At 39.0% G+C, this 72,089-nt stretch overlaps 1 protein-coding gene across 1 annotated transcript; it reads left to right on the top strand.

Annotated features, from left to right (window-relative positions):
• Positions 1–22,546: 22,546 nt before the first annotated feature.
• DHX15 (DEAH-box helicase 15) lies at positions 22,547–70,231 on the top strand. The gene is made up of 14 exons (XM_065837501.2): positions 22,547–22,786; positions 29,506–29,854; positions 34,752–34,945; positions 36,022–36,181; positions 36,578–36,796; positions 48,778–48,945; positions 52,873–52,959; positions 54,512–54,661; positions 54,824–54,932; positions 56,105–56,296; positions 59,260–59,382; positions 61,690–61,880; positions 68,346–68,515; positions 69,667–70,231. Exons 1-14 carry the CDS (start codon positions 22,719–22,721, stop codon positions 69,782–69,784), a joined length of 2,298 nt encoding a protein of 765 aa, XP_065693573.1. The 5' UTR covers positions 22,547–22,718; the 3' UTR covers positions 69,785–70,231.
• Positions 70,232–72,089: the final 1,858 nt, after the last annotated feature.

Genomic DNA, 72,089 nt, shown 5'->3' with positions numbered 1-72,089 from the left:
GTGAGGAGGCTGGGGGTGCACAAGGAGCTGGGAGGGAACACAGCTGGGACAGCTGACCCCAAATGACTAAAGGGGTATCCCATAGCATATGACATCATGCTCAGCAATAAAACTGGGAGGGGGTTGGCTGAGCATTGGTTGGTTGGTGGTGAGCATTTTTTCTCATTTGCATCATTTGTCTTTCTTGGGTTTTATTTTCCTTTTTTTTTTCTTTTCCTCCCATGCTTTACTTTTTAAAATTATTATTATTATAATATATTTTTAATTATTGAACAGTTTTTATTTCAACATGTGAGTTTCTCCCTCACTTTTACCCCTTTTGATTCTCCCTCCATCCCACTAGTGGGGGAGCAAGTGAGCAGCTGTGTGGTTCTTAGTTGCTGGCCAAGGTTAAACCGTGACACAGGGACAATGGTTTCCATTATCATTTAATTTGTCATAAACAAAAGATATTTGTTTATATTCAAGGATCTGGATGGCCTAGATCCTACACACTGAATTAATTGCTTAAGTGTGTGGAAACCATGAGTATGTAAAAGTTGTTGATTTCCAGTGTAAAACTGGCATCAGCAAGCAAGGGGAGGCTAAGAAAGAAACAGCCCTCACACCATGTTCTCACCTAAATCTCTAACTGGTTTCTTCAGTCGTGCTGTCTGGCTTAGCAAGAATCATCACATTGGCCAAACTAAGAAAGAATCAGGTGTGAAATGTCTCTGTCTAGAGAACAAGGGTGGCACAGAGGCAACAGCCACTCAGTTCGTGGTTGCTCTGAGCCAGTAGAGGAGACTATTGCCATTCTAGCAAGAATACATTAGAGTTGTTGGCTTGCTAGGTGATACAGTGTTATCTGTTTACTTATCTACCATCAAGCTGGGAATGATATAGGAATTATAACAGGAATTTTCATGCATGCATTTTTTTCCTTCTTTGTTCCCTACTATACTTCATATAGCATCAACACCATGTTAACAAGAATAAGATTGGGGTTTTTCTAGATTGCTCACTCAGGACCAGTATTCTTAATGCCTTGAAGATTGGCCAGAATAATAACCTGCAACCTTAGAAAGTAAACCCAAACTCTTGGAATCTGAATGTATTCATTAGTATGTTCTCTTGTGCTAATGGTAACAGGTGAGTTATATACCTATGTATATAGAGCTCAATTTGAGACCTGTCTTGGGACAAGTTAAGTTCACATCAGCTACTGCTTAAAGTAAAAGTGGCCAATATATTATCAAGACATAACAAAGATAGCACTGAATGTGATGTATGCGTACATCTTTAAAGCATCCTTGCTGTAGATGCTTCTCTCTTCTAGGCATTTGACCTCCAGGGTGAAAACAATCCACAGCATCTGAAATCTCACTTAGATTTTCTCAGTGCAGGCAGCAGTTCAAAACTCCATGGAGACTGCTTAGATGAAGATGGAGTATTGAATATTATGGCCAGTGGGCTCCACAGGCAGTTTCTACACAGAGAAGGAGGTGAAGTGTAATCTTTTCTCCCTTCAAAGCAAAGTAGGTTTGTCTCTGAGGCTTCCAGCCTCAATGGCTATCACCCTAAAATTGAGAGCATTTTACCCATGCCTGTGTATAGTGTGAAATCTTGTAGGTCTCAGCTAAGTCACTTCCTGACTGGAAGCTACACAAAGATGTGCAAGGAAACAGCACAAAATTCAAAGGTGACCTGACCAAAGAGAAAATCACTCATTCCTTCTTATATTCAAGGGTTCTGATGCTCCAGTCCTGCTCAGTTTTTCTGTGGTAACTAAAAGATTATCACCCCACTGTCTGCAATACCTAAAGCAGTAGCTTATGGACTGATCTATTTATTTCAGCCACCACTGCACGCATTTAAGGGATGAAAGAGTTGTACCAGATATTTTCCACAGCTCACAAAGTGCTGTTCATACTCATTCACTTCCTTTGGTTCACTGACACCTTGATAGAAGCACAATCGCCATGAGTCACTTGAAGAAGACAGCAGGGTAGTCCCTCCAGAACGTCCTCTAGAGTGACACCTTTTTTGGGTGCTGGTGTCCTTCTTGGTTTTTCAGGGTTCCAGAAACTTGCCTCTGTGCCTCCCTTTTCCTTCTGCAGGATGCCCACCCACAGGACAGCCTGGATTGTGCAGCCGAAGGGTGACCTGCACCTTGCGGCAAAACTAGCCATGTCAGCAGGCAGGTCCTTCCTGTGGCTGAGGGATCTGGGGCTGTTTAGTCTGGAGAAAAGGGGCTGAGGGGAGACCTTATTGCTGTGTACAACTGCCTTAAAGGAGCTTGTAGTGAGGTGAGTGTCCATCTTTTCTCCCAGGTAACAAGTGATAGGACAAGAGGAAATCACCTCACGTTGCACCAGGGGAGGTTTAGATTGGATATTAGGAAAAACTTCACGGAAAGGGTTGTCAGGCGTTGGCACAGGCTGCCCAGGGAAGTGGCGGAGTCGCCATTCCTGGGGGTGTTTAAAAGTCCTGTAGATGAAGTCCTTATGGGCGTAGTTTAGGGGTGGACTTGGCAGCGCTAGGTTAACAGTTGGACTCAATGATCTTAAAGGTCTTTTCCAACCAAAATGATTCTATGGTTTCCAGCAGAAGGCAGAGAGAACTCTGCCTTTACTTTGGCAAGGTCCCTCAAAGTCAGAGACAGCTGATGAGAGGGCCCATATCTGAGACACAGACCTTTCAGCATATGAGAGAGGTGCAGCTACTGGCTCTGTATTCCACACATTGGGATTCATCTCTCCATAGGCACAACATGAAGTACTCATGGTTATTTTAGCCAGGTGGGTTTCAGAAGACAGCCAAAAGCTCACCATTTGCAGATGTGAAAATAGTTTCTATAACTGTGCTTTGACCGTTTCTTATTATCTATTGATAATCTCCTTCAGACATCAAATTAACTGGAGGTAGACAGAGACTCTGTAGACAAAGAGCATCATTTGCAGTAACAGAGAGGCTTAACCATTAATTTGAACAGGGTAGGAGAGACTCTCTTTGCTGACCTGCACCATAGAAAATAAAATTAGTTGCTAAAGCGGGATGGCTCACTTTCCTATAAAGGTCCGAATTTTTCTTCTCCCTTGTTTGATAAATGAGTGTCATCAGAATTATGTGCTCTCCTAAAGCAATTAGTCATTATTGGATGATCAAAAGTATTCATCAAAGCTTCAGGTGCAGTGCGATTGATCTTCATTTGGGTTGGAAGTGTTTCCTTGCTAGATTATGGAGAAGGAATACATCAGTGGCACAGCCATCACACAGAAAGCAGCAGGTATATCCTTGTCAGAGAGATATATGACTACCAGAAATTCAAAAAGGAGCCAAAAAATGCAGCTCAGCAGCAGAGGTGGCTACTGTCACCTGGCAAAGCTGTTGGGGTTTTGAGCAGGAGATGGAAAGAACAGTTAACCAACCCACCTACATCAAGAACACCATAACCTACCTTAAAATGTGCACAGAGGAATTTTCATTAAAGGATTTAAACAGCTGTGCAATCCTGAAATCCTAAGTAATGTGCAATGGACTGAGACCTTCCTGGGAATGGCTCTTTGGTATTTGCAACTTTAAAAACCTACAAAGGAGCTATTCTAACATGATGTGCTTGATCCACCTTAATCAGAAATCCTAGTTTCAAGATACACAGTCTGGGTCAAAGTACTCTGAAATGCCATTATAGCTGTTACAGCATTGTGTTCTTGAGCAATAGATGTGTTTGAGAAGACATCTCAATGGCAGGTCTTGATCTCGTAAAATGCTTTTAGTGCTAGTGAAAGGTTATCAGCTTTCTGAACACTTATCTTCAAGGTTTTCTGGTGATCCAAATAGTTTGTGACTAGACATAGTACAGAAACTCTCTTTGTGTGTTAATCACCGTTTCCATATGCGAAAGAGGTTAATGTTTACTCAGGAAAGGCAGCCTTGCTCCTTGACACACCAGCTTCCTCTTGCTATTCAATAATTCAAACACAATTAAATCCCCAGCTGAACTGGAAATATAGAACTATCAGTGGGAATTGCATTTGAGATTGTCTTCCATGCTGGGTTGAGTGTTGCAGCAACAAAGCATCATATAACAACTCATTTTGACCATTCAAGAAGCAGGCAAATTTTTTTTCTAATCAGTCTGTTTTTTTTCCTTTTTTTTTTTTTTTTCATTTAAGCTGAAAGGGAACAATTTTTGACTGTTTTTATGAAAACAGGTATAAATTCAGACTAACCTACTGAATACAGTTGGGTTACTCTGGATTAACAGTGGTATAAATAACAGTAGAACTTGGCACTGTGTTTCCAAATTAATAAGCCTAAATGTTTTTCAACTAATGAAATGGCTTGAATATGATCAAACAGATTTTGCTTTTAATCTGTGAAAGAAAAATGTATTTGCTTGACCTGTAAAGCAAGTTATGCCAAATTTGATCATGAAACAGTATTTATGACTAATTTTTAATGCGCTGAAAACAACTGAAGTGGGAAATGCTGATACACTAGTGTAACTATGATTGTGGAAATGGAACTAATGTAATAACTAAAATGAATGGGTGTAATGAAAGAATGAACCCACAGGGGTTGGTAATGCCTTAAAGTGGTGTGATTTTTTAACCTAATGTATAGAGGGGGATGAAACAAAAAGAAGTCAGCAGCCACAGCATGTGGCAGGAGTCTGCTGACATTTGCAGAGCTTTGTGTTGTGCCAGCACTGTTGTAAGAAATGCCTGAGAGCAAGAACATTGCAAAGTAATGAACTCTGGAGCACACGGAAAAAGAATTACATGTATGTGGACATAAATGTGGTCAAGTCCAGCATATTTCTATTGAAATTGGCATAACAGATGATTTAAAAAATAGGGTCAGAACGTTTTCTCGGTGACACACTATCCCTTCCCATTCAGTGTACTTGAAAAAGAAAAAAATTCAGTTAAGGACATTCATTTTTGACAGACAGCACATGTGATGGAGTGCTGACTTTGCGTATATCTGAAAATAGAAGTAATTGTACCGCAAAGTAAAACTTGATAAATGGAGAGAGAATTTGCTTCCACTGAGAGTGGTGCTTTGTTGTTTTTGAAGTATCATTTTAATGTTGTTAATAGATCTTCTTAAAAATAAATTATTTAAGGAGGCTTATCTTTAAAATACTATTAGAATTATGACTAGAAAATATATGAATCGTTGTTCTGTAGCACAATTAATTTTCATTGCTGTGTTTGTGACCTACTTATACAGACTGCAAACGCTAATCTCACTGGATAATTAAAAGAGTGTAAATATCATTTGTCCAGTCCCGAATGACTTGTCTTAGAAATCCAATGAGCTCTCTACATTAACTTAACTTGCAGATAAGAAATCCTTAGTTACATATAGACTTTAATTATAATGTACCACTAATGATTCTTCATACTTGGTCTCATATTTTACACTTAGAATAATACAAACTGTATTTAACATGCAATTAAATATTTTCACTCGTAAATTCATTTCTCTAACTGTTACCGTTCTGATGCCACAGGATGTGGATACACTGTACAAAAAAGGCAAATATATTTGTCTTATATTTAGTCTTGGATAAAATATTTATAATATTTCTGCTGATGTAAAAGAGGTTTTCTTTAAAATTTACTACTGGCCTTCTAAATACAGGTGTATATTTCAGGATTCCACCAAAGTAATCAGTTTCACAATAAAGGAAATATTTGGCTAAAAGCCATCCTGATTCAATGATAAAATACATTTAGCAATTAGAGATCATACATATTAGTTGCATGTATAATAAACTACATTGGGAGTCATAACAAATGGGAAGTGGTAATATAAATAGAATGAATGTCACAAGCACAGCAAATTGATAAGAGACACAAAAGACAAGGAAAAAATCCATGACAGTGAATGATAACTTTATAAGGTATAGTAAGAAATCCCAACAATGCAATAAAATTGTACCTAGCTGAAGACAGCAAACTTGTTAATAATGATGAGGAAGGAGAAAGCATTTAATTTTGGGGGACTTCTGTTGGAAAGAAACTAGATGACATACTCGTGTAGCATGAAATGCTTTCACATAGTAAGCTGTGAGTAGTGTAACCATACTTACTTGGTAGGTCTGTGCTAAATGGATAAATACATTTCCTGTCCTTAAAAATACATTTTAGAAGTACTCCAAAGAAAGACCTTGAGTCCTGATGTGTGTTGATTATTAAATAATTTAAATACAAAATAATTCAATCTTTGTTAAATATTTTATAAATAGTTCCAAAGATCAAAGCTCTGTGCTAGTAGTGTTAACATTGTGGGGAAAAACAGCAAATACCAGAAACCATTAATAACAATTGCAGATCAAAATATAGTAAGTGACCAGGTTTCATCCTGTCTCCACAGGGCACCCTCAGGGTTTCTCATCTCCACGACATCTTGTTCCCAGCCACTCTACTCCCTGTCATCCTTGGCTTTCTGTCCATCACTAGAGGTGATGTTTAGGCTCATTTGCACAGCCCTGTCATGTTCAGACTGCCAGGAGCTACTGCTCCATGTCCTCCATCTGCCTCATGGTCCTTCACCCCAAGCGCCAAGCTGACCTTGTCACTCCTTGTGACACTACAGGACTCAGTCTCTTCCCAGTTTCATTTTTCCTCCTCCTTTCCCTTCTTTGAGGGCAACAGTGCTCCTACTGGCCAATGCACAAGACCATATCAGTACAGTGTTGATACAAGCCAGTAAAATATTATTAGAAATCACGAACGCTTTATTTTACTTGTTGGTGCTGACAGTCACCGCTTAGTTACGTGCATTACTACTGTGTTGTATGACTGTCTTGATCTAACTTTTACAGAGGGGTTTGCTGAGAACAGGAATTTCATCTCTCTCTACAGGAAAAACTTATGCTGGCTTTCTAATAAGAACAAACAGGCAGACCCTGCAAAGATATTGACATTCTTCCACACCCTACGCTGAAGTGAATGCTATTCACTGTAAGAACACTATTTGGTCACCACTTGCTGTTGTCATAGCTCTAGCAAGAGAAAAGATGCAAACACTGAGCTGAGATAGTAACAGCCACCATGTGGAAATTACCATCAGAGACTGTTCTGTGAGAGAAGACGGCAAGTGACACAGAGAAACCTGGAAATGGGTTGGATGCAATGAGGTTATTCTTCAGCTGTGACATGTAGCCTACCTAAAGTGGAAAAAAAAAAGATTCCTATTTTTGTACAATTTTCTCCTGCATTCGAAGAATTATTTTAGCAATTGAAAAAGACTTATTTACCACTTAGATGACTCAAAACTTGGTAAACAGGCTTTCTTTGAACTTTCTAATTAAATTAGTTTTGGATAGAACGCAAGCACAATAAATTCCAGCTCTAAAGGTCATATTTGAGAAACGTTATAAGCCACTTAACAACAGAAGCTTAGAAGGAGAATGCTTTCTCAGCCTTTATGACTGCCTTGCAATGCTGTAATAGCACTGGGACAGCAGTATTACTGTAATTAAATATCCTTTGCAATAGCCTGGGGAAGCGGAAACACTCTGGTCATCTAAGATGTGTAGCTGAGCAACAACCTTGGGACTGAGATGTGCATAGGGGTTAACTCTTTCCCAGGCACTGTAATGTGGCAGCATCTACTCCCACACATACAGCTCAGCCAATAAACTTGAATTGATATAATGATTGAATTTATACATTTTATTGGTCAAAACATTTGTATTTATGGAAGGTGGAATTCTTAAAGCTGTCTGTTATGGGATCCAGTAGATTTAGCTTCAGCCATTTGAGACTGCTCCCCTCCTCACCTTTCTGTGGTTACACTTTGAAGGGCAGAGAGGGTAGGATGGGACATGTGTCTGGGCCATAGTAAAAACAGCAGATACCTTTCCAGTTGCAGCTCCCGTGGGGTGGAGGGGTGGCAGAGGCACACGGGGGCCTCCCGCTGGACACAAGTAGCTTCCTAGAAAGAACAGAGAAGTTGGCAGTGCAGGAACATCCAAAACTGTCTCAGCTGAATCCTCCAGAACCTGTCTGTCAGGGTCTCACCACCACAGCTATTTCACGTTAGAGAAAACAGCTACTCAGCTACTCAGCTACTCTTATGAGCTACGGGTTCTTAAGCATGAGTCTGAGAGCAATAGGTATGTATTCATATTCAATGGGAGCTTCTGTGCTCTCCAAGAATTCTTCAGTGACTAACGGTAAGGACAAACTTTGGGAACTGCTCATTCCAGTAAGTTAAACTTTATTCTACGGGAATACACTTGGATAGTGTCACACAATCATTATAATTATAAACATAGAAATAGCATGGTTTTGGCTGATAGGAAGTTTGGTTCTTAACCAAAACTGGAAGAAACTGCATAGCTTGCACACCAAATGATGGAAGTAAAAGGTATGAGAATGCTATGCTCTCTGTAGAGAGAACACAGAAACACATTTAGAAAAGAGGTTTTCATATTCCCTTGAGATATGCAAGTTCATTCTATATATATCTATGCCATAGCAGCTTGAATCTTCTAGGAATATTTGTTTCTGTGGTATTTCCCTTTTTGACCAACACTGGAGGTTTTCACTGTTGCAAGTAGAAGTTTTTAAAACCTGAGCTTGCCAGTGAGGCTAAGAGGTTTAGCTGAGAGCTGCAACTGTCATCCTCTCTGGTGTGGGCATGGATAATATTACACAATTCATACCGTCCAGAAGTAATATTTGTACTGACCTGCTGCATTGCATTTCATGGCTTGTATTACATTCTGATTCCAAATATAAAGCACAAAGAATGGGATTATACTAATGTAGTAAGTTTGTTTCTACATGTTTTGAAAACTAGCATTTGTGGGATTGCTTACGGCTTACTTGTGCATTTAATGAATTGAACAGTCATATATGATTTAAGTTGCAAATCCCAATACAGTATTTCTACATGCTATAGAAGTGCAGATAATTTCTTTGTGCCCTCCCCCCACTGCATATTCGTACTTCTTATGTCTGCCAGATGGTGTGAAGCAAATTATTCTAGCACTCAGACCATGTGAATTTTAAGCAGATGAATATAACAGTTTGCGCAGCATTTTGCCTTCTTTTATCATTGACTGTGGTGCTGGCCTGTTTGATCACACCCCAGAACAAACCAACCTCATTAGTCAGTGTTTTCCTTTTTTTCCCGTTGGTTGCTTTTTCCTTTCCATTCACTTTTGGATAATTTCTTTGGGAAGTCTTGTTTTCAGAGGGACATAGATATTTCAGTCTGTTTGGTGTTTTTATTTAAAAGTGAATTTGGCTTTAAGAAAAAGTGTCAGCTTGATAAAACTGAGAAATAGCACAGTTCACTTATAAATACAACTTGGCCTGGATATCTGTGAAGTTATCCACTAGTAATCCACAGCAATTTACGTCTCTATAGTTGAAAGGGTAATGTGATTTAAAATCCATGTACCTTACATTATTAGGACTCTTACTGAAACTGTCATTGAAGATTCTGAATTATGCAATTTTAATATAGCTACTTCACCTCAAATGTCAGCGACATCAGCCAAGCAATAATTTGATGTTGCTTAATTCACTCTGCCATGACTGAACTGGTCTTGAAGCACTCCTGACTTGTTTTACTTTCAGTTCACAGAGTCATAAAAAAATTGGTCAAAAGGGACCTTTGGAGATCATCTGGCCTAACCTCCTGTGTCATTTGGGACTAAATCAGGTGACTAGTGCTAGATCAGGTCAGCCATGGCTTTATCTGTGTGAGCCTTGAAAGCCCCACTGATGGAGGTTTCACTGTCTCCCTGGGGAAACAACAGTATGAACCTCCTCCAGTGCTGCGCTGTCCTCCTAATGAGTCCAAACCTCCCTAACTGAAATTTGTGCCTATTGCCCCTTGTCACATTATCTCTTTCTGTGGAGAAGAGCTTTGACCTGTCACCTTTGTGACACCCCTTCATGCACTGTAGCTGCTAACAGATTGCTGCTTATCTCTTTGTCAGACTACCCAGCTTCCTCATTGCTCACTGATGGCCAATGACCAACCACTCCTGCTTGATGCCTCAACTGTCTTGTTGGCCCTCAGATGGACCCTCTCCAGTTTCTCCACATCCCCTCCAAAATAGGACACAGACTCCAGACATGTGCTGGCCAGTGCACCTCACCGACAGACCCTCTGCACAGGCTGGCTTAAGAAAACAGATGCTTTTTAAACACTGTTGGCTGCTGAGTTCTTGGAGTAGTTTTCCTGTATTAGGACTTGGAACTCTAATGACCTATGGTTCTTAGAGAACTATTTTGGAATCCACAACTTTTGGCACAGTCTTGGCTTTCCTTCTTGGCTGTACTGGGGCTGCTTACAGATTTCAGGACAATCATTCCTGTAGGAAGTTTATCTGGTATCATGATGGCATTGTCTCTACTCCTCCAGACTACAGAGAGAAGGTAACAAAGTCAATTTGCAGGTCAAGGCGCCATCACTTGAGCACATTTCAAATAAATATTGAGCAAAAATATAGTATTTTGCAAAGACTATAGTTTTGCTCTGTTGTTTTTGCTAATAAGCTCTTTCATGGAATCACAGAATGTCCTGAGTTGGAAGGGACCTACAAAGATCAAGTCCAACTCCTGTCCCTGTGTATGACAACCCCAAAATTCACACTATGAATGTCCCTTTGATGGGAACAGGAAAGAGCTGGAGGTCTGAGGAATTTGGGGGGGAAGGGTGGGTTGTAAGGCTAGTTCCAAGAGCTAAATTGAATCATGTGGCAATTTTTTGCCACATTATAATACGTACATATTTCTATCAGTGAAGAACTATTCAGAAATATAGGTTCCACACTGAGAGGGAGTCTTAATGTTGAAGGTACAAGAACACTGTAATAAGTGATAAAGAAACCCTTACTTATCCCCTCTTCGAAATCAGAAGCCATTGTTAATATTCCAGCACAGACCTGGTTTATGGAGCTGCTGGCAACAGCAGCAGATCTATTTGAATCAAAACGAAAGCTGATGGAAGAAATAAAGAGTACAGTGAAGCAGCCCTGTGCTGATGACCATGTATGGTACACATCACATCGAGAGGCGGGCAGGAAGGAAGAGGCACTGAGACAAGTACCAGTGCAGACTGGGATGTATTGCATCACAAGTGTCTTGAAAGAAAAAAAAAATGAAACTCAGAAAGCTGCATTCACTGAACAACAGCAAAGTCAGAATTAGGCTAATGCTTAGCACTGATCTTGACTCAGTGTAGGCTAATTAGATTTATGTGCTATTTATCATTAGGAATTTTTCCCTTCCCTTCCCTTCCCTTCCCTTCCCTTCCCTTCCCTTCCCTTCCCTTCCCTTCCCTTCCCTTCCCTTCCCTTCCCTTCCCTTCCCTTCCCTTCCCTTCCCTTCCCTTCCCTTCCCTTCCCTTCCCTTCCCTTCCCTTCCCTTCCCTTCCCTCCCCCTTTTCTTTTTTTTCTTTTTTCCTTTTTCTTTTTCTTTTCCTTTTTTCTTTTTTGTTTTCTCTTTCTTTTTATTTTTACTTTTTTCTTTTTTCTCCTTCTCTTTCTCTTTTTCTTTTATTTTCTCTATCTTTTTCTTTTTTTTTTTTTTCCTATTTTTGCCCGCCTCAGTGACAAAGTCACAGTTGCATTTTACATAGCATCTGGGCTCATCTCCTGGGAGATCTGTGACATTGCACCTAGAACATATGGCCACTTAGCACTTTCCCTGACTAAAGTTTCACCTGCAGCTTGCTTTCTTAATATGTTCTGTATTCTTCTTTTTCCTCCAATGAAATATTAGCTCTGCTTCTCTCTCCTTTGTGGTTTAGAGTTGATTTCTCAACATTGGTAATTTGAAGATTATTTTTAATTGAAAGTAAATGTTGGTGTGTGGGAGTACGTACCCAGCCTATGCAAGCCTGTGCCTGCGTGCAGCACAGAGAAAGAAAGCTGAAGATGGGCAGGGCTGCATAGCCACAGGCTGTATGTATTTTAGAACATTAGGATAAAGGGGGAACAATGGGTAAGAAATATGTCTGAGGTTTGCAATTTCATACCAATGTGCTGATGAGGACACACAAGCTTACACACTAAATGTCTGATGGGGGCTTTAAGCCAAAAGATGGTGATGCTGTTCCTTAAGAGATTTGTCTTTCACTCTTAATTTCTGGGACTCTTCATCCTCACTTTAAAATTTTATTCCTTTAGAAAGTCTGAGAAGAGGCTCTCTCAGGAAGGCTGAGTTTTTCTTAATCTTTCTTCTGTTTCTCTTTCTTTTGTAACTGTCAGCTCTTATGTGCTTCTATCCATTTAATGCTACCTTTTTTTCCCTTGGCATTCTCATCTTTTATAGCCCCTGCTCTTTTTCTCCAGGGGAACACAATGTTGGAACAGAGATAAACCTAGAGAAGTAGTATTCCTCCAGGGACGATCCAAATGATAGGCATGGGCAAAACTGGGTGATTTTGTGACTGCAAGAGTGCATAGGACAATCTGTATCTCAAAAACTTAATGCTGAAATAAATTAGCATTTTCATAGTAACTCTATGAAGCAGTACAATTTTCAGGTCAAGTCAGCAGATGTTTTTTGAAAGCACTGACACCAATCTCAATCTTAGCTGTTGTGGAGTTAGTATAGAAAAGTGGCTTGTTGTTAAGATATGACAAAGCAGATTATGAACATGTCTCCTAGCTATTTCTTAGTATTAACTACTGAGAACATTTTAATTCAGTAGTATTAATCACCATGGCATTAGCCAGGGGTGGTATTTACTCTCAATCAGAATAGAGATGGAAGATGCTGTGGTTACAAATAAAGCTACCATAGATCACCTGCAGAATCTGTACTGGTTATTGTTCTGTGGTATTCTTAAAGCATAAAGCTGTAGAACTTCCCCTAGATTCATCCTGGGGATTACAAGAGATTATTACCCTCAGCTTCCTAGCAATGTCCCTCCTCTGGACTGTTAATAATTTCCTGCTACCCTAATCTTCCAAGAAAGTAATTTCTGTAAGTGCTCCCTAACTCATTTCTGTCCAGATGAGAAAGGTTAACTTAAAACAGTCCAAAAATTGGTTCTTTGTTAATACAACTTATCTGACAAAAGTAGATCAGAAAGCTTATAAAAACTACACCTATGGGAGAATGTGAAAGGATGTGTAGGAGGGATATTAGAGCTTTCTGTTATATGAATGTCTACCAACAGGCAACAGAGCTGTTCAAGTCTTGTTCCAGTTATTTTAGATTCATTTTAAAGTGTCCAAATAGATACACTGTTAAAAAGATGAGCATGTAAGAGTCTCATTTGATTTAACATCCTCTACAAGGTCCACAGTGTTTCAGCTATGTCCTGGAGGACTTGAAATGTTTTTTCCTACTTAATCGTTCTCGCAGACCAACATGCTTCAGTGCAGGATACTGCATGTGTTTCATACAATATGAACGCTTTTCAGAGAATATTTGTGCTAAAGATTCAGTTCTTACCCCATCACGCTCCCACACAAGGTGCTAAGCAGCATTTCCTTCTTTGAAGGAAAAGAAATTATTTAGGATTCTCCACTATAAATTTGGTCCAAGGTATTAATTAATTCCCACTGGAATCTGTGGAAAAATAAAGCTGATCTCAAATATCTGAATATTTCTGCAAAAAAATGCTGAATAAGTGTTTTGCTAAGAACAGCTAATATTATTCATGTAAATGTATCCAAATCAACCAGGATATCACTTTAATGTAGGATTAGTCACCTGGTATGGAAAAATGTTTGTTAAAAAATGGCTTTTACAAGAAAATACACAATTATTTGGTCCTGATCCTCATTCAAGTATTGAATTTTGTTCACTGTGAGCAGTGTCAGGCTGCCATGGATTTTCGCAGGCAATATGGCAGCTGACACAGTGTCCTGTCTCCTGTTGCTTGTCTGTGTCCCCATGCTACTTGGTCTGTTGTCCTTGACGGGAAACCAAACAGGCTAAGAAACTGCTTTATGTTGTTGTTGCTAGGCTACTTTTTTAGCCGTATCAGTTTCACAGCCTGATGCAGTGCATGACTACCCAATAAACCATGCCATAAACAAACCATGCCATAGCGAGGGAGAGGTACTGCAGAGATGGGACTGACCAGGACTGGGAGGGTCAGGGACTGCTTAGGTAGTGCTGCAGCACAATCTGGAGAAACTTCATCTAATTCCGTGGAACTACGTGCTGCATGTTAAATATAACATAAGACTGGGCTGTGTGTTATGTATTTCATGTGTCATTGCATAGACAGAAGGTACTTCAAATAAAAGTTAAAACTGCGGAAGAAAGCACTTCTTTACCTGTGATAACCTTAACTCTGCCTCCTTTATTATTGCAGTACTACTATGGTAATAGTACAATAGCACTATAATAGCTGTATTACACATTCACATAGTACATGAAAATATTATACACAATGCTATACAGCACTATACACAATATAGTGGTATTACACATCCATAGAAGACAAAAAGAAGTCTGAACCAGCATTGCTTTACTTGAGCCATGCAGGCTGCGTAACAGCCAACAAGCACAGATGAGTCCCAGCCATTCTCTTTTCTGGAGGCACCTCCCACAACAAGATGTTCACTGACATGATGCAAGATGGGGCCCAAGCGAATGAAACCTGAAAACAAGCTGCTGCCTTCAGAACAAGTTATCTGCTTTACAGTCCAGGTCCAAAGAGTCTGAGCAAGACTACGGCAATAGCATGCTCCTCACCATCCTCTTTCCCAGCAGCATTTACACAATAAATCCAGCCTGTGCATGTATAGCTCAACTGTCCTGTGTGCCCAGGGCGGGTACACTTACAAGACAAGAAAAAGGCCACGCACATGGCTCACCTTTGCAAAGGCAGAACTGTGTAGAAGACAACGTCACCGCTACTCTAAATACAAAAATGAGTCTAAGGGCACATGAGACAGTTCTTCACATTAACCTAGATACGGCTATTATAATTTTAAAAAATGCTGTAACTGTAGTGTTCTCCTTTTTATCAGCTGAGAGACAAGTTGCTCTATCTCTAAAAGAAGGTCACTTACCAGCATATTGTATCAGTTCTTTTGTTTTTACAAGAAGGAGCAGCTTTAGCAGCACCCTCTCTTTTCCCTTTGGGAACAGTCTTGCTCATTAGAGAGAAGGATATCATTACAGGGTATGCAATGTAATACAACAGTGAATTAATCCCCACTCCCCACAAAAAAAACACTAACAAAATCCTTTAGGAGTCTCATATTGTTTGTCAGATTGCATTAAGGTTGTTACTCCCAGCTGTGAGCTGGGATGAGAGGGAGACACACTGAAAAATAACCTCTCTTCTACAAGGCTGGTAAAAACTTGTCAGGAGGCAGGTGCAGAAGTTTAAATCCACTTTCAGTGTTTTCATTGGTTGCTGAAGATTTTTCTGCAAGTGGTCTGTTAACACAGTTGGGAGAAAAAAGTTTTGATCATCTGGAGAAAGAATAATGAAGACCATTTGTCAAAAAATTGGGCCCAGATGGGCAGGGTACGAATGTTAATGTTTATGGTTTTTTACAAACTATTTCTAGGATATGATGGATTTTTGGTCAGTATAATTTTCTACTGTTATTATTTTGTTAAGTAGTCTGGAACATATTATGAAGATAAGGATTAGTATTTGCCACTTCAGATGTTAGTAGCCCGTGATGCAGAGGTTATTAGATCACCTATTCACTGCTCGCTAGTTTTTTTGTAATCTTAGCTTGTGGAAACTGTGCATGCTCTATATAGACAGCACAAACTAAGCAAATAAATTTCCTAATACTTAAGCAGATACTCGAGTAAAGATGTACCACTGGCAGATCCAGCACACCTAATCTTAGGTATGGTTTACAGACTCTCTTAAAGAGAGGACTAAAAAAAATCTCAAGGAGTTAATGCAATAGTGAATAAGAGGTGACTGTACAAAAGGAATGAAAAATATATAACATTGCAGTACATTTTTCCTCCTGCTCATGTGAAAAATTTGCAAAGAAAATGCAGGAAAGAATCAGACCTTTGCAAAAGAATTGCCAACTAAGAAACTTGTATTTCCTCCGATATTCTAGCACAAGATCAAACAATTAGCTTGAAATTGTGTTTTTCTCTGACTTCAAACAGTTGCCCGTGAAATAGTTACTGTTCCCTAAAACCACATTATATCTAGGGAGCTTCTCCCAAGATTTCAGACTTGGTCTAGAAAGCAGTCAGATTGTAAGGAGCTTAAAAGATAAACTGCCTTCACATACAACATGTTAGCTTGTAGTTTCAGATGTTTCCAAACATGGAAGCTACTAAAACAATGTCACTTTAACCACAAAGACACAGAAGTTACCAGAACAGTTTGTAAATTCAGTATATAATAACTGTAAATTAGATGTATAACCTAAATTACTCAGCGGTGACATTTTGTATTTATGCTGCCTCTTCAACTTCTGTTCAAAGTACATAATGAATACTGGGTCTTGCAAGGTTTCTCAGGGTACTACAGGTGACCATAGGCCTCAGCAGGTGCCCAAGGGCCTTAGAACAGTAGCTGGGTCTCTACAACAATGTATTTCCTTCTAGACCATGGAGTTTGGTTCAAAAAGCGATTTGTCACTCTGGTTAATGTTCTAGTAGATACAACTGCAATCACTCTCTTCTTCTCTTTTTCTTGCTCTCTCTTTTTTTTCTTTTTCTTCTTTCTGAAACTTTACCAAAACTATTCAGATCTTTCTGACTGGCAAACTCAGTTCTGATGGTGCATTCTCTATGTGATAACATTTAGTAACCATTCACAAAATTCCGTGTCTGTACGGCTGATCATACTTGCTGTCATGGCAAAAGCACTGTTGCCATGCTGGCTTCCTACAGCACACTTCCCAGAGCAATTCTAAGCGTTGACTTATATATATTTGAATTGTTGCAAAGTTTAGTGTCTGTAATTACAGAGAAGCTGCTTCTTTTCTTCCCTGCAGAAACTGAGATCAGCTCATGTGTTCATCTTCATATCTTTAAATTTGAAAATGTAGAAGTCTGATATTTTTAAACACACTCTGATTGCGGGTTCTTGTCTCAAGTATTCTTTCCCTGATGATGTGACAGAACATGAGGATAGGATCCACTTATTTATATGGACTTGGTGGGGGAGGACAGAATGACAGCTTCTCTATGATGAGTATTTGTATTTAAGGCTCCTGCCTTCAATACCCTTTGAAGGGTATTGCCCATTGTGGCAGGAGCACTCACCCCAATAAAGACCAGGGCTTTCAACATGGCAGCCACTGGCTCTTTCGCGCCTTTCATCTTCTACCATGGCTATCATCACAGACAAACTTCGTACCCACTTGTACCCACTGGGGTGCAGAGACCCTGGTCACACACACCCCTCAGATGGTGGCTCAGGAGAGGCGAGACCCCAGGCAACAGACAGGGTCCTCAGCCAACAAGGCACCTCAGCCCAGTCAACCATCCCCTTGGGGTGGGATGTTCCTAAGGGACCTAAGGATGTTCCCAGGACTGAGAGCCCCACCTTCCTCTTGGTGAGCGACAGTTTCTCCTGGATACATCCCTGAGAGAGCCCTTGTGCTGTGGGTGAGCAACCATGTCCTCTGGGTGCCCTGGAGAGAGTTTTCCCTTTTTGTGTGTGTGCTTTGGATCATCATCCTGCTGTGTTAACGTGCAGCAGTAATACACCAACTGGTACACTGAACCTGTAGTGTTAGGTGTTATCGAACTGCTGATTGTTTCGGATTACCCGTTTACTTATCAGTTTCTGTCACTTAGTTTTGGCTTCATCAGGAAATCAACTTTGTTTAAGCTTATCACTCATTTGGGTTAATTTTGGTGCACCTCTATTGACACTCATTTAGATATATTATTTTAAAATAGTGATGCAATGTAATTATCAGAAATACCTCCAGTGTTGGTATTTTTTAAATTAGTTTGCACAAAAATGTTTAACATCATGTTTTATAGATTTATAAAAAATAGGGGCTGGACTTGTTTTTAAAAAGCAAACTGTTGAAAAGATATATCTTTGCAGCGTAAGTATGGCCATAGCCTTGGGAGCATATAGACTGTAGCTTCAGGTCTACTACAAGCCAGCCAGACATAAAAGAAGTACATACTACAGAGGTTTCAGGGCTCTAACACACAAGCCTTTAGCAGATTTAACCTCGCCTACCTGTCTGTCTTACAGCTCTGCTCATTATTATGGCTTCCATTGCAGCAGTGGTTTGTGGTTGCACTTCACCATCCCCTGTTTTAGCTTAAGCAGGTGAAGGTGTGTTTCGACTAAGAAGTTAGACTGGATAGATCTCATTTTTCTGCCCCTTACAGACTGGGTAATCTCTAGCAAAAGGGTGAAGCAATTAGCTACAGGCAGTAACATCCTAAACTGTGACACTAGACTTCTCTGTCAGAAACCTCACTTGAGCGAGGGTAAGTCTTTGAATTATGGCTTGTCTGAGACCCATATTTATTCTTTTGGAAAGAAGGCCCTACACAATTAAAAAAAAATAATTAAAAAATTGAGATGTTATTCCCCTAAGCCATTGTTTCAGTTCTAAAAGTTAATGCTCCTTTCAACCTGAATGGCACAGTATTATTCCCATGCCAACGGCAAAGAAATATTCACTGGAAATTGTCTAAGAGGACTTTGATACTAGTGAGTATATTTTTTAAAATGAGGGTAAGAAATTGAGAGTAGAAGAGTAGATAGTCAAATGGAAACTCATATAAGCGTCTCCTGTTTCAGTAATCTAGATTTTCAGTTTTATAGATGGATATAGAAGACTTCGGGGAGGCAGCATACAAAAATCTCTTATTTAAAATGCCTTTAAAAAGGCAGAAAATATGCTTAAATATGCCCTATTTTACACATTCCTTTCATCCTTTAGGCTTTTGACGCAATGCTTATCAGTTTGTCATTATGTCAATTTGTGCTTACCAATCTTTTTTTCTCTTGTCTCATGTTATATTTAGGCTGTGATCCTGTGAACACTTACCTACATGCTTAGTTTTGCTACTCTTAGTAATCCCTTTGAAGTTAAAAGGATTATTTGCATTAGCAAAATAAGGCATGTGTATGCTTGCAGAATGAAGGCCTTACGTTGTAAACTCCTTGAGATGGGACCAGATGGTTTATTATGCAGTTGTATGGTTCAAAGCACGGTGGGGTGGAGGATGAGTTCAGGAGTCTGCAAAGTGTTGTTACCAGAGTGAACTAGTATATGGGACATCAGTCTGGGGCACAGCACTCAAGTAGCTGCTCACTTGAATTGACACACAATCTTCTTCCCTTCTTTCTTGCATTTGCTGCAGAGGTATAGCCTAAGATCTCAGACCTGCTGAGACACCTGCTACTTTTTTCTTACTTCCTAAAGCGGAAACTTCCCTGGTGTTGGCCATGTGGTAACCTGGAGCAAATCCATAAATAGCTTTATGCTGCTGTGTGCAGGGAGAAGCAACCAAGAACTGGAATGAGTAGCTGCAGAGCTCTCCTGGCTCCCATTGTTGGACAGTTGCTGCCTTCTGAGAACTGCACAGCAGCAGTACTACTGCGTGTAATGCTTTTGTTTTCTTATCCTGTTTTCCCACTTTCCAGGGAGACCTGGCCACTATGATTTTTCCTCCCCTCTCTGAGAAACTAAATGTGTGCTATTCAGTCTGTTTCAATGATCATTTACTTTTGTTTGACGGCCATAATTCATAATCCACTTGTGGAGATGTGTAGAAAGTCTTCCCTTAGCCATGTTCTGAGAAAGCAGCTCTGTGTATACTATTACAGCATCAGAAAAAATTAACTTGGTATTTGAGACAGAGAGACACCCTGTAACACTTTTACTCTGGTAACTTCTGCCATAGATATTTGAGTGTTTTTTTGTAATATAACTTGAAAAATTACTTCCAGTTTCACATGGACAGCTCGAAATCCAGTTTTCCAGAAATATTTATTTCAATTGATTATTCTAAGCAGACAAATGTTATTTTCATTACACTAGTGTTTAGAACTCCACAGCAGAGCAATGGGTACCATTTTGTTATCTAAAATTAGAGACAGGAATGCTCTTCTACTAATGAACATACTCTAAGGACTTGTCTATATTAAATATTTTAGTAGTTATACCGATGCAATCCCAGAAAATCTTTGAAACGTGAAGCTGTGGACAAACACCCACTTGCTGAGCTGGCTGTACTTGTGGAATGGGTCACTAGATGATCTTTCCTGACCACTTTTGTGTTTGTTAGCTGAGCCATTTACATGAATGTTCCCTTGCTGTCACAGTCAGATGGAGTTAACAGAAATTTATTATTTAGAACATCTGATCTAAACCAGTTCCTTTGACCAAAATGCTTAGGCAGTGAGTGCTCATGCAAGTAGCTGAGCAGGGTTGTGGTAATCTCTGGCAGAAGGGCTGTGAAGAGTGATGGGGAGCAAGCCTTGCAAACTGCATGTTTTGCAGCAAATGTATCTTGATGAAGAGAAATACTGATACGATGGTGGTTCTTTTAATTTCTGTCTTAAAACTACCTGTCTATAGTATGAATTTAAATCACTACCGTGGTGCTGAATGAGCATGAAATAGACTGGGAACAAAGAGGGGAGGAATAGCAAACTGAATCTCCAACGGTCGATGTTCTCCAAACAGCTGTCGGAAGTACCAAGAACAGTGTCTCTTGACTTCCCAGAAGCTTTTGGAGACCGGTTGTTATGAGCTGTGCCGAATCATCAAGTCACAGCGCTGGGAGGTGAGGCTGCTGCTGTGAGTTAGCGCTGGAAGGGAGCAGGAAAGGCTGAAAGAAGTTGTGTGAGAGCAGAGGCTGGTCAGTCCAGCGCTAAGTGTATTTCTGACCTGAAGACATGGTCATTAGAGGCATCTCAATGCCCGACTTCATCTTCTCCTGCCCAAACTCATTGGTGCCTTCTATTAGAGGACACGTTCTGTTTGTGTTGACAGTTAGCCCAGTTCTTATAAGCTGCTGGGGGAGGTGGGAGATGGGGAACACAGCTCAGGGACAAAAGAAACAGCTCCAAGGACCAGCTCTCCTGGACCAGACTCAAGCCTGCAGACTTCTGCTGGTAGTTTCACTGGTTGGAAGTGCGAAAAGCAATCACAGCTGTAACTGCCCAAGCAAAACCCAATTGTAGTGAGGAAAAAGGGCTTGACTGCATCTGGAATATTGTGTCCAGTTCTGGGTCCCTCAGTTCAAGAAGGACAGGGAACTGCTGGAGAGGGTCCAGCGCAGGGCAACAAAGATGATGGAGTGAAACGTCTCCCTTATGATATGAGGAAAGGCTGAGGGAGCAGGGTGTCTTTAGCTTGGAGGAGACTGAGGGGCAAGCTTATTAATGTTTACAAATATATAAAGGGTGAGTGTCATGAGGATGGAGCCAGGCTCTTCGTGGTGACAGCCAATGAAAAGACAAGGGGTAATGGGCTCAAACTGAAACACAGGAGGTTCCACTTAAATATGAGAAGAAACTTCTTCTCAGTGAGGGTGACAGAGCACTGGAACAGGCTGCCCAAGAGGATTGTGGAGTCTCCTTCTCTGGAAACATTCAAAACCCACCTGAACACATTCCTGTGTAGCCTCATCTAGGTGTTCCGGCAGGAGGATTGGACTGGATGATCTTTTGAGGTCCCTTCCAATCTCTGACATTCTGTGATTCTGTGAATTTACGTGTTTTGTTTCACTTAGGGAATTGTGTTACTAAATGACATTGTAGCTGTGCCCACACTTGGAAGACTTTGAAGTAGTAGAACTAAACAGGCCTAGTGCAGTTTGTGTTACGAACATGGGCTTCCTGTGAACCGGTGATTTTGGACTAGATGATCTTTCAAGGTACCTTCCAATCCCTAACATTCTGTGATTCTGTGAGACAAACTACAAGTGGGAAAAACTGGTGTGTTTCTGGGTCTTTGAAAGACAGTTAATTTTTTTCTATGTGAAATATGCTGCCATGAATGCTCACTGTTGACATCTGAGTAGTTGGAGCCTGTACGTGCTTTTACAGCACACAGCTTTGATGTCCGTGGTTTTCTAGTATTTCTGCTGCTACAGATGACCTGTGAGACTGCCCTTCCCGGCACGCAAGGCGAACGTGCCCAAGCAGGTCTGTGCCGGCCCAAACCAGGGGTCTGCCAAGACAGTTATCCCGGTTCAAACTCCCCCGTGTAGCCTCCTGTTCCAGCGCACGCGTGCCCGGGTGAACAGGAAGGGCAGCAGGAAGGTGCTTTTGGTGTCGGGCACCACCGTTAGCGGCCAGGCCCGGTCAGGGCAGGTCCCAGCTCAGCTCAGCTCAGCTCAGCTCAGCTCAGCTCAGCTCAGCTCAGCTCAGCTCAGCTCAGCTCTCAGGTCCCAGCCCAGCCCAGCTCAGCTCAGCTCAGCTCAGCTCGTCCCCGCCCCCACCACAGCGGAGGCGCCGCTGCCGTTGGAGCGCGCGGGGCTGTGCCGGCCGTTGGGCGCGCGCCGGTAGAGGCCTTTCCCAGGCGGGCCCGCCCGGCCGCCCGCGCGCGCGAGCACACTCCGCCCTCTTTCTCCACTCCACCTCCCCCCGCAACCTCGCCTCGCGCGCGCCAGCGTCTCGCGCAGCCCCGGCGCTTCCTTCCGGCCGCCATTTTAGTGTGTGTGCCTGGCCTCGCGGCGCCGCTGCCGCAGCTCGAGGAGCGCAGCGCGCGCCCCGCCGCACCCAGGCCCGGCCCGCAGACAGACACACAGACCGACCGACCGACCGACCGCATCGAGCGGCTGCTCGCCCCTCCGGCTGCCGCCATGTCCAAGCGCCACCGTCTAGACCTGGGGGACGATTACAGCTCCAGCAAGAAACGCAGCACCGACGGGTAAGGGGCGGCGCGGCCCAGCCTGGCCCGGTCCGGCAGCGCTGCCTGCGGCGGGTGGGGGATCGCGGCGGCCCCCGCGCAATCCGCGCCCCATCCCGGCTCTGGCCGCCCCGCGAGTGGCTGAAGCCCCGCGGGGTGGCCGCCGTGCGGGGAAAAGGAGAGGGTTGCAGCGGCGGGAGCCGCGCGGTTAAGCCCCAGCGGCGCCTTGGCGGCTGGGCAGGCCCGGCAGCCCCGCGGCTCCTGCAGCGCTAGGCCTGGGCCTAGGACCGGCCCTGGGCGGGGGCCCGGGCCCGTCGATGGGGACGGAGGCGGCGGATGGTGGGGAAAGCGGGAGGGGGGAGGGAGCCGCCGGCCTCGCCGCTTGGGCGGACTGGGCTGGGCTCCCGGCGCGGCGGAGCCGGGGGCGGCGCACTGCTCGGCCCACTCCCCCCACCCCGCTTTGTCTGCCATGCTTTTCGTTCTTTATCTCTCTCTTTTTCTCCTTCCTTCCCCCCCACCTCCTTTTCTTTCTTCTTCCCCTCTCTGACTTGAGAGGTTTGGCAGTGTGATCCTAGAGGTCAGCATGGGGTTCGTTCCGCCTGTATAATTAGTGGCTAGCCTGATAGAAACGCTATTTCTCTGTTAATATCTTTCGTAGCATGTAGAAGCATATGCCTGACTTTAAGAATCGATGGTGGGGTGGGTTTTGGGGTAGGGGCCAGGGGCGGGATGATATTTGTTCGTAGTCTTGCAAAGGTTAAAGTTTTGGGACTGTACTGCACAAGCTTTAGCAGATTGTTATCAAGGTTAATGAAATTGCAGGAGTATAGGCGATACAATGGTGCTGTCCTTTTATATACAGCTGTTTTGGAGCCTTCTCTGCATAATCTCTTTACCTGCTAATTGGGGAGGGGGGGCTCTTTCAAGGAAATTTCTGAAGTCTAAAGAGAACACAAATACCGTGTTTATCTTAGTCTGTCCTTCTTGATGCAACATGAAAGACTTCCGTGTATTAATCAATATTTAAAGTCCAACAGCATTGTTTTAGTCTAGAGTGTTTATCGAAGAAAAAATGTTTAATCTTGGTCTGGAAGCTTGCAGTGACTGAGTTTGCTGTAACAGTGTTGACTGATAAACAGTCTTTGCAAAATGTGTCTTTTTTTTTTTTTTTTCTTAAAAGGTGGGCTTATATAGTTCAGGTTTTAGCCCCTAGAGTTTGATGCATTTTTCTCTGCTAAAAACAAAAGATTATTATTATTATTGAACAGTTGTTTCCTGTATGTAGCATCACCATAATGTTATTTTTTTAGATCAATGTATTGAACTTTTTATCTCCTTTAAGATGTTTTAGCGTGGTTTGCTGGAAGTTAAAATAGCTCTTCTCTGTGTACGGAAAAGTTGTATATATGCAGCTTTTTTGTATGTAGGTGTTTCTGTAAAGTTTTCAAATGGTTATGCCAAAACTGGGCATTATTTAAATGTGGTATGACCATTATGGTTGGTTGCAAAGATAATTACAGGTCAGTATTTCCTTGTTTGTATGTTGGTGCGTTTTGTAGTTTTGGTATGGTTTTATTATTTGGCGTTGTTTTTACTGATAACCTACTGTCATCTTGAGCTCTTAACCTTACCACTTGGTATATACTGTTGTAAGTTCTCAGGTAAAACTTTTTTAACCAGAAGCCTTTGACCTTTATGGCGCACAAGAACTATACAAGTGCTGGTCTTGTGCCCCTTTGTCTTGTCCTCTGCCAATAAAACCATTGAAAGGTATAGGCTGGAGAACAAGTCAATCACAGTCAATGATTATGCTTATAGTATCTCTACCGTTACTTGAAATCTTAATTCATGTAGCACAAGCTGTGCTAATGTTACATTGTCTTGATTTATTTAGTTCGGTTTTACAGTTTATGGAAGGCTGTAAGGAAGATGCACAGAGAGATTCTTGTTAATTGCATGTGTGTACATGTCTCCCCTGTACCAAGAGTGGCTTTATGCAATTTAGTTGCTTTGGGAGCTGGATTAAGCTGAATTAGCTCCATGAATGGTTACTACTTTGCATGCAGACTAGTAGTTTATCTTGCATTCAGGTGGAACCACCTGATTAAGTATGGAAGTCTTATCAGGTTACCCTGTATTTTTTTTAGTTCCTTTTGAATTGAGGCCTGTAGTGGTTTGTGTTGCTCTACATGGCAATGATGCCAGACCAACAGGCTTATAATTGTTGGTTTGACCTTACGCACTGGCAAGGCATCTGTTTTCTTCCAGTCTTGAAGTATCATCTATGAAGTAAAAAAACTTTTTTTAAAAAAACGGGAATTCTGTGGAAGGTTTTTGGTTGCAGTGTTTGTGTGAATTGCATACACACTATTTAAATTTTTTTCCAAGCATACTTAACTTCAGTTGTTGCTGTCTAACATCACAGTTAGTAGGATGTATCACTCAGACTAATTGTGCTTTGGTTTTTTTTATGTATAGAACAGAAATACTCCATTAGCAGCAATGGCTTTTTTGCATCAACTCTTGCCATGTCTAGTAATAAGAGAAAACACTGATGTTCTGTTAGATGTACTTAGACTTTCACTGCCATGATCAGTGGTTTTACCTTGTGCCCTTTGTCTCTATTTTCAGAGGATGAAAAGCATATAGAAATGATTTAATGACTGCTACAGCATTTCTTTTGTATCCATGTCTGTATGTGTTATATATGTGTGGACACAGGGAAATGAAGGCAGATAGCAGACCAGACTACTTCACTTGAAAAACAAAGCTAAAAAACCCAACCCCCTCTGATTATGGAGGCTGCAATGGAATTCAGATGTGATTAAATTAAAATTCTTTTGTTGTTTATTTCTGGGTTTGAGATCGATCTCTGCAATAATGAAAAGTAACTTAAATGTGACAGTTCATAAATGAAGAACTGCCAAGTTGCATTTTTAGAAAGTTTAGTAAATTTATATGGCAGCATAATTGTTACTCCTCTTTTCTCTTGTTGACCAAAGGAGTTTTGATGTGTCTGCTAATGTTGAGTTATAATGGGAGACTGGGGAACGTTTTGGGGGGGAAGGTGCTTCTATAAAATGGTAAGTATTAAAGAGTGTGTTTGAGGGCATATGTTGGTTTTTTTTGATGCTGAGATCTGGTTGCCCCACACTTCTTTCTTTTTTTTTTTTTTTAAACAAGAGACATAACTCTGTTGATTAACCTGTAAGTAGTTTTTTACTTCTGAAATGTAAATAGAGCTTGATAGGTTTGTTTTCTTATTTGTATGATTAAACAGCTGTAAGAGTTCAATGAAGAAACTGAGAAATGGGGGATTAACAAGACTTTAGATTCTGGATTGTATTTTTAGTCCATTTAATCCACTGTCTTGTTCTTGATGTGGTATTTTTATCTATGTTTTAAGCCCACACAAATTGCTACCAACATGGAAGAAGACAGTGCTGCCTTCTCCCTTGTGCTGCATTTGGCAGACTAGATGAGAGAACTGATCTGAGTTAGTTCTAACCTTTGTGGAGGATGTCTAGGGAGGGCTTGTGCCTCACGGGCTGTTGAAATGCTTATGCTAACACACAGGAAGGGCTAGCAGCAGTGTGGTAGTGCTGGTTTGTGTGAGGCTGAAGCATGCCTAAAGATACCCTCTGTCTGCGATGTAGAACCTTAGAATCATAGAATGTCCTAAGTTGGAAGGGACCCACAAGGATCAAGTCCAACTCCTATCCCTGCATATGACAACCCCACAGTTCATACCATGTGTCTGAGGGTGTTGTCCAGTTGCTTTGTGAACACTGTCAAACTTGGGGGCATGACACCTCCCTGGGGAGACTGTTCCAGTGCTCCACCACCCTCTGGGTGAAGAACCTTTTCCTGGTGTCCAAACTAAACCTCCACTGGCACATCTTCCTGCCGTTCCCTTGGGTTCTGTCACTGGTCCCTAAAGAGAAGTGTTTGGCGCCTGCCCCTCCTCCTTCAATTGTGAGGAAGCTGTAGACTGTGAGGAGGTCTCTTGTTAGTCTTCTCTTCTTCAGGCTGAACAAGCCAAGTGACTTTAGCTGCTCCTCCTACAGCTTCATCTCCAAACCCTTCACCAACTTTGTGGCTCTCCTCTGGACACTCTCCTTTATATCCTTTTTATCCTGTGGTGCCCAGAACTGCACACAGTGCTCCAGGTGAGGCCACACCAGTGCAGAGCAGAGCGGGACAGTCACCTCCCTCGCCTGGCTGGCAATGCTGTGCTTGATGCACCCAGAAAACAGTTGGTCCTCTTGGCTGCCAGGACACGCTGCTGGCTCATGTTCGACTTGCTGTCAACCAGAACCCTCAGATCCCTCTCTGCAGAGCTGTTTTCCAGCATCTCATCCCCCAGTCTGTATGTACAGCCAGGGTTGCTGTGTCACAGGTGCAAAATCTGGCATGTGTGGTTGATGGTTGCTCAGTTCTCCAGTTTGTCTGGATCCCTCTACAGGGCCTCTTCTGACATCATACTGTTTAAGTAAATGGTTATGGAATAGTTCGCTTTGTGGGTTTTTTTTATGCTTTGACTGGATACCAGTGAAGAATGAAAATCCTTCAGAAGCATGTGCACACAAAAACACCCTCCAAAACTGGACCATAAAAACCTCATTAGTAGTGTGTCTTCACACTTCAGTTAAGTGTGTGCTGTTACCAGGTTGTTGCATTTTACCCTGGCTTTAACCATTCTTAAATTGTTTTTATACCTTTATTTCATTAACAATGTTACTGTCTGGCCATGCACTTGTTTATGCTCATACCTGCAGAATTTGATTGTGGATAGCACAATAAGTCTAAAACTTCATTCCTGTCTGATACCTGCTATTAGACTCTTCTTCCATTAAGTGGTAGTTCCTTCAGTTTGCAACAGAGATAATGTTTCCATAGCAGAGAATTTGAACCTGTTGGGTTCTACAGTATTTTCTGCCATTTTACAGAGAGAAGAGACTGCTAGCTTGTACAGTATTTGACCATCTTAGAATTAATGTTCAAGCTATGATGGTATCGTAGATTCAAACAAGTAATCTAAAATGACCTTAATTTTTAAACAGTCCAAAGCTTTAGGAAAATCTACACAGAAGTGAGTTAGGTAGTGACAGTAAACAACATGCTTTGTAATCTTTATTTTCAATGAGTCTGTGTTAAAAGAAGTCTTAAAAAAAGTATTGTGACAACCTCTGATGCCATGATATGTTGAAGTATTGAAAGGAAAAAAATACGGCCTGCATAGATTGCACTCATTTATACAAGAACAGGAGTGGTGGTTGTTTCTGATTTGCAGCACATTTTGAATTAAAATTTATAAAATCAGTATTAATGTAGTCTGGATTCCCTGTAGGTAGGAATTTGCTTATTATTTCATCAGTTACATTTGAGTGCCAGTTTCATATTAAAAAAAAAAAAGCTGTGTAGAGGAGTATTGACCAAGTTTTCTTTAGAAATACTCTCTATTCTTCTGTTCAGGCATGTCTGAGTGCTGCAAAAGAAGAGGAGGGGGAGGTTTTGTTTTCCGTTAATGACTATTCGTAAATATTTTTATTTGTACACTTGCTGTAAAGCTGGTGTTACCTTAGCTTGTTTTGCCTTTTTTGATGGGATTCCACTTATAATGCACAAAAGAAACTGAAGCTGAGAATATCCTCAGTTCTGCAGGGTTTTGACTTACGCTAATTTAAATTGTGATGGGGTATTTTTTTTTAAAGCAGGGCTTATTTCAAAGTGCTGAATTAGGGTAAGTTTGGGATTTTTATTGAAAGCATGTAGCTGTAGTTCTTTGAGTCAAACTGAGGACTTTGCAAACATTTGATTGTTTGTAGGGAGAGTGAGGTTAGGTACAACAGCAAGTAAATGGATTTTCAAAATCAGAAACTAAGACTGAGGCCAGAGACTGAAATTTGAGTGGATAACTGTGATGACAATAATACTGTTTTTATTTTGAAAGAGCAATTAACTTTTTTTAATTATTATTTAATATCTGGAACAAATGGGCATATGTAAATGCTGGCTGTTTTAAGTGTGTGGTAGGAGATGATACTGGAGAAGACGGTACAGCTTGGTAGTGTTAAGCTAATGGTTGGACTTGATTATCTTAAGGGTATTTTCCAACTTAAATGATTCTATGGATTTGCAAACTGTAGTGGCTAGTTTTAAGTCTAAGTTTCAGACTTAACAACCTGTATATCAGTTGATTAAGTCAGAATTGTATGGAAGACTTCGAACAACAACAACAACAAAAAAGCTACAGAGTAATTGTGGATGTGAAAATCAAACTTTTCAGGGCTCACTATCATCTTGAGTTAGCTTTTGTGGGTTACCATAATTCCCTTGCTAGATAGGCAAAAAAACTAGTGTTATTTTTCTGCAGCAGCAGCAAGTAGAGATAGGAGGAATTGTGAGAGAAGTCTGGAATGTACTGTCAATTCTTTATTATAAAGTACAGAAGGTTAAGACAGTGGTCTCTTCGTGTGATGGCTTTCTTCAGTCTTCTCTGTAGTGAGAGGAACTGGCAGTGCTTATGTATGCGTGTGACTATGTTTAACGTTCAGTATCAATTGTATATTGTTACTTTTTGCTTACCCTTCCAGGTAGCTGTTTGGAAGGCTTTTTAAAAGATTGAGTTCATAGCCACTTTGTACTGAATATCTTTAAGATTGCTTTGTATTTAATTTCCTACTCTGCATTTAAGTGTTCAAGTATCTAATTTTCTGCTGTCTCTTAACTCTTTTTAGGAAAGATCGTGACCGGGACAGGGACCGTGATGACCGTTCTAAAGATCGCGACAGGGATCGTGACAGAGATAGAGATCGTGACAGAGAAAGGGACAAGGAAAAAGATTTGCGATCTACATCTAACTCTACATATTATGCAGCTGCTGGGTTGCCAACTATAAAACAAGCAATGATTCCACACAGTATTAACCCTTTCACAAATCTACCGCATACACCACGATACTATGACATCCTGAAAAAAAGGCTACAGCTTCCTGTCTGGGAATATAAAGAAAGATTTACAGATATTTTGATCAGGCATCAGTCATTTGTGCTGGTTGGAGAGACCGGGTCTGGTAAAACAACACAGGTGAGTTCTTACCTATATGATACTGTAGTTTTTTTGAAGGTCAAAAGTTTTGCTAGGTGTGTGTGGGGTTGAAACTTCCTTTGGTTTCTTATAATTCATTGTGTAAGAACACCTCACAAATTGTGAGCAAAACTAATTTGGATGTTTTATTTGCTTAACGAATATGAAAGCTAGAAGAATCTTTCAGCATCTTTCACAATGCAGTCCTGTTCTCTGGCCCCTATTTCTGTTGTGCTTTATGACTGGTAGTGGTCCTTTTGGTAAAGGAATGTAAGGTATTTTAATGGCTAGACAGAAATGTACTGATCTGCAAGCTGAGGAGATGGTTCCAAATTTACTACTGTAGTTTATTTAGCTGTTTCTGTAGGTAGCAGCTGGAAAGTAGGCGAAAATTACAGAAATATGGACTTGTTAGTGTTCTGTGAAACTTAATGCTAGAAATATGAATTTAAAGGGGATTGAAATGTCAGATACAATTCTGACTTGATGTGATTGGATTATGTATTTTGGTGATAGTCGAGAAAAGTGACCTGTGTTTCCTTGTTGTGGTTTAACCAGGCAGGCAGCTAAGCACCACACACAGCCACTTGCTCATTCCACCCCCACCCTGTGGGATGGAGGAAGAGAATGAGAAATGTGAGAACTCATGGGTTGAGATAAAGGTAGTTTAAGTAAAGCAAAAGCTGCTCGTACAAGCAAAGCAAAGAACATATTCACTGTTTACTATTGGCAGGCAGGTGTTCAGCCATCTCCAGGAAAGGGCTCCATCGCACACAACAGTTAACTTGGGAAGACAAGCACCATCACTGTGAATGTCTTCCCCCTTCCTCCTGCTACAAACTTATTGCTGAGCAGGACATCATATGGTGTCAAACATGCCGGTGGTCTGCTGAGGTCAACTGTCCCAGCTGTGTCCCATCTGAACTCCTTGTGCACCCCCAGCCTACTTGCTGGTGGGGTGGTGTGAGAAGCAGAAAAGGCCTTAACTGTGTAAGCCCTGCTCAGCAATAACCAAAACATACCTATATTATCAACACTTTTCAGCACAAATCAAAAACATAGGCCCATACTGGCTACTGTGAAGAAAATTATCTCAGCCAAAACCAGGACATGTTGGTACTGAAACTTGTCAGAGTTCATGTAGCTTGCCATGCTGCAGTTAGAATCACATTATTTTGTGGGTTCATGGCTTTAAAAATCTTCTTCAGAGCTAAAAATAGTGGTAACAGATCTGCAGAGGCTCTTTAACCCTTAAAAAGCATTTTGGGGACCAGTAAACAGGGAAGATCTAAGGAACACCTCTGTGTACTTATAGCAGGACAGACTTGTTGAAAACTTGAACCTATCCTCTGTTTTGCTGTTTAAAATCTGTGTGGAAAAGTCATGTAAAAAAGTTCTTTGTTCTGTAACCTGATAAATTCCTTCTGTTGAGTCAGAAAATAAAAACTGAAGGATATTTTGTTCTTTATAAATGGGTTATAGTTACCTTACAGTAAGTCTTACAGAAATAAATTTTTAGCCATAAAATAAAATTTGGATGTTGATAAAATGTGAAGGACATAGTAGTACATTATATACTTTTTGTAGCTGTACCTGAAATATTTGAAGTTATATGCCCTTGCTGCATGTTTTAGGATCTAGTGTCTTGTGTAGAAGGTACCTTGTTGCATTATCTATATTGTGGTTGGTTTTTTTTTAACATGTATAAGATGAGACCAGGATTTTATAGAATTCTTCAGAGAAGTTTGATTATGTAGTTACTTAGAAGATACAGTATTCTGAACGTTCATGTAAAAAACATTTGGTACTTATTTATATGAAAACAAGATTTCTTGCTGTGTGATCTGAGAAGCTGAGGACCTAAAGGATGTGTATTCTTCGTATCTGTGGCTTAAAGTTCAAATATCTTACTGTCATGTCATTCCCCAGGCATAAAGCTTTTCTTGCACTGTGTTACTACTTTACTCCTTATTGGCTAGAAGGACTTAAGAAACCTAAGGCATCTTTCCTAAAAATGGGGTTTTAAGCTATCAAAAGCACATAAGCTGACTTGGAAGCTTCACTGCTTCCTCTGAATTCTCCTACTTTGAGACTGCAGGTATGTTTTGAAACAATTGAGAGTGTCTCTGTAGGAACATATAACTGAAAATGATCCTGCTGGCACTTAATGTAAACCTTGTTTTACATGTGCTAGTGTCACATCCTTTTTGTGATCAAGTGCTGTCTTAGAATCAGCTGAGGAGTGGTTGTTTTTCTTCTCCTTACGTTAATTGATCAGAGCAACGTAACTATTTATCAGTAGTTAATAGACCCTGTAATGCTCAAACTGAAGATGTACATGAGTTATGTATTCTTGCTTTTATTGGTATGAAGTTGGCATTATTTGAAATATATAATGAATTGTTCTTCTGAAATTTTTATCTTCCCTTTCTTGGCGATAGTAGAAAGCTACATAGTAGTAAATCTTTTTGAGAGTGAGCTGCTGCCTTTCAAGTTCCTTCTCTGTTATTATGTGCATGTTTTCCCTTTAGTCTTGTAGAGCACCCAGGTTTGGGAATGCTTGGCTGTGATGATGGAAACAACAGGACATAACTTTTCTGAAAGTTGTGTTCCACATACACTTTTAGAAGACCCAGAGCACTGAAGAAGTATTGTCGGAAGCCAAAACAATACATTTTCAACTCTTCAGTATTTGCAATGGCTTGATTTGTAATTTAAACTTAACCTTCTAAGTTAACTGTTTTCTTTAAATGCTCTCAGAATATGCTCAGTGCTGGAATGGGTATACTAAATTTCTTTTAGAAAGAGGTTAAGTACTAGCTATAATTGCAACGTGTACTCCCTTTAAAATATGGTATCATATATTGTGCTAGTATGATAATTCAAATTTCTTCTGTAGATGGATTATTAGAGTAGCATCTGCTTTTGCATGAGAGCCTTAACTATAAAGGGTTGGATGTTTGTTGACATAACATAAAGAATGGCACTTTGTCAGCAAGTTTTCTTGGCAGATGAAGTTAGAAGCAAGGTGATTCTGAGTATAGCTTGATATTCTGCCGTCCTTGCAGTCCAGAAGAGAATTGATTTTGATAAAAGTCTGACACCTTTTCAACTGATGAAAATTCTGAGAATTCTACCGTATAACTTTTAATGGAGAAAGTTTTCAATAAATTAAAGCAGCTCAGAGAAGCCAGGATAGCACTCTTCTGTCTCATACTCTGCATCCCTTTAAAAATATGACTTTCTTTTGACTTTGAAGTAGGCTTTAACAGCCCTCAGTGCATTGAAAGGCCACTCTGTGTAGTCCCTGCCTCCTCCTGTTTATAGGGGTTATATTTGAAAGTCTCTCTTCATTGAGGGATTACTTGTGGTTAAGGGGGTGCTAACTTAGGCGTTTTTTCATGCTTCAATGTTGATAAAATGTCTTTTTTTTTTTTTTTTTCCTAAGGAAACTCAAGGTTTTTTTTGTGATTTGTAGGTTTTGTGTGTCATTGGAGTTAATTTAGGTTTTACACCAACCAATAAGTTTTCAGTGTATTCCCAGTCATGACTGAAGTAGAAAATGTAGTATGGCAGAGTCCTTTTTCCTAGTGTGTTTGTATTTCATTTAAAGCTGGACATGAAAAGTATTCAGGTGGTCATTTAAATCAGCCTAATACATTGAAGTCTGTGTAGCCCTTTTCTTTCATTTGATGCCAATGCTGTTGATTTTGCTATTTACTGGAAAACCACTTCTAAATTATTTTTACTTCATGCTACTGTGGCCTAACAGACCTGTTGTTTTAAAGTTTATTTCAGGATTTGCTCTGTTTGAAGTCCAGAAGTTTTGCCTAGTATACTTAGAGGTTTTATTAGTGACCTGGGAAGCAAATTCCTTTCTTTACATTGCACTTCAGGGGAGTGTGTGTGTGCTACAGCCTCAGGTTTCAGGTTCAGGCTGTCATTGTTCAAGAACAATTGTTTTTAGTATTCAATAGGGTTTCCAGAAGTTTGAGTTCTGTTCTTCTCAGCAGTCTTTTAGTCTCCTGTCATATTTTGAGTCTTTGCTTTTTTTTTTTTTTTTTTTCCATCTTAAATTTATAATGGAAGTATGTTCTCCATTTTAAAAAAAATAATCATCACAGTCTACACTATTCTGTCTGTAGATGTGTTTCAGTGTGCAGTTATGTCCATTTTGCTGTGGAAATGTGGTATTCGAGAAGAAAAATTTTCCTGGTTTAAATTAGTGTTTTTCCTGTTATTTCACATTGGTGCAGTGTATAAATGGGGGGAGGTGTTTGTTTTCCTCTCTTTTCCTTCTCACTCTGTAAACATGATCTTTTAAGAATACTTTGAAAACCAATTACCAAGGAGGAGTGGATTTTATTTGATCTGCAGTCTTGGAGCTAGTTGCGTCTGGAAATGTCTTCTCATAAAATGTCATGCTGAGAACGTGTTAAGAATATTCTACCTTCGTCAAATTGTTAATGACCTTAGAAGTTCTTCTGAATAGAGCTGCTTATTTTGGGTGATTCTCACTGTTTCCAGATTCCAAACAGGAGCAGAAAACGGCTGACTGACAAAATGAGTGCTAACATAGGAAGGAAAACATAGGGGTTTCATATCTGTTTGATGACATTTCAAAAGAGCAATAATCAACAAAATGAACATAGCCAATTATTCATTTTATTTGTTGTGATTCCTAGCCACGATTTTTTTTTTTATCACTAAAATGTTTCTTTTTTGCTTAATGTATTAATAATATATTAACTAGTCTACAGTCATGCTTTGGATATTTTTGCACATGCAGTTGGCATCTCAGTGGAATTATAACTAACTTTATTTGATACAATACAAAGGTTACAGGTTACATCTGGCCATTTGAAGTGTATTTAAAACTGAATTTTATTCTTGACAGATCCCTCAATGGTGTGTTGACTACATGCGCTCCTTACCTGGACCAAAGAGGGGAGTAGCATGTACCCAGCCTAGGAGAGTAGCTGCAATGAGTGTGGCACAGCGGGTTGCTGATGAGATGGATGTCATGCTGGGCCAGGAGGTTGGTTACTCTATTCGATTTGAAGACTGCAGTAGCGCAAAAACCATTTTGAAGTAAGTATGGTAATTGTCAGGTAAAGGTATAACAACCTGCTTGGAGGTGGAAAGAATCACAGGGTAGTAAAGGCTATGAGCAAAGTTACAAAAGGAGTAGTGTGGAAGGGAATGACTCTGTGGACAGGCCCTTTATGTGTCTTGAGTGGAGAAGAGAGGTGGGAGTGTGGGGCTTGAGTGGAATTGAAAATGCCTCATTCCTCCTGAAGAAATCGCTACACAGTAAGGAAACTAATTTTAGGTGATCCATAAGAGGGCTGATCTGAGGACATATTTTTATTAAGGTGCTATTAAGAATAAAACCCTTCTGAATTCACTTTTTCATGTTATGTGTTCAGCTGACCTTTGTGCTATCTTCCTACTCGTATTGAAGTCTGGTAGCTTACTTCAGTAAGGAGAACTGCCACAGAGTTTTAAAACTGTCTTACACCTGACTATGGCACACATAATCCATAGTGTTTTAGTTGTCAGTTCTTCTAGATTCCTGTGCTGTGTCACTTACAGATGACATTCAGATTGCTCAGGTAAAAAGGATTCCACATAGTGTGGTTCAAGGAATAGTGCTTTATGATGTCTTTGCTTGTGCTCATACAAGTAGTTGAAGACTGGGAATGAAGTTAATATGTAAAAATGAATTAACTAAGATGGCAAAGCAAAAAGTGAACAGATGATCTGGAAGCAGAAAAGGGGAGAAACAACTGCAGGAATAAGATTTCTAGGATTTCAGAGGGGTGTTGTGTCTTTCTTTTCCTGTCTCTTGATTATAGACCTGGAAGTCTGCCAGGAATAGCCTACAAACTAGTGAAAAATGTTGCGAAATCTTGTTTCCCCTTCCTTTTTTTTTTTATTTTGAGCTTCCTCTCCTACTCCCAGATTTTACTTACACTCTGCAGTAATTTCTGTTTAAAACTACAAATTGAGCTTGTTACCTTGTTGAAAATAGTTTAGTGATGTTTCTAATAAAAAATGTTGATAAAAAGTTTCATTCAAACAACCTAGTGAATGATACGGAAGAGGATTCTTTATCAGGCTTACTAAGTAAAATTTGTGTTTAAATTGGTTTTGTTTGTATTCAGGTATATGACTGATGGTATGTTACTTCGTGAAGCAATGAATGATCCTTTGCTGGAGCGCTATGGTGTTATAATTCTTGATGAGGCCCATGAGAGAACACTGGCTACTGATATTTTGATGGGAGTTCTGAAGGAGGTTGTAAGACAAAGATCTGATTTGAAGGTCAGTAATGATGAAGCCCAACAGCATCTCCTTTCTAGTTGCAGGCATACCAAATAAGATATCTGTGTGCTTACCATTAGCTGATTTTTATAATCAACTAAAGCAGATCAACTGTTTTTAGATCTGATGATAATCTGCATTGGAAAGATAACCATAGTAAATTCTTAATGCAGTTTGTATTGAGGAAAATACTAGAAACAACATAATTGTAGCCTAACCGTTCCTGTGTTTGACGAGGAATATTTTTGGACCTTCATAACAAGGGTGCTGTATTCAGGTGATAAAAGCTGCTTAAATCACAGTCAACTGTTGAGTTTACGTATTGTGTGCATGTTGTTTCACAAATTCTTGTTAACCTTAGGATTAATATCTTTTTTGTGTCCTTCAAATCTACAGGTTATAGTAATGAGTGCTACTTTAGATGCTGGCAAGTTTCAGATCTATTTTGATAATTGTCCTCTTCTAACTATCCCGGGTCGCACCCATCCTGTGGAGATATTCTATACACCAGAACCAGAAAGGGACTACCTTGAGGCTGCCATTCGAACAGTGATCCAAATTCACATGTGTGAAGAGGAGGAAGGAGATCTCCTACTCTTTCTTACTGGACAAGAGGTACTATATACTTTTCAAATCCATTGTTCCATATGGAACATATGTTCTAAGTGGCTGATGTAAACTAGAAAATTAAATTAAACATTTCAGTTTATCATTTGAGTGACCTTGGGTTTTCTACCTGCCATACACTTCAGGTCCTTAATCATTGTATGTATCTGTAATATGCATATGCTATGCAAGCCTTCTCTAAAATGAAAATTCTCATATTACTCATATACTTCTAAAATAGAAACCTAGAGGATGAACCCTAGGTTTGTACTGATGTGAACTGAAAAGTTCTGGGTACCTGGCAGCTTCCATGATTTGACTGAAAATGTAGTTCTGTGCACTTCTGGATGTGTGTTGTACAACTTACCTGAAGAATAACACTTCGGTTCTGCTACTTAACTGTCAGTAGTAGTTAAAATAAAATGTTTGGGTTTTGTTTTTATGAATAGGTTTGAGTCTTTCTGTACCACAATACTGGGAGTTACATCCCTGAAATGGGCTCAGTGCCTTGCAAAAGAGGATTGTACAAAGATACTTAAGCTAAACTACATCAGGAAACAAGGATTTTCTGGAAACCTTAAATCCTTTGCTTGAAATAAACTGGGACGTTGGTTTTTTTAGTCCTAATATGTTGCTTTGAAGCTCTTTTGAGTGTTGCTATTAGTAGACTGAGATGGAGAAGAGGTAAAAACACCCATAAGCATTGTGAAAGTTTACTTGACTGGATCAACCTCAAATAGTATTTTTAGTAGGAGGAGAGCTGCAGCTAGCAAAAAATGTTTTTGTGACTCATTCTTCTTGTAGTCACTCCTCTTGAAGAAATATCCTTCAAAGGATGTGGAACAATTCAGTGTTTTTAATCTAAGCATACACAGTCTTAACTATGCAAAGTGGGGTGTGGGGGAATGGTACAGATAACTTGTGATGCTAAAGGTACATGGGCTCTTAGGTGAGTTTTAAAAGGCATTTGATTAAAATATCTTCTGGCAGGTTGTCTGTTCCCTTAGGAAACCTAAACAATGACTGCCCCTGTAAAAGCAGATACTCTGGCCTTTGCATTTGTCCTTCTTTGTTTGGAGTATTGCTGCAGAGTTTAAGCACAGGTAGGGGAAAAATGCTTTAACAATTGTGGCTTTGAAACCAACTTGTTTGGTTTTAGTTAGAAGTTCTATTTCAGAGTAGTCTGGCAGGTAAATGTGGGTAAATGAGCCATTAGCAACAGAAAGGAATACTGCTGTCCAGCCATTTGAGCAGACTTTTTCTCACTAGTATGCATGAAGAACAAATACTTGCCCTTCTAATTACCAATTGTAGATGATGTCTTTGCTCTATCACAGTATCACAGTATCACAGTATGTTTGGGATTGGAAGGGACCTCAAAAGATCATCTAGTCCAATCCCCTGCTCCTCTCCAGCAGTTGCTATGTATTGCTCTAAATGGTTTGTTACAACAATTGGGCTGAAGGCAGACAGGCAGGCAACTGCCTTCAGATGTTACCAACTCTGAACACCACTCATGTTTGGTAAATGGCTGTAGGCCCAACTGGTCTAGTATCAGCCAGCACTATGGAGGTACTCCGTTCTTTTGCATGAACGAGTTTTTTTTTATTTCCACTGGGTTAATTTACAGGACACATAATGTATTATAAACATTTTTGATAAAATCATGCATGTAACACATATTCCTGTGTATAAATATCATGCATAAATGTATCTAACACTATCCCTGTATTGCCTTACTGAATCACTTAAAACTTGCATTGGTAAGTCACCATCCTCTCTTTGTTGTCTAAAGTTCTCCAGTCCACATATCCACAGATGGTACTGTTCAGGGACACTGGAGTGGCTGTGCCTGGAGCTAGTCTGGTTTTAGCTGTATTGTTAGCATGAAGTTGAAATCTGGTTTAGCTTCTGTAGAGAAGCTTTGCAGTGTTTTATCCATTTTGATTTGTAATGCTTTGAGGCTTCTGTTTAGGCCAATCTTTGAGCCTCATGGTACAATGTATGTGTGTCCTACTGTTAAATGTAAAATGATAGGACCTACTGTAATCTCAGGAACTGGGAACTGTAGTCTAGGTACCACTGTGTGGTTCGGGTTCAGTACACTTCACAGTATCACAGTATGTTTGGGATTGGAAGGGACCTCAAAACATCATCTAGTCCAATCCCCCTGCTGGAGCAGGAATGCATAGGTGAGGTCGCACAGGAACGTGTCCAGGCGAGTCTTGAATGTCTCCAGGGAAGGAGACTCCACAACCCCCCTGGGCAGCCTATTCCAGTGTTCTGTCACCCTCACTGAGAAGAAGTTTCTTCTCAAATTTAAGTGGAACCTCTTGTATTCCAGCTTGATCCCATTACCCGTTGTCCTATCATTGGTTGCCACTGAGAAGAGCCTGGCTCCATCCTTGTGACACTCACCCTTTATATATTTATAAATATTAATAAGGTCACCCCTCAGTCTCCTCTTCTCCAAACTAAAGAGACCCAACTCCCTCAGCCTTTCTTCATAAGGGAGATGCTCCACTCCCTTAATCATCTTTGTTGCCCTGCGCTGGACCCTCTCCAGCAGTTCCCTGTCCTTCTTGAACTGAGGGGCCCAGAACTGGACACAATATTCCAGATGGGGTCTCACCAGGGCACAGTAGAGAGGAAGGAAAACCTCTATCTACTAACCACCCCTCTTGTAATACACCCGAGGATGCCATTGGCCTTCCTGGCCACAAGGGCACAGTGCTGGCTCATGGTCATGCTGTTGTCCACCAGGACCCCCAGGTCCCTTTCCCCTACACTACTCTCTAAGATGTAATTTCCCAACCTATACTGGAACCTGGGGTTATTCCTGCCCAGATGCAGGAATACACTTAGTAGCTCGAGTCTTGCTTTTGCTTTTTGCTGGGCAGAAATGCTTTGTAGTTCTTTTGGATTCTGGAAAACAGTATAAACGGGGTGCAGGATAGTTTGATTTTTCGTGTCAGAAATACGCATTTACAAAGCCAAATGAAGTTACATAGAAGGAGGATGTTTTAAATGAAACCATGCAAGTGTGAACTGTATTAAGTGCTTCAGCTGAGGAGTGGTCTAAGCACTGACCTAATGAGAATCTGCCCTCTGCTACTGCCTTCGCTTCCCTCTGAATTTGAAGTAATTTTATATGGGCAATAAGATAAATAAGCAGTTAATTAGTACAGAATGGTTAAAACATAAAGTTGATTATGGACCCTAGAGATACTAGGGAAGATTCCTTGTTGTTAGGCCCAAAACTAAAAAATTAAATACAGTTGGAAACCAAAGGAGTCTTAATTGTATAAGCCTGTTACTGGATGAAGATAAAATTGTTAATGGTGCAGAAATAAATGTTCAATAAAAACTTCCTTCCTGAATTCTGAAAGGAGCAAAAGTATATCATTATGTTGCATGAACTGTTTTTTAGTTCATTAGTAATGAAAGAGGATTCTTAAATTCCAGATTTATTAGGAATAAACATTTTGAAACAGGACTTACATCTCATGGTCTCTGTAAGGAGGAGAGCCGATCTGTTGATTTTTAAGAACAAACAAAACTACCTTAGTATATTAGGGGATTCCAGAAGATTGAAATAATGTTCATGTTTCATGCCAATGTTAAAAAAAAATGTGTAACCTGAGATAACCTGGATCACTCTGAGCCAGGTTGTCTGTTGTCAGTCACAGGCAACATTGGAAACTGACAAGGAATTCTGTTTACAAGGTAAAAGTATAATCAAATTTCAGTCAAAATGTATTTCTTACACAGTAGCTTTTGTCTAAACTTGTTCTCAGTCATTGAGATTACAAATTTGGTAGTCTAGTTGTGTAGATACATGTTTGTTAAACTTCAAATGTCTTGAGACTGTCTCACCTGCAGATCTTAGAGGTAAGCTGGTTTATTGTCTACTGGAGTTCTGCTAAAACAGTATTAGATTTTGCACTCCATTAAGATCAGTAATCTGAGAGTAGGTGTAAAATCTGTAGAGATTAAATTTGTGGTGGGTAGGCAGAAATAATGCCACAGAAACTGTGTAGATCTGTCTATGTATGTTAGCAACCTAGGCACTTAAGAATGCAAAATATGTTTTCTGGCACCACAATACCCTTTTCTTCATAAAGCCAAATGCATAGTTACATATTTAGGAGGAATAAAATAGGCTGCATCTGGAGATTTGAAGTACAGATCAACACTGTTGTTCTTGATTAAATACACTGGAAGATACTGCTCTGAAGTTCTGGTGTCATTGTTCCAGAAAGGTTTAGAATGTGATGTTGGTAAAAACTGATGTTTGATGTAGAAGAGTTGTAAAATACTTTTGAGGTTTTGGTAGAATGTTTTGTAAATGAGGATTTATTTTAAAGGTACACTTTTTCCCATCACAGTGAGACTGGTTAGGCACTGGAACTGTGAAAGAAAGTAGCAGAAACTTTCTTATGAGAAAATGGAAGTCAAATTGACAACTGTTTTAGTCTCAGTGGTAGTGATTGGGTGATTAAGTATGTGTACTGGGCTGCAACGAACATGGATGTGTCTTCAGACTCATGTAGTATTGAGGAGCTGGGGAGCATAAACTGAAAGAGTAGTGATAATTTTGTGTTCAGGTCCTAAAGGGAGGAAGATTATTTTTGCTCTTCGTTCGTTTGAGGTGATGTCAATGTTAATTATTTCATACTGACCGGGTCAAAAAGATCCTGAATATAGTGCTGAGGCAAGCTCAGTTTTGACTTGTTGACAGAGCAGTTCTCAGTTATGGTCAAGTGCTGACTTCTTCCATGGATGACTTTTTGGTTTAAGTAAATAATTTTATAGAGTTTTGTCTCTGAATTTTTATTCAGAGCATTTATTGAAATGGTGCAGCTTTTAAGGCTAGTTCTTTATACTGTTATTTCCTCATTTTTAACTTACAGCAGCCTGCTTTTGTTCCTGGGAGAAGTGTCGAGGGTTAAGATTGTGGGGTGACAATCAAACCCTGGCAGATGTATTGTTAACCTCCTCTCCCCCCCCACTTCCCCCTTTTGCCCCTCCCTCTCCCCCCTTCCTACTCAGGACAGGCGATCGGGAGGGAAAGAAGGACAGAGGGAAGAGAGTTGGAAAAGTTAAAGATGTTTTACTAATGCTACTAATAAGAATAGAGAAAATAATACAAAATATACAAAACCAATCTTGTAAGTCTCAGCAACTGCAGAGCCAGCACCCAAAGTCCTGGATTAGACTCTGTAGCCAACCGGAGCTGGATTCAGTCTCTCACTAGGCCTCAGTTCGCAGGGACGACCAGCAAGGTCCTCTCCTAATGTCAGCCATGAGGAAAAAGGGAAAAGGCAAAGGGACGAGATCCTCGTGATCTCCCACTTTTATATGAAGTATTCATGTGAATGGAATGTTATACACCGTTGGTCAGTCTCTCGGACATCAGTTTTCTCGTTGCCCCTCTCGCGAGATGTCCATCCGTGCTTATCAATAAGTTTGCATTCCATTGCTAGGTTTAACCAAAACATGTGTTGGGTTCTCCAGGAAAATGCAGCTAACATGAAGGCTTTAGCTGACAGGCACATTCACTAAAAGAGAAACTTGTTTTTAACAAAACCAGGACAAGAAGAAAGGGAAATCAATGAAGTTCTCTGCAGCTTTAAGAGCAAATACAAAATTTCTAGGAGATTCATATTATAAAAGCCAGATGTGGCTGGTGGTGCCCATTTGTGATAGTAACTTGAAAGTGAAGGGGAAAGGTTAAGGTGTCTGCCAAATACTTCTGGTTTGGGAAGTCCTTTTCGTTTATGTATTTACTACTTTTTCCCCATGTGCTGCTCATTTAATACAATGTAAAATTACCTTATACTTTTTTTTTTTTTGGCATTAGTTTCCTTCAGGGTTTAACAGTTATGTCTACTTGACTGATTCGTCTGAGATGGAGCTAAATCTAACTGTGTATAGTGTGGCAGCTGATCTGCTGTAGATAACACTGTCATCCCCTATTTGAAAGACTTTGTTTTAACTGGAGCAGTCTTGAAGTTTTGCTCACCTCATGAAATTCTTTGTAAGTGCTGTAAAGTCATCCGAAGAGTGCTCTGAAGTCAGCCGAAGAAAGGGTTTCTGAAATACTGTTCCCAAAGACCTTGTTTACAAAATCACCAATATATGTGAAGTGCTCAAATTGTTTCATTGAATGTACTTAAAATGACATCACTAGTCATCATCTTTTTGTCGAAACAGTTTTTCTAAAGATAATGGGATGCAGCTTAGCTCTTCAGATTGAGTGGAGCCTGACCAGCAAGTTGTATGGATGTTTACATGTACCTGTTTGGCCTGTGAGCCACAATGAATCTGAGCACTTGATGTACTTCGGTGGCTCAGGATAACTTGCAGTCATTCATTTGATCACTGCTGTTGAGTATCTATGTAATTCCAAGTCTCATCTGTGGCAGTACAGATGGGTCCTGCACATAGCAAAAGGGGAAGGGAATTCAGGTTATTCGATACCCAGAGCAATTTAACTCAGTAACTTCATTGGTGCTAGTCTTCCTGGGTTCTTTTTATGTTTGGGATTTTTGACAACCATTCAGTGGAACTTCTTTATGTAAGAATCTTTACAGTATTTGTTCAGCACAAACTTGCTTCTTAAAGACATGGTGCGCTAACTCCATATGTGCAATTGCTTCTATAATTCTTTTCTATTCTTGCTAATAGTATCCTTTCAGTAGGAGCATCTCGCGTTTTGCTGCAGAAATACCATCAGGGAAAGAAATGAAAGTGAATTTCTACTGAGTATTCAGTTTGGATAGGGTAATAAAGACTTTATTTTCAATGACAGATTTAAAAAAAAAGTGCTGTGCATGATAAGCAAAATTGCTCTCTTCTGTGCTTAATTTTATAAAGCTCCTTTTAGATGAAATCCTTAGTTTTTGATGCAGAGCTAGGGAGTATTTAGTATTGGAGTAGTGAGATGATAAACTTAAGCAGTGGAGGTGTAGTGTTGGAGGCAGCTGGGGAAGTATTGGTTTGTGGTTCACTTATTTCCAAGGCTCTCTTAGCTGTGTGCTCTGACATGGAGCCCAAGGAACCATCATGTTTCTAAATTAAACTGGCACAGGCCATCTTTAAAAGTAATACCTAGAAGATTTTCTATGATAAGGCTTGCAAACATGAGAGATTTTAGAAAAAAAAAAAAAAGAGCATTGCTACGTATTACTTAGTAGTACTAAGTCCTGCTTGCATTTACAGTCTTGTTAGTATATACTAATGCAAATCAAAGAGGATGATGGGGTTAGGTGGGATTTAAGCACTCGTCCTATAAGTGGTACTCTTGAAGATAAGCCAAAGGAAAAGTATCAGTTCTGTCCCTCTTAGTTTCAAATATTGATAGCTTTTCATCATATTTTCTCAGATTGTTTGTCATGTTAAAGAAATTGTCTTCTTCAGGAGACCTTCGTTTTGCCCCCTTCCCATTCTGTCATTTGAGCAGTATGGAAGGCTTTATATTCACTTTCTGCAATGAGGGATAAAAAGGAAACTTTACTACTGTTATGGTGATAGAAGATAAAAGGATTTAGTTTTACAAGTAAGGGGGGGGGGGTAGGAATTCAACTCTACCCTCTGTGTCTTGTACTAACTGAAACAGTTTCTCCACATGTTCTTGCATGAGTGATACCGGCAGTACTGGGCAATATGAGAGATAGCAAAGGGGCAGACTGAAAAATACAATTGAACATTAAATATACCAGCCTGCAGCTAGTGCTTTCTGTAGGTAGTTTTATCTATTGCAAAGGAGTAAGATGCTGCTGACTAGAGACAAGCATTCAATACTTGTCATACAAAGAGTAAATGCAGCCAGGTCTGTTACCACAGTTACAGTCCAGCAGTTCTAGCTGTGAAATATCTCCAGGTGATATTCAATATGTTTGTCTCACTGAAGGGTTAAAAATGCTTTGGAGTACTTAATTTTGACCACAACCTGAACCATTAAATACATTTATTTTATGTCTGAAAAGCACCTATAGCTCTTTAGTTTTCTTTGAAACTGTAAGATGTGTAATTTGTTTCAAAGTGTGTATGTATTTTGTGTACTGTTACTACAGTATTTAACACTGTTCATGGGTGAGTGTGTGTGACTCAGGACTGCTGTTTTGGCTTTTGAGTACTTGTATATGTAGTTACACATGCTTAGATGAAGTTTTCTTACTCTTTCCCTGGAGCTGAAGCAGAAGTTCTGCTCTGTGTCTATCTTGAATCGTTTAATATAACCAGTTATTTCACTTGTAGTTGTATTGGTCAGCCATGAGAAGTGAAAATTAAAAAAACAATCTGCTTTTAATTTCTTGAGAGTTTGACATGGGTACTAGGCACTGCTGTCCACATCCAGAAGACACTAAATCAAGTAGAAGCAGCAGTCCCAGCATTCTGAGAATTCAGACCCCCTTCTGTCAACAGGCTTCAAATTCAGTTTCTCTTTGGTCTGATGGGTCATTTCTAGCTGCACAGAAACACGGCTTCAGTGAGAGGAATAAAAATTACTGCATCCAAGGGTTTGGGTTTATTTTTTTTTTTTTTTTAGACCCTAGTCATCAGCCCGACTTTCTTTGGAAAAGTGGGTTAAGATGGAGTAAAAATTGTTAGATTTAGGAGGCATAAGTATCCTACTTACTGTTATGTGAAAATACAGATGGTTGCACTACTGTTTCTAATAAATTGGAGGGAAATTGTGCACCCCATTCTTGCTTTGTTTTCTAAGACACTGCTAAGCATTGGTTCCCATACAGACTTGGGTCTTGCTGAAATTTGTTTCAGTGGAAGTTTCTGTTGGGTGTCTCAGAATTTTGTTCTGATACTTAAGTATCTGAAATCCACCTAATTTGTGTTCTAAATATTCCCTGTTGTCTACTAGTTGTTAAAAAAAAAAAAAAGCAGCCTGCTCAGGATGGTGCTTCTTGGAAGGAATACCATTTAAATTAGACTAAATTTGTTATGATAATATTATTTAAGTTATTTTCCTGGTTAGTGCATTCCTTTCCTTTTGTAAACTATTGAGGTGTAGGTACAAAATACAAATTGTTGACTCTCACACTTGGATGTTTATGTGACTTTATTTTTCCTTGTTGAAAAATAATCACCACCTCGTTACCTACTTGATCACTAGTATATCCATAAAAAGAAATATTTTTCTCTTTGCTGGTTCTTTTCTGTCTTTGGAGATTTTCTAAGGAGAATTTCTTTTGGTGTTGAGGGTGTAGAAGGATGTTGGGGACTCCATATTAGTATTAAAAGTGCACTGCTGTGGAGTGCTTAACTGCTACTTGATTCTAGTTTCCGTAGTGTTGCAGCTGACCTATAGGTATTGTACATATATTGTTAATTATTTTTTATGGCATCAAACAAGTAGTTTTTTTAAACTTTCAAGTGCATAGTAGACCGTTGATTACTAGGTGTTGTGAAATATAGATGTGTTGAGTGTATGTGGCACTCGCAGCTCCAGATAGATGAGCATTTCAGCTAGCATGTAACCTTTCCTCTTCTTGTGGTCTGTTTCCTTTTTTCTTTTTTTTTTTTTTTTTTTTTTTTTTAGGAGGAGTGTACCAAAGGACAATTTCATTGACTACAGTTTTACTGAGAACTGTTTCTCAGATAGTACCCCATAGAAGTCTTCATTTTTGTGAGGATCTAGGATCTAGTTCAAGCCGGTATCTTTGCCTAAGCCTCACGCTTTTTGCAAGTTAGGCCTTTCTTCCATGGTTAATTCTGAAGGAGGTCTGAGTGCCGCTGCAGTGGGCAGTCATGAGTCTTAGTTGTGGCTCCTGATCCTGTGTCTGTTCCTGATTCCAGTAGCCTGGTATCCCCTATCTCAGGTGGTCAGTGTGACAGTCAGGGCCTTGAGGAGTTTTTTGGGAATAATTTAAATGCAAGGCAAATTCATTCTACCTTTGCTTTTTTCCCTTCCAGAAGAAAAACCTCCTTCTGCAAGGGGTTTTGTAACAGATTTGGAGTAAATGGTATGCAAATGTTTAAATGTGGTGGTGGTTTGTGTTTTTTTTTTCCTAATAAGCCTTTCATATTTGAGTAAGTCCGAACTATTGAATTAGACTTGCTGAAACATTGGCGGATTAAAGTTAGGGTTGTATCTTCAACTGTATCTCTCCTATCTCCAAACTTACTAAAACTTGGTTGTAGCATTTGACTTGTGTTTGTGGTGGTTGGTTTGGTTTGTGTGTTGTTGTTTTGTTTTGTTTTTTTAAAAGATACAATCTAATTTTGTATTAAATATTTACCAGGCCCACATATAAGCTTGTCAAAAATTGGAATGGGTGCAAGCTTTAAAAGGGACTGTCACTGCCTAGTTAGTCAACGGACATGTTAATTTACTGAGCTAATGTGTATGATCTGTCAATTCAACTAGGCTTTTCCTTTTCACTGAGAGGCTATTACTGAACTTTCAAAAAGGTTTTATCAGGAGAACACCAGGTATTGCCGTCTGTGTAAGGAAATTCATTATCTTTTTAATGCACCAGGAGGGGGCATTCCAGTTCAGTTTCTTGTATGCTCCTTTTATGAAGGGTGCATTGGATTTGTTGGCAAAATGCATAGTTGTTTAGAAGGATTTTTTGTAAATATCTGCAGTTCATTCAAATTGGCAAGATAATACCAGAAACCATTTCTGTTTACAATTAAAGGGCTCTTTGACATCAAAGAGGAAGAGCCTTCATTTTTCCATGCTGATGTTATCTATGCCGATCAATGCAGTATGAGGTATTGTCTGTGCTTCTTTAAAACATACTCAATACAGTTGTGCTGAAAACTTACAAGTCTCTTTAAGAATAAATGAAAAGGACCCAGATTTGTTCCAGGATTTGTCTGAATTCATGGTTTTTAAAAAGGATACTGCTTTTGCTTTTCTAATTACAGTTTAAAGCAGTAACTTCACAGAGCCTTTAGATTAACTTGTTCTGTATATTTGCTTGAGGGTCTTAAGCACCACTTGAGCTTCAAGCTGGTGAATTATTTGTGATAAGGGAGGTCTGGCCTCTTTTTCTCAGAGTGTGTTGCAGCCATTTTTTGGTTTTGCCTACTGTTGCTACTTGTCATGATGACTTTGTTTTCCCATCAGTGGTTCAATTGGAATATCAGTTTGGGAGCATGCGTCTTAGTTATACCAGTGAAGGCTCTGTTGTACTTTTAAAGTTAAGGTTAATGAATTGTGTTACTTGTTGACCTACATTTCTGTGCGCTTTTATTTTCATTAAATCCTGTCATAACTACAGGTCACCTCACTGGCTTAAATGTGGTTGTTTTAAAATGAAATGGTATTATAAAAGATTGGTCTGTGGTTAACTTTTTCATGTGGTATGCTAGTATGAAAACAGAATAGCAAATACTGTAGAAAATCCTAAGGTAAAAAAAAGCATCAAAAGTTTTCAGAGTCTGTAACTGACTTTTCTTAAGCTTAAATGGGTTTTCAGTTAATTTTGAAGTAAAATCCAAAACACTGGATTGAGAGGTTTGGTTTTGAGCATCCATGTTTATACTGTAAAGGTGTTTGTTCTCATTAGGTACAATGAAGCAAATCTTCCATATAATTGCATTAGTGATATGTGACATTAAAGCTTAATTGGCTTGTTTTAAATATCTTGCACATCAATTTCTTCTAGATTCTGAAAATTGAAAAGGTCATGAGTGCAGTTTAATATTCCAGGGTGAGAGATTTCAATTTTAGTACAATTTGTAGAGAATTAATTAGGAAACATGACTAAAAGAAAAAGGATGTTGAATGCAAATTAGGCTGTTCATTAGAGTATAGAAGCTGAAACATCTTGAAGTGTTGTGGAAATTCAGTTGCAAACTTAGCAAGCACCTTGACTTTATTATTATTGTTTTTATTTTTTTAAAGTAGAAGTTGTTGTAATTGGTCTTCAGGGTGTAAACTTAATATAATTGTCATAAGGCACTCTATGTGCTGCCTTTTTCATGGGGTTCTTTTAACCAATATTTTTGTTTTGCAGGAGATTGATGAAGCCTGCAAGAGGATAAAACGTGAAATTGATGATTTAGGCCCTGAAGTTGGTGACATCAAAATCATTCCATTGTATTCCACCCTTCCTCCACAGCAACAGCAAAGGATTTTTGAACCTCCCCCACCAAAAAAACAGAATGGAGCAATAGGAAGAAAGGTAAATAGTATGCTGTTCAGTAACTAGCTACTCACAGTTGTGTGGGCAATTAAATATGAGCTTCAACTGTTTTAAGTGTATTTAGACAGCAGCAAGTAGATGATTTTTTTAAATGTATCCTTAATAATCCAATATTTTAGCACATTAAAATTTTTAGATAACTCAGTTTGTTTCTCAGTACAATGCAAAATTCTGGCTTCCATCTATAAGGCCATAATGTTCTAGTATTGATTTGTCTGAATGGGAGTGCTTTTTGTATACTTTTTTTATGAGAAATACACTAAGTCAGATTAAATACTGAATTTGACAACCACATGATTTACATGGGTGGGATTATTTTTTTCCATAAGTAACTACTCTGAGACATGCTCTTTTTGGAAACAAAATGGACAATCTATTTAAGAGACATTGTCAAACAGGTTTTGTCTGTTTCTCAAGGTTTATGAGAAGGTCCAAGTTGAAATAAATACTATGTTCATGTTTTCTGTAGTAATAGGCAAGGAATTGAGGTTCTTTCCTTGGGCAAAATAGGTTGTGAAACAGAAAAATGTGAAATGACGCTAGTGAGTGTTCTTCATAAAATTAATAGTTCAATTCCTAAATGCTCACATAACCACATAGTTTCTAACGTGGTTTATTTCTCTAGAACTGAACATCTGGAAGGAGCTTCCTCAAGTTAAACTAATGCTATATGAAACTGTTGCAATCACAAAGTTAAGATTTTGAAGGTCAAAGCTGAATCATACTATCTGCTCTAGGCAGGGTTTGTTCCTTTATTTGCTTTTTTGTGCACTACAATGCATGTAGAATGCTAGTGACAACTTTCTAGTGTTCTGGAAGAATAAATCACTTAATAAATTTAGTGAAATGATAGTCTTTTTCTATTGAAGTTGATTGCAGAATGCGGTCAACGTAAAAATCATGAAACTAATGCTGCAACAAGATTGCATTAGTAAATGGCTTGAATGAAATTGCTTTTCAGTGACGAACAAGCGATAATTATGTATTTCATTAGATTTTCTTTCATGTTTAAAACTGTGTACTTCAATATAGGCAGTTTCTGGTTTTCTTGATAAGAGGATAACAGATGCAGTGTGCAGCTTTTGTTATGTTGAACTGACAAAGCTAGTACCTGTGTCTAAGAGGAAGACACTCAGTGTAGCAACTACTTTACTACAAGAAAAATTGACAGCCTGGAACAATACCAATTGTACGCAAAAGCAGGCACAAAATATGTAAGCGGGGGATTATGTTTTTATTATGTTTAAAAAGGAACCACACTGCTTTTCCTCTTTACCTGCTTTGGCTGAAGTTTTCTATCTCCTGTGTTTGTTTTTTTTTTATTTCCATAGCAAATCTAGCAATGAGTGAAAGTGTGTCTGTGTGTGTTGTAAATTTGCTTAGATGTTGGTTTAGTTTTAGTTAGGCTTAGTGATCAAGATGTGTAAAGTAGGACCATGGGTTGCTCTGCTTCCACTGTCTTACAAAGTGTCTACTTTCTCATTATGTCCTGTGGGAGTTGAACCTAGTTTTTAGAACTGCTGAGGAGAGTGAGTTAGCAGGAGATCTGAATCATTTCAAAGTCTCTAATGGTCATAAAAACTAAGTGAAGTGCTTGCAGTATCTGAATAAGTATCTCCTGAGCTTTAACTTGATGAAAGCAAAGTAGGATACTGGAAGTTGTGTGGAATGTTGTAGTAGTAGTGATGGTAACAGCTAGTACTTATACAGCTTGATAACACTTTTTTTTGTTCTTTTAGATGTGCTAGCCAAGATCAGCTATTGCTGCAAGAAATCTAAGGATTAAAGATAAAATGCTTTTGGTGGTTACAGTTAATCAGAGTATTTCATTTATAATTGGGGGGAACATGACTTTAAAAGGAGCCTTTCTACTCCCTTTTCTTTCCTACCTTATCCTTTCTTTCCAGACTGCGTTCTGTTTTTTGTTTCAGGAGTCTTAAGCGTTGCTAGTTAATACATACGCAACATAGAGATATATTTATATATAGATAGTAGATTTTTTTTAATTTAAAGTAACTTGTTTAAATTAATCTTTAAAACCCTTTGGTGTATCAAACTGTTAATATATTTTAAAACATTTTAAGTGTAACTATTTAAGTAAAACTGTAGTTAAAGGTCATTAAGTACGATTTATTGTTTTATATAGTTGAGTGCTAAATTCATTTGTTTGTTTTCCTGCAAACTCTATATTAATACTTTGATTTGGGCTTCAAAGAGAGAAGGAAAAACACTGTATTAATTTACCCTAAATTTATTGTGGTTTTACATTAATTGTATTTTTTTAAGCACTGTGGCATTAACAGATGAGATCTGAACATACAACAGAATCTGCTGGTTTTAGTCTACCTGTGGAAACTTCTGTGTGGTTCAAGTACAAGTTCAGGAAATTCAAGTACAAGTTAAATTGCTGGACCTTTGTGGACTAAGCATACTAACAGCATTCAGTTATTGGCATAGTAGTGTCCTAACAGAAAGTGGTGATTAAAAGGAAGACTAAAACTTGTTGACAGTGCACTGTAGTTGATGAAGGTTCTGGGTATGGATGCTTCATACTTTAATAGATCAAAAAAAACCTGAGACTTTTTAGATAAAGTATTCTGTGTAAGCTGAAAATTGATTGACTGGCCTTTTATTGTGGGAGTGCTAGTTCAATTTGCATATTTAATGGTGTGCATATTTATTTATTAAAATATTGTGCTTTCGTGTCAGCGCTTAAATATATTAATATTTGTTGCTTTTTTCTCTGACTGATCTGTGCAAGTTAGCCATGAATGAAAGGTGTACAGGATTTTTTTTTTTTAGTTCTAAGTAATGCATTGTTTCACGATGGAATGCTGCAATGCCAAATTAATATGAACTTTTTTTCCACTGAAGTATTGCTTTCAGTATGTAGTAGTATTTGGGCAAACTTGGACCTTAAGTCTAGTAAGACAAGCTGAGCATAGTAAGTAGCTGACTGGCCAAGTGGTCAGCCAGGAGGAAAAGAAATCAGCAGGATTATCACTCTAGTCCAGCTGCTGGCTTCATTGTAATCGGAGCAAATTGCTAAGGGTCTCTTAAATTCTCATTGCTAAACCAAAACAATGATGACAGAATGCTCTGAAATTAAGAAGTGAAACGTGTTGAATGGTCTTTTCTGAGGTACCTAATAAAATTTGCTAACAACACGTGATTTGATGTGGTCACTTAGGATAAGAGCTAATGATACCTATAGACTGGTACAGCGCATCCCTGAACATAAAATTGAAAAGATGGCAGATCAAGCCTCAGAACTTGGACATTACCTTTGCTTTAATTTTTCTGAGCGACTGAACCTTCAGAAAGTTTCTAGAAATCTAAGAATGCAGCTTCAAAATATGTAAAGGTATTTGAATATCTGGTAATTTAAAAAGGCAAAGTTGAAATTAAATATATATTGGGGGGGGTTTTAGTTGGAATGTTTGGTAACTGCTTTATTCCAAACAAAAGTGACAGAACATACTATGCTGGTACAGTTATATAAGCTTTGATTTAATATTATTTAACCAGTTTGCCCTGTTTAGGCTTAAAAAAAAAAGCCGATATTAACAGATGATGTTAAAGGCATCCAGTGTAACTTGTCATTTTGTATCAGAGATGTCAGTGAAATTTTGAATAGCGGTTTTATAGGTAAGGTTCTTTTTCTCATGACAGACGTTTGTTGTATTGTTAATACAGACACAGGGGAGCAGAAACCAGTGAACAAAAATTGCTCTGATTTTAATAGAAGTTCATCTGGTTGATTTCAGATGGCCCTGTAAAAGTGTAGGAGCTCTGATAATTATTCATGAAGTGAAGGAAAGTTTGCAAAAACTTTTGGTGTGAAGGCAGAATCAAAGCTCTTCTTCAGGACAAAGCAGTTACATTTACTGTTTTATTTTTCAACAGGTTGTTGTGTCCACTAATATTGCTGAAACATCTTTAACAATAGATGGTGTTGTGTTTGTGATTGATCCTGGCTTTGCAAAGCAGAAAGTAAGTACTATTTAATTTTCTCTTTATAGTAGAAAAGATACTAGAATTTGGTTTGCTCAGGTAACTTCTCTGTTTGTAAACACTGAGAGAGCTTTTTCCAGTTGGAAACTTGACCTTGGTTGTTTTGGTTTTAACTTATAGTATGTTTGCACTTAGTCTGCAAACTTTATATATATAGAGCAGTCCAAAACAGTGCGGTGCAGAAGAATTTTATTTTAAAAAAAAATTTGAAATATGAGGATTTTGAGAGTTAGACCTGGAATATGGATTTTTCCTAGATATTATGCTCTAGAAAGGGTAGGTTTGTACTGTGTGTCTGTGCTTGAGAATGCTCAAGTAAAACCAATGAATCATATGAAAAATAAAAATGGTGCTAGGAGCCACCTCTTGTTTTAAGATCATATTAGTGTAGAAAGCTCCAGCACTAAAACAAGAAGAGAGAAATAATACCTAGGGTAGTACTGTTTCTTGTCAGTATTTATCATGTTGCAGCCCTGAAGATTGTCACTGGGCTTGTATTGTGCTGCTTGGAAGAACATCGTGAGATGTTCAGAGGAACTGAAGTAGTTTGCCTGAAGTCAACCCAATAATTAAAGACAGAATAAAATTCAAGACTCTTAATCTTCATGTAGTTTTTTCACTAACTGTAACTGATTTTATAACTTGATTTCTTAGACTTTTTCTTCTTTAATACTCATATACATTGTCAGCCTTTTAAACTTTTGCAAAATCAGAGATACAACAGAATGTGAGTACAGTCAATGCATCTTCATATACAAATTTCAGTCACCATTTAGGCTGAGGTTTTTTCACAAGTAGTTCTTAATACCAGAATAATACCTTTTGCAATAACAAAGGTTTTGTGTATGTTGTATATATGCTCACACCAGGAAACTGTTAAAACATGAACCAAACATCTGAAACTCACTACTTTTTTTTTCTCAGTATGTTCTTTTCCATGAGCCATAATGAGTGGAAAGGGCTGCTGTTTATGACTTCAGTGGAAATTTTACAGTAAATTCCAGCTTAGATTTTGTACTGTGAAAGCCTTCATATACTCTGGGAACACAGTCTTGCTTTGTCATAGTCTGATTTTTACAGTTGTGTTCAGCCTTAATGTTAGGTTTTTCTGACCTCTAGCACATGATCGTTCAACCTTACAATTGTATCAAGACAGCTTTTTTTCCATGGAATTATTTGAGCATCAAGAGTTTGTTTAGCGCTCTTGAGAACAAATTGGACACATTATTTCTGCCGTGAAAATCTTACCTAAATATACACCCATTTAAAGAGGATGGGGAGCCTGGCAGGAATTGTTGTTAACAAATAAAAAATAAATGCTGTTATCTAGGCAGTTGTATTTGAAGCTTTCTGTCACAGATCCAAAGGCTTTTGTAACCAAATTTTTCTCCTTTTAGATATATCCAACTTACTATTTTATAGGCATTTCAAAATAAGTTTAAAGCAGTCTTTATTTTTTAGATAGTTGTCTTATCCATGAGCAGTGTCAATTCTTTTCCTTCCTTCCTGTTCTCGTTTTACATTAAAATAGGTATATAATCCTCGTATCAGAGTGGAGTCTCTCTTGGTGACCGCGATTAGTAAAGCTTCTGCTCAGCAGCGAGCTGGCCGTGCTGGTCGTACTAGACCAGGCAAGTGCTTCAGGCTTTACACAGAGAAGGCTTACAAAACTGAAATGCAGGTAAGATTGCTATTTTTTAGGTTTTGTGAGTAAGAACATCAGATTGGTACAGATAGTCAAGTGCCATCCTACCAAACAAAATCAGAATTTGAATTGCTTGTGTAGTTTACAGTGTTTGGAAAAACAAATATTCTGAGTTTTCTTGTTTTCCTCCCCCCACAGGACAACACATACCCTGAAATTTTAAGGTCTAACTTAGGATCTGTAGTATTGCAGCTCAAGAAGCTTGGTATAGATGATTTGGTACACTTTGATTTTATGGATCCTCCAGGTATCTCTATTTTATCTTGTCTACCGTGATATGATTTGACTTTGAAATCTTTTATTTTGGTGACTATTTTATAGAATAACGTGGGATGAATTCCTTTATGTTTTTTACTGGTTTTATTGTAATCCATAAGGAATGTCTTTTGTTTATCCTGAAATGTAGTGCTCTGTGTCTTAAAAAAGCAAGCTTTTCATGTTTCTGTCTGCATAACAGCTTTTAATGGAACCAAGGAATCTACTGAATACCCCTTACCTGTGGAGGATAAGACAAAATTATGGGCATTAGAGAATCTGTTACTTGATGAGGTTTTTTTTAACTTGTCACCTTGATTACACATTCTAATTGTACATCAGTTAACAATTGGATGGAAGTAAAATTGGCTAGTGTTCTTAAAGCTGTATACATGTTTTTGGCTCAAACTGTAAAGTTATCTCCCTTCTGACAACGTTCATATATGCTTTAAACTATAACTGGGTTTTATTATAGCTGGGTTATATTCCTAATTAAAAATGTAGATCAACCATATATAAATACATTGAAGTCGGCTGTATTTTTCCCCCTAAAATAAAAATAATTCATTATCTGTAAGTTTTTAAATAGCTCCACAGAACAGTTGCATTCTTTGTACTATGCAACATGTATGATAGCTTAGCAGGAAGGCTTTTGGATTTCCTTCTGTTTTTCTTTGTGGGTGTAATAAATACTCCCTATGAGGGATGCAGGATTAAGGGAACATTCTTACAGGCTCCGATTTGTGAAAGACTAAAGATATCTGAAGTAGACACGGCTGAGATTTTAGCACTGCATCAATCTATTTTGTATGGAACAAGGGAAAATGCGTCATTGCATTGGTGAAGTGATGTTAATATGATACTGAGTATTTCACAATGCCACGGCTGTCTGCGTTTTGAAAAGCAGTAATCTTCATTATATATATATGAAAATAAGTTTTTGATCCAGTTTAAGAGCTCTTCTAAATAAGTGGGGTTTTTTTTCCCCAGTTCATTCGTGCCTGGATGTATATTACCTGAATTTAGTAACAATTTTGTGTTTGGAAGTCAGTTGAAAGGAGAGCAAAAGAATAAGATGTCTTGGAACAGTCTGTGCCTCCTCATTTTTTGCTTATTCAGAGCAGTTTGATTAATGTGCTTACCTAAATGTTTTTTTTCTTTCAGCTCCTGAAACTCTGATGAGAGCCTTAGAGCTCTTGAATTATCTGGCTGCTTTAAATGATGATGGAGACTTGACTGAGTTGGGATCCATGATGGCTGAATTTCCGTTGGACCCACAACTGGCTAAAATGGTTATTGCAAGTTGTGACTACAACTGTTCTAATGAGGTCCTATCTATCACTGCCATGTTGTCAGGTAATAGCAGGGAAAGAAATACTAAACAAAATGCATATCTTCAGTGTGGGGAAGATTAGTTTTTTTCACTTCAAAAACATAATACGCATATGTTGTAAAATTAGAGTTGTTTTTTAAAACTTCACATAGGGACTTATTCATTGTTTTACATGGAGACCTTGAAACTAAGAAATAGTAACGTTTAAAAATAAGTATACGTAAGGTGGCCAGTTTGTTCCTAACTTTAGATAAAGGTGTGTATATTTGGATTTATGGGTGGGTGGAAAGCAGGCTAGTGGAACCTCAGTTTCTTTCTAGGCTCATGATCGGGACCAGAAATGTCAACTCAACCGCTGTTTTTAAGGCAGTGAAATCTGTGTTGTATTGTGCATTCTTTTGCACTTGGATAAATTCCAGTATTTCCGAAAGGATTACAGTGTAATTTATATTAAACCGTAAGCTATTACATGAAAGGATGATACATTTTTCAGTCATTAAGTGAGTGAAGAACAGTCATTACTTTTGTACAGAAGAAAAAAACTTTAGGAGAGGATATATATTTGTAAGAACTCATTTGTGCGCACAGCTGTAGTTTGCTGTGTTGTGTGAATAACAGTGCGTCAGAGCAGAACTGCTTGTCGAGAGAGCTTGAGGAGAGAAGAATGTTATGAAGCAAGGCTTGTACTTCATTTCCCATTTATGTGGAACTGACTTTATTTTATAGCTAGTAATCATGGGACAAGCAGCAAGATTTAGTGTATTATGAAAATTGGGATGTCTTTCAGGTGTGCTATTTTACCAATCTCTTCACAATGCAAGGTGTACTGCTTACATGGTTAACTTGGTTGAATTGAGGGGAAAAAAAAAGTTTTGGTTAAGTGTAAAATCTGTTGTTTCAGTTTAGTCTTACAGTATATTTACATGAAAGTTTTTAAGAACAAGCTAAAATGTTTGTTGCAGAGTTATGATTGTTCAGACTCAGAGCAGATGGGCAGGGCAGAATCATAATAATTTTATTTAATTAAATAGTAGGCTTAATTGCGGAGGTGGTGGTAGGTTGGTGCCTGTCTTTCTCTTTTCCCCTCTGCCCCCAATCTCTTCTACAGAACAGTAAGTCTAGTATTTTTGTCTGGGGTCTTCAACTGATTTGTCTTAGTCTTTTTTTGATTTACCTTTTCCCAGGCCATGGTAGTTTCTTTTGGTTTTAAGACGCAATGTCATTATAAGTTTTTCTAAAAAAATCGATTGAAACTGGTTAGTGTATGAATTGTGACTAAAATTCTGCTATTTGAAAAACTTAGTCCTAATATTTATGAGGACTATTTCTCAAAGTAAATGTTTTTTTAAACCAGCAGCATGACTGTGTGTCATGATGCCTTAAGCCCACATAAAGATTGTCAAGCTCTGAATAGCAATCCGTGTATTAATAGTTTGGACTGAATGGAAAACTAGAAACCAGAAAAGAGCAGTGAATAACATTGAACAAATGAGCAGATTAAAAGATTGTACTTCATTTTGTAAGAGCAGTGGTGTCTTATTTGGGGGTAGAAAGTGCTGTTACTTATTCAAGACAGTAAGTTAAGCCAGTGATAGAGTAATTTGGAATTTACTTTTATTAGTCTGAGTTTGAAATCAATATACACTTTGCTGTGTGTTTTCAAGTGCAGGACCCAAAACACAGGGTATTTTGTACCTGCATTTCCATTTTATTTAATGCATTAGTATTTCTGATTTGTTACCATGTGATGGTAACAGTTGCAGTGTGTATATTTTTTTTCAAATTCCATCCATTATTCAATTCAACATATTTTTGAAATGTAATGTTTTGGAGCTTTTATAGGAATTTAATAATAAAGTAAAACAGCATAACGTGCCACAAAAAGACCCTCATCTGTTAGGGACAGATGAGATGGAAAGAGGTGTTCTCATGAGATTGGTGGGCTTCAGTTGTGAGAAGACTAATGTAGTCCCAAGCAGCTGGAAAAAGATAAAGGATTTGTAGTATCTCGCTTAGCATTAGTTTTATTTAAATTTAACCTCTTAAAAATTACAGCTACTTAAAACCAAATTATTTTTTTTATTCCTATAGATTTCTCTAAAGTCAAGATCTCTTATAACTACTTTGAACATCTTGTGAATTAGTATTGACACTACAAATCTATAACAGTGTTCATAGACCATGAGTTAAGTTGGCTGCGATACCATTTGTGGTCTTTGGTAGTCTGTATTTGGAAAGAGAATGTTTAAGCATGATTTTTGGATTCAAGTCAGACTTATGTAAGAGAATATGATGATAGAAAAAGCTCATCACATTGCAATTTTTATTGTTTGGGGTTTTTTAATTTCAAGTAGTGCCAAAGGACGGTTTAACCTCCCACCACTACCGCTACCATCACAACCTTAGACTTATTAATAATTTCATTCACATATTTCTGTATACCAGTGCTGATAACAATACCATCTGGGGAAGAGGACTTGACTTTACCAATGTGTTCTATCTAGTAGCAGACTTGTGATAAAACATGTGCTTGTTTAGGCTATGCTAGTGCAGTACAGTTGCAGAACTGTTGTCTTCACTCTGTCCACAAAGGCTTTCTGAGAAAGCAAATCTGCAATTGAAGTGTTTCGTTACATGGGGTAGAATCCCCTGGTAGAGCTATCAGCACTGGGACTTGAACTAAGATCTGTTTAGCCTTCCGGTATACATATATATGATGGCCTTCAGACTAGAGATTTTGATGCCTACATATAGTTCTATTAAAATAATCAGGTACTCTGTAGCTTTGAAACCCTCTTGTCTTACAGATGTGGTTAGGTGTTGATGTACCAAATCAAGGTAGTAAACAGTCCAAGATGCAGTCGGAGGCCATCCTGCCCTGCCCTATGCTCTGTGAACTGACCTAGCTAGGCCTTGTTCCTCTGTCTGTGAATGCGTGACTCATCGATATGGGCGTTTGTGTTGGGCCCATACCAACCTTGTTTAGTCCCACAGTGTTTTGTTCGCCCCACGGAAGCAAAGAAAGCAGCAGATGAAGCCAAGATGAGGTTTGCCCACATAGATGGAGATCATTTGACGTTGCTGAATGTCTACCATGCTTTCAAACAAAGTAAGTGTGGAACTGTTTTAGCAAAACTATTTGTAATACCTTGTGCTGCCAGCTTTTGTTCCTGGGTTCCAAGGACAATTAGCGCTTGTTTTTTTGAGCCCTTTTTGAGCCGATTGTAAACTTTTTTTCAAGTAGGTAAAAAGCTTTTTAAGTGCAACTTTCCTTTGGGGGAACCAAACAAAAAAATACCTAGCCAAGAGATCATGTAATTAACTGAGTATGGAGACAAATCAGGCTTTTAAATCAATGTTGAATACCTTTGGACAGAAGGAAGTGCTTCTATAATTAAGAAATATTGGAAGCTTGTTGTCTGGCATTAATTATAGAAAAATCTACATAATTGCTTAGTAATTTTTCAGGGAGGGCAGTGCAGAAGATTTGGAGGATACGTTCTAGAACCAAACCTTTTTAATCCTAACTTTTTAATATAGTTAGGAATTCTGTAATAAGCCTTGGGGTGGATTGAGAGTCAAAGGGATGTTGCATCAACAAGAACTAACTTAGAGCCATATGATAATTCATTTCATTTACCTCATTTCTGTGTATGGATTTTAGGGAAAAATGTATGGTCCTCCTCAGCACAGCTGAAGTGTATTTTAGCAGATTGAAAAAGATGGAAATTAACAGGTGAAGCTAGGTGTTCTCTTGAAAAATGACTGCGTAAGTGGCACACTTTTTAAACAGTAACTTACCCTGGTGGTAAGTAAAATGATTGCTCTCAACTGCCAACCAGGTTAAATTAGATGCTCCAGTTGCATTTTTCTGTAAGCAAACAAAAAAGCAGCAGTATTTTACCTTGAGAGAGAGAGACAGGGGAAAAAAAGGAGTGGGGGGGGGGGGGGCGGTAACAAAAAATCACAAACAAAAACCCCCAACCAAAACCAAATTAAAAACCCAAACAAAACACAAACCACACAACTGGGTGCCACTTTCTGTTGCAGCTTTGATCTAAGCATTTTGCATTTAAACATTCTAACAGTGTTTATCATTATGTGGCAACTCGAAGTGAGGATATCTTCAGAGTTAAAATCCAGAGTACTCAAAACTGTTAAAAAAATAGTAGCTGAGAAACTTCTACTGAATACCTCTGAACTGGAGACACCTGTTGCTTGTTTTTTCTGTTAACTTTTTAGTTAGCAGGACCCAGAATATCTTGCAGACATTTTGTGTGTGATTTTGGAAGCTACTGCTTTCATACTCAGGTTACTGAGGGGTGTAATTCTTGGGTGATAATTGTTTGTTCAGTTTCACTGTGAAATTGAGCAGGATTTCTGGGTTTCAGGATCAGAAGACAAAATGCTGCTGCTGTTTGTATCTAGAACAATATAAAACAGTTCTAGGTCATCTAAAATGCACAGTTCAAATGACACAAAGTAACATGCTGTGATACTAGAATTATGACTGCTGTACAGTGTACAAGAGCTTCAGCATTCATGCTTTATTTTAAATACTTTATGTAAGATGAAGTGCAGAAACAACTTTGCTCAAGTTACGTAATGTTCCTTCTTTTCAATGCAAATTAAGAGTGGTCTCTCTCTGCACAAGATATAACTTAAGTTTTGTTAGGGCTGGTTTTGTTGGATTCAACTGACAAAGATTAGAAGAGAGTAACTTAATGTAACAGAATCAATAGGGAGAACTGGCTTTCTTGATGTTAAACATGCAGATTTTTATCCTGACTGGATGTCTTAGGCTTGATGTCTTAACAGATTTCATGTTGGCTATCAGCAGTAGAAACAGTAACTTAAGTTGCCTACATTCATTTAAACTGCTGTGAAGTACATCATACTTAGTATTAGATTAGTCTGTATAGCTTGTAACTGTTACTTCAGCACTTAATTTAAGGAGGTTTTGCTTTCTCAAATACATCATAATTATGTACAATCTTCCTGTGTGTTCGCTTCATGCTACTGTTAAAAATGGTGCGGTGTTCCTTATATTCATTTAGATTTTGCACTGCATGTTTGGAAGATGATTTTTCTAGTTGCAGGATGTGTTTGAAATGTGTAAAATTTATTGGTGTGGTATTTCAACAAAACATTAGTGATTGTGTGTATATGAAGTTGGGGGGGGGGCGGGATCTAGTTTTCTTTTGTCCTGACCACGTTCCCTGAATAGAAAACAATTTGGGCAAGTTATCTAATGCAAGAAATTAACTGAATAAACTAAGAGCTGTTGTAATTTATGAAAGTTTATTGATATTTTTTTCTGGTTCATCTGACTGATCAGTTGGTTAGTTGGTGTTTTATTTACTTGTTCTAATTGGATGAAATGCTTATTTTTGATTCATGTTTTTTGATGTTGCAGATCATGAGTCGGTTCAGTGGTGTTATGACAACTTCATTAACTACAGGTCCCTGATGTCTGCAGACAATGTACGCCAACAGCTGTCACGAATCATGGATAGATTTAATTTGCCTCGTAGAAGCACTGACTTTACCAGCCGAGACTATTACATAAACATAAGAAAGGCATTAGTTACTGGGTATTTCATGCAGGTATGTGTGCATTCTTGTAGGGATCGTAGTTCAGAGTTTGTGGCTTTTAATGTTAATGCTATAATGTTACTGTTAATATTATAATCTATCAAAACTTCATGCATGTTACTTAAATACTGTGTGCCTAACTGTATTACCAGGTAGTCTTTGTCAGGTTGCTTTGTCAGATTGTTACTCAAGTAGTACATTCTTTAGTCATATCATAGGTGGAAGAGAAGCTGTAGGGAATCATACTAGTATCGAAATAACTGTTTCTGGCATGATAGTCAAGACCTGACTGCTAACTTCTGAATAGCTGAGGAAGTAACTTCATAAAGCATTGCAAAGTAACTGCAGAATATGTAGTTTTAAAATTATTTGTAATTTGATACAAACAGGGGAAGTATAGTTGTATGTAAACATCAATTATATGTAATCCTCATAGAAGGAGAGTATTTTCTTTTGCATACTTTTCCATATTTATATTTCACTTTTAAATTACACGAGTCACAAGTACCGGAGTACTGGAGCAGGTCTGTAATTGCAAGATGTATGCTGTTTGCAACCCATTTGCCTCTTGAACCAGGATGGTACAGAAGCTGGTCACCACTGCTGCCTCCTGGATGCTTTGCATTTCATGTTGAGCATGCCTCCAAGCTAGAATGCAGGCTGAGAGTTGATTTTTATTTTTTTTTTCCCCACTCCCTCTTCCCCTCCAGCATAGTCCATTCCTGCTATGTGTTTCCTGTGTGGGGTGTTTTTTTTTTCTGTCTTCAGCGTTCATCCATGGGGCTAGAGACACCCCTTTGCTGGCTCTTACAGACCTGGGAGTGCAGAACCTTTAATGGGAGTGACTCTGACTCTGGACTGTTGTGATAATGTTTTTGCCAGCGAACATGCATTCTGATGCATCTCAGCAATGTCTCTGTTAAAGCCTGACTTCTGGAGAACACGGCCTTCTTATCTTTAAGAGGCTGACCAGTGCTCATGGTATTTCCTAATTTTTCACATGAGCTGTGCTCTGGTGATATTTGCACACAGCGGCTGAGAAGGGAACCACTGGTCAATGCTCTGCAGCTTAGAGTGGCGAGCAGCTTGCCAGGCATGCACTTATCACATCCCAACTGGGGTGCAGGCTGGAGCGCCATCTATGAGTAAACCCTGCTCCAAGGAAACAGCCCCTTCCCTGGGGCTAAGCCAGCCAGTCTGTAGCAGAAACATACTTCTGGGTTTTCAGGATACAGCAATATCAGTGTCAGCAACTGCATTTCACTGTAATGCAATGGGAGATGAAAGCTGCTGGCTGCTTCTAAATATTAAAATGGTCCTAAAGACTGACTTGCTGTAACCCTTCAGACAAGCGGTTAGTCACTGTGTTCAGTCCTGGCTTTTGGGATGCATCATCTTCATTGTTCTTGGGGAACGCTTTAACACACATTTCTACCTACACATTTCTACCTACACCTTTAATTCTGCAGATGTTTTGCAAAAGGAAGAACAGCTCTGCCCAATGGTCCTTGTTGGGCTCCAGCTGATTGAGGCAGGTCAAATTCCCGTAGTTGCATGCTTGCTTTTAGCAGGATACCTTATGGCTTCCTTCATTTGGTTGGACCTATAGGAGATCATGTCCTTGGAAGCTGATACACTGTCAGTTTGTTACTTGGAGTGAAATTCTTCCTCCAGTAGATGTATTCCTGACATGGGTATGGAACTGCTCTGTTGGTGTAGGTACCTTTTGGTCTCTGCTGCTCAGGAGTTAAAGATCTGACTTTATATTTTTGATGTGAATAGAGTAGTAGGCTGCACTGGTGAAAACAAAAGCCTTTCCAGAAGTCTCCTCAGACTTCTGTGGTCAATAGGTTGCATAGCACCCTCCTCACCCAAAATGCCTAATTGAGTTTTTGGGCTGAATGAAGAGGATAGCTATGGCTGGCCTGTTGAAGACATTTGGAGTAGAAGCCATTTCAACAGTTTCTCTTCTCCTTTATTGTGTTGGAGTCCATTTTATTTGGAGTTTGACTCTTTAGCCTCTATGATAGTGTGATACCTGTTTAGTGTTGACTCTGAACTTTCATTAATTCCATGTTGCTTTGAGTAAACTTCAATAGGAAACTTACAAATTTAAATACACAAAAGAGATATTTATTTAGCAGCAGATGAAATACTTAAATGTAGTCTGTATGCACATTGTACCCTCTCTAAGTGGATATTCAGGCTCTGGCATTTGGGGGCTCTTGTTCAGAAAACTCGAGTAATGAAATGCATATCATCATTCTTTGTCCTCTTAGTACAGAACTTGTGTGGAATTCCACATTACAGAGGGTGTGCACATACAGTAGATAGTCTGTGCGTGTGAAGTACTAAGGTCTATGGGCAACACGTGGCAGAAGTCGATTCTTCAAAAGTTTAAAAATGCTGTGTGAAGTGGCACAAAAAAGTAGCAGCCATTGTTCTGAAATAGTTCTTATCGACCGCATTGTTCTATACTTTGGTGATTGGCCAGTGTCCTGAAAACAATAATAAAATTTTACTGTAGGAATTCGTGTACTAATCAAGACCTGTGACTGATGTCAAACAATGTGGGCCTGTATTAACTATTGAAATAGTACTAATGATATAATTGGTTCTAAGTACTGTAAATTTGCCTGACTTCAGTTGTGTGTCAGTGACTGGTAAATGTGGAATTTTTGCTGGTGACAAATCATCTCTTTACCCTTCATATATAAATTCAAACTTGAATTCCAGTAAATCTGCCATAGGCAAGCAAAGGGAATAGTAAAATAGTTTAAAACTGTCAGCAATTTTGTGTGTAGAAAAAACTGGTGGGTAGATACTGACAAGAAGATAAGTCCCATAAATTTTTTGTGCTATGGCCTTGGTTTCTTCTAGTGTTTATAATGGAGAACTTATTGGCTTTTTTCAGCAACTGTTTCTATATCACACATCAGGATATGTAAAGTATATATAAATACAGCAAGAGTGGTGGTTGCAAAGTCATTAAGAAACTGCTTGTTGAAAACAAAATACATCGGAGCAATGCTGCTTTCTTAATACTTTAACACTTGACATATCCTGTCTTAAGAAGGGAGAGGGATTGGAAGATTGTACAACTTTAACACTATCATAATTTAAGAAAACTCAGGAACTAGGTATAGATGGTTACTTAAAAGAAGTAGAAAACCTAACCTAATAGTTTAAAAGGTGTTAATAGACATATAGCTGAAATAACTGTATGGTAAATACTAAGTAAAAAACAATTATGCTAGAGGAAGTAAACTAAGGAAACAGTTGAATTGGAAGAGGCAAGCAAGTCCTGAAGTATCTTAAAGATGGATCATCTTCCTCATTAAGATTTTTTTTTTTGAGACTGATATTACAAGTTGTCTTAAAGAACTTAGGATTTATCATTGTATTTTCAATCTAGTAGTGAGGGCCTTCAAGTAAAAATTTAGGTCGGAATTTAAAGGTGAGACAAAGTCCTGTGGTGTCTTTAAATAAAGCTTGGAATCTTTTTTGCAAGATGTGGCTTAGTCAAACAGAGGATTCATCATGGTCACTGCGGAGGATGATGTTAAATGACCTGTGCTGTATGAGAAGTTAGGTGTCAGATGATTGGACTACTAATTAAAATCTCATTCCTTCTGCTACTCAGTCTTTGCTGTTTCATATATAGAGTGGTATATATTTTGAAGTCTTTACGTAATCAGACTCCTACAATAATAGAATGGTAATAAAATAAACGTATGACACTAAGGTGGTCACCAGTGCATTTCATGGTATTAATTTTGCTCTTTAAGAATGCAGAAGATCAATTTAAAAATTTAACAGCTTCAGAAACTCTGTTGCTTGCTCCGCAAGCAGAAATTTCAGAAATCAAAGCAACTGGCATTGCTGCTTTGGTGTATGCTAGCATTCTTTCTTCAAAAAGACAGACCATAAACAATCATTTCTCTAAAAGTCAAGATGAGCCTGCCAAAATTTGTAACCTTAAATCTAAAACGGGTTGGATCTTGTGATACTACTGCTGCTTATACGCTTTTAAGTGCATTTGCATTCACAGTGGTTGACATGTTTGACTAAAGACCCCTGCGTCCAATGGCATGATAGGTAATAAATAAGCACAAGCACATTTAAAATTTCAGAGGAGGGTGTCTCATTCTTAATGTGACATCCTTGACATCTCTGTTAGGAAAACTTGAACTAAAACCTTTTCCTATGGTGGCATGTGCTGTGGTGGCCGCTTTTTCCATGTGGGTTTGTCATGTTGATAAAAGCATTGTAATTGTCTCTTAGGCATCTGCAGGTGTGCTTTCTCAGTCTGTAGAGCAACCTGTTGCAGCGATGCATGGGGTGGGTTGGCTCTTGATGATCCTTTTAGTCATGTTTGTGTGGCTCCGTATGTTGTGTACTCAAGTAGTGTTGATAGCTTTTCCTCCATTTTACAGCCTTGTTCGTTGTTCAGATAGCCTAATGCACAAATGTTCTGTACTAATACTTGACAAATTCCTTGATGATCTCAGTGTTCCTGTTCCCTGGTATCTTGTTTGCTACCACTACTCACTGGAAAGTGAACCCATTTCATAGATATGCATTGTACAATTCTGTGGTTTCTGTGGAAGCTCATGGTTTTCATATTCTGAAAAAAACAGAATTGCAGAACTTTTGAGGTTGGAAGTGACCTCTGTAGGACATCTGGCCCAACCACCACTGCATTGTGTTTTACAGGCACTAGAAGTGGTTGCATACCAGGGTTTCAAAGCAGCGTAAGTTTATGTGCTGCCTCCTGTGTGTCCATTCACTCCCTTATGTCAGCCTTGGGGCTGGCCTGAGCCCATTCTAAATTAGTCACTTATTCTGTCCTTTTATAGGAAGAACAGAAACAGGTAAATCACCGAAGTATTTTTGTAAATGTGCCTTACTTGTGATCTGAAAAATGAAATTGATTTAGAACAAAACAAACACACAAAAAAACCCCCACAAAACCAACAACTTGGTTTAAAAAGAAAAGGCATAATCCCACAGCAACATAAGTGCTGTGATTGTGCTAGGTCTGTGACAGATGAGCTTCTAGTCTGGTTTGCAGCTATACTGCAATTCAATTTTGCAAACACTGGATTGAGTTAAATGAAATTAAGCCTAAATGGTTACAGACAGTGCACTGTTAATCTCCGTTTAAAAAAGCCTCTGTTGGCTCCCCAGACTTGAAATAAAGTAGCAGTATAATGTCTTAAACTCTGAGGTGAAAATATTTGCAGACTATTGAAATATTTTGTTCCACTCCTAAAACATGTTCTGGATGTTGGTGTCATAAAATATAAGAGAAGCACGCTCAATAAGTAATTTGTTATTAAGGAGATACCGAGTTAAAACTGGAGGTGGCTATTGCTTTAGAAATCTGGGGTTTTAGTCTAACAGAAGGAATTTATGTTTCTCTAGGCAAAAAAAAAAAAAGAGGAGATACACCTAGGAATTAAAAAAAAACAAGGAATTATACAGACTGCATTAAAGGAAATCAGCTAATGGTGATCTGATTAAAAATGTCTTTTCAGCCATTGTCTGCCCTGCTTAATCCTTTTACAGTATTTCTGTGTGTATATATATGTAATGAAAAAAGTACTGAGGTCATCTTGAGTTACAAGTATCAAAAGGTTAATTTTCGTTACCTGTTCTGTTAGATTAACTGTTCTTACAGGGGATATCCTTCTAGGGATAACTGTCTGCTTTACAGATCTTAATGAGCTCGGTATCAGAGCATCTTGGCGAGGTAGGCATTATTCCCTTTCATAGAGCGAGAAGCTTGGCCAGAGAGAGGTTAATTGATTTTCACCAAGGTCACAGCAGAAGTGTGGTGCTGAGCCTACATTTTTCAGCTCTGAAGTCACGCTGTAACAAGACTCTTCTTACTTCTGACATACTAAACTTCCCATTTTATTGAACTGACATGTTTTTTTCAGGCTTACCGTGTGAGAGGATTTGCAGAATAATATGTGCATGAGTAAAATTACTAGTGAAACACTGCACTAATAAAAACTTGAAGGAATAATGTAGCTTACCTGGTCCCACAGTAACTACTGCAGCTGAGGTGCTTGAAGCAGCTGTCTGTAGACCACAGTTGACTTGATGTTAAAACCTGTCCAGCAGATATCCCCTTCTTGTACTTCTGTTTGCAGTGCTGCTGTTCTAATAATGCTGCTTCTCCTTGGGTGAGAACTACGTTTGTATGTTGCTTGAATTTTATGTTAGAATATACGCTTCCCGTAGCAGTCACCAAAAACATATGGCATCTTGATTGTCTCTGTTAAACAACAACAAACAAACACACACAAAAACCCACAACCACGAATAGTTGAAGTGGTCAGGTAATGTGCCAAATTTAGATGAGGTTTGAAAGTTGGGATGGTCTGTTTTGTAGAGAACACTTAACAGCTCAAAAATCACTTCATTCAAAAATGACCTGTGGTAATGAAATAATGTCTTTTTACTTAGGTGGCACATTTGGAACGAACAGGGCATTACTTAACAGTAAAAGATAACCAGGTGGTGCAGTTGCATCCCTCCACTGTTCTTGATCATAAACCAGAGTGGGTGCTCTATAATGAGTTTGTCCTTACAACAAAGAATTACATCCGGACGTGTACAGACATCAAGCCAGAATGGTAAGTCACAAGTCATGACCTACTGTACTCCTTTTTTAAATTGAGGTAATTCCTTTCACTTTCCCTGAAGCTAATGTTATTAAAATGGTTTGGGGAATGGCAATAGCGTGGACTTGAGATCTTGTAGATGACTAGTGGTTTTCTTTGGGAATACTTGTTCCTGTTTGAGGGAGTTGTGTTGAAAACTCAGGTGCCCTGGCTCTCTGTACAGTGCACAGAGGTGCTTGACTTGAAGCCAGTTACTTCAGTCAGCCTGTTGGAAAGAAACTGCTGGAAGATGGTAGGTTTGGGGATGTGTTCTAGCACCCATTTGTGTACCTAAGAGAAGAGATACTGGTAGGTGCCTCTTTTGTCGAAATTGAGGACATTTCTTGTCTGTACATGTCTGTAATTTTTCCACAAGGACCTGAACCGGATTTGGTGCCATTTTAAAATACAAAGGAAAGAGGTGGTAATCCTGGTACAGCCTACTTTGTTCTAATATTTATTAGTCAACAGTGTGCCTATCAAGGATATGGAGACCTGATCCTCTGCAGACAAGCAGAGGTCTTCCCCATATTTAAGGTTGTACTTAAACTGCCAAGCTATAAGCTTTGGGGACATGGCAGAGTTCTTAAACTGCTGTTTGTATTGTACTGTTGTGCAAAAAGAATGTAAAGATTTGTAAGACATAAAACATAGCATATATATATATGGTATTGTCCATAGTATTTTAATGGAAAATATATATTTGAACACTTCCTTAGAAGTATTTTTCCGAACGAGCGCTGTGTTTTTAAGCTTAAAACGGCTACAGCTCAGCTGTACTCCTGCACAAACTGATGTTTGGGTGGATTCCTGTGGAATTTGACATGAAGCTCCTGGGGCATGTGCGGAAGCAGCAGCCGTGTGGGTCTGTCAGGGACACCAGGCTGAGCAGGAGCTCTTGGCTGATGCTCAGGTGCATGTGGTTTTGCTTTGGATTTGGGCACTTGTGCAGGAGGGGACTGAGATGTAAACGTGTGTGCATGTCTGTAAACTTCCAGTAATCTTAGAACAGCAGAATGACTTGAAAAAATAATGGATAATCTTTGTTTCCGTCAGCTGTAGAATTTCTGTAGGATGCATCTTCAAGTTTGAGTATTAGTAACAAACTTTTCCTTTTTCGACAGGCTGGTGAAAATTGCCCCTCAATATTATGACATGAGCAATTTTCCACAGTGTGAAGCAAAGAGGCAGTTGGATCGCATCATTGCCAAACTTCAGTCCAAGGAATACTCGCAGTACTGAATTTATGCTTTGAACTGAAGTTATTCAGAGGACAGCTTTAAGAGATGAAAGGATTCGAAGTTCAAGTTGTGCTCTTCACTTTGGTTCAATAATGGCCTTTATTTGAAAGCTTTTTAATTTTTCTTTACAGTAAATATTCCATTCTGATTTCATAAATTAAACATTTATGCCTCCCTTTTGTGTTGACACTGTAGCTTATACTGGAAAAGCTGATCAATGTTTTGCAGTTTATTGAAAGTAGTTCTATATATAACAATGTTATAAGCATTTCTTTAGAAATGGTTGAAAATGCTTCTAAAAATGTGATTATCGACCATGGTATGCATGATCGTTGTAATTGTTGACATTCCTTTTAGAAGTTGTGAAATGTTACAACTTGTGCTTATGTAGACACAATCTTCAGCTTCAGTACAAAGGTACTGACTTCAATAAAGTCTATTTATACTATTTTTTTGCCACAGTATGTCAGTATTTCTATTGTTTTGATCAAAACATGAGAAGCCCTTTAGTCTCCCATTAAACCGCTGTTTTATTGACACGGCAGTAGTTTAATATTTTAATATTAAGTGTAGATGCTTAAGCAGCACAATTATGGTGACATCAATATCATACATACAGTACAGATCCATTGCAAATTTGTTTAAGTTATGTAGGAAATTGTTTTAGAAGTGAAATGCATGCAGAATTTCTTGGAGAGTGCTTTGTTCAAACAGAACTGTAGTAACATGTCCTGTAAATTGAAGTGTCTCTGGCCAGTTAGAAATCACCCTGCTGGGCAATGTTCAGATACAGTTTAAGATCAACACAAGTAATTCTTAAGTGACACTGTAGGTCAAATTACATTGCACTGTTGTAATTTTGTAGTGATTTTTAGTGAAATATGGCTCAACAGCATTTTTAATTTGGGAGCTAATCCCATGTGGAATTTATAGTAAGATTTGATCAGAGGGCTGGAGCATCCCTCCTATGTTGACAGGCTGAGATAGTTGGGGTTGTTCAGCCTGAAGAAGGCTCTGGGGAGACCTTCTAGCAGCCTGCCGGTACCCAAAAAGGCCTCTAAGAAAGCTGTAGAGGGTCTTGTTGCAAGGGCATGTACTGATAGGACAAGGGGTAATGACTTTAAACTGAGAGTAGATTTAGATGAGGTATAAGGAAAAAATTCTTCACCATGTGGGTGGTGAGGCCCTGGAACAGGCTGCCTAGAAAAGCTGTGGATGCCCCATCCCTGGAAGTGTTCAAGGCCAGGCTGGACAAGGCAACCTGGTTTAGTGGAAGGTGTCCCTGCCCATGGCTGGAGGTTTGGAACTAGATGATTTTTAAAGGTCCCTTCCAACCTGACCCATTGTGTCATTCTATGATTTAACACACTTGGTCAGATTTCAGTTTTTCCTTTCCCTGAGTACACTGAGATTTGGTTCTTCTAGCCAAGAGAAGCTGGAACAGCCCTTGCTGAAACAGGTTCTGCCTGGAGTGGGAGCTGTGTGCTGTCGTGCTGAACTGAGAATAGGTTATGTTTGGAGAGTTGGCAGCTAACCTCAGTTATAAGACTAACCTTAAGCACTGATGTTTGGGGTTTCCTCTTTAAATCACAGCAGTTGGCTACAAAATTAGTTGGAATCAAGTAACCTGTGGATTCTTTTCTAATTCCAGCTTTTTTCCTAAAATGCCATTTATGTGAGGGGGACTGGAGAATATCTAAAATCTTTGTTAGCAAAGAAAACAGTGTTGTGGAAGAAAATATGTCTGAAGCAAAAAAAATTGATTGAATTTAGAATACAGCATGGGACCTGTGAGTCTGCCTCATTTGCAAGTAAGGGCGTGGGGATCTCCCCATCTGCAGGCATTGGGGGGTGGGTCTGGGCCTTCCTGCCCTGTGCAGCTTGCAGTAGAAAGCAGGGAGGTTGACTCTTAATATTTTATGAAGTTTTCTGACTGCAGTTACAGGTGTTATTATTTAAAACATGGAGGGCCAGAATTTAAACAGTTTGATTTCAAACTAGTATTCCTAAACAGACAACTGTTTTATTACAAGTTTCCTGCTCTAGGGTGACTCCAGTTTATGTGTGGGGTTTTGCGATCGTTTTCTTATCGCCCTTCTTGGGGGTGGTGGAGCTGCGTTGAGTAATGCTGAAAACTGCCTGCTCCCCAGGTAAGAATTTCTCTAGTATTTGTGTGCAGCCTCCAGCTAAATGGTGTAGAACCACCTTCTGTGTGACTTTCCATAGGTACAGCAAGGTCCGCACACACAGCCAGTTCTCAGTGTGAAATCCCTTGAGGACCCAGCACCAGCTGGCGCGGGCTGCAG

This window comes from Patagioenas fasciata, chromosome 4 (genome assembly GCF_037038585.1).
Source record: "Patagioenas fasciata isolate bPatFas1 chromosome 4, bPatFas1.hap1, whole genome shotgun sequence".
NCBI classification, from domain to species: Eukaryota; Metazoa; Chordata; class Aves; order Columbiformes; family Columbidae; genus Patagioenas; species Patagioenas fasciata.
Note: the sequence above shows the minus strand (reverse complement) of the source record. Positions and strands in the feature narration are given on the sequence as shown.

Coding starts and splice junctions, on each gene's coding strand:
- DHX15 (XM_065837501.2), top strand. CDS start 22,719: ATGTCCAAGCGCCACCGTCTAGACCTGGGGGACGATTACAGCTCCAGC. Junction 22,787..29,505: donor AAGAAACGCAGCACCGACGG/GTAAGGGGCGGC, acceptor AACTCTTTTTAG/GAAAGATCGTGACCGGGACA. Junction 59,383..61,689: donor CTACCATGCTTTCAAACAAA/GTAAGTGTGGAA, acceptor TTGATGTTGCAG/ATCATGAGTCGGTTCAGTGG.